At 37.0% G+C, this 72089-nt stretch overlaps 2 protein-coding genes and 2 non-coding genes across 6 annotated transcripts; 2 read left to right on the top strand and 2 right to left on the bottom strand.

Annotated features, from left to right (window-relative positions):
- The first annotated feature begins 42166 nt into the window (after positions 1-42166).
- LOC110605779 lies at positions 42167-46016 on the top strand. Of its 3 annotated transcripts, none has more exons than XM_043953650.1 (3): positions 42167-42393; positions 44786-44929; positions 45302-46016. In XM_043953650.1, exon 3 carries the CDS (start codon positions 45320-45322, stop codon positions 45731-45733), a length of 414 nt encoding a protein of 137 aa, XP_043809585.1. In that variant the 5' UTR covers positions 42167-42393; positions 44786-44929; positions 45302-45319; the 3' UTR covers positions 45734-46016. The 3 variants fall into 3 exon arrangements, with proteins under 3 accessions (XP_043809585.1, XP_043809584.1, XP_021600101.1); XM_043953649.1 differs by lacking the exon at positions 44786-44929 and adding an exon at positions 42901-42947; XM_021744409.2 differs by lacking the exon at positions 44786-44929 and having other exon boundaries at positions 42171-42393.
- Positions 46017-47577: 1561 nt separating this feature from the next.
- Positions 47578-47649, bottom strand: TRNAQ-CUG. Its single transcript has one exon. It is a non-coding gene; the product is annotated as a tRNA-Gln (tRNA).
- Positions 47650-48992: 1343 nt separating this feature from the next.
- On the top strand, positions 48993-49106 carry LOC122722565. The gene has a single exon (XR_006349505.1). It is a non-coding gene; the product is annotated as a small nucleolar RNA snoR100 (small nucleolar RNA).
- A 2252-nt stretch (positions 49107-51358) lies between these two features.
- On the bottom strand, positions 51359-54499 carry LOC110606554 (trans-cinnamate 4-monooxygenase). The gene is made up of 3 exons (XM_021745410.2): positions 53571-54499; positions 53008-53141; positions 51359-52142 (listed from the first exon to the last, which is right to left on the bottom strand). The coding sequence occupies exons 1-3, from the start codon at positions 54353-54355 to the stop codon at positions 51544-51546; spliced, it is 1518 nt and encodes a 505-aa protein (XP_021601102.1). The 5' UTR covers positions 54356-54499; the 3' UTR covers positions 51359-51543.
- Between the last annotated feature and the right edge of the window lie 17590 nt (positions 54500-72089).

Genomic DNA, 72089 nt, shown 5'->3' with positions numbered 1-72089 from the left:
CCTCTGGGCTCCTAGTCTTCGAGTCCACAATCGTGCCAGGCCGTAGAATGGGGTCCTGGTCTTTCATTTCCGTGCCAGGCCGTAGAATGGGGTCCTGGTCTTCCTGTCATGGACTAATTGGGTCATCCAACATTCACCCACATCAACAACACATGATGCAATGCGGCATACTCGTGAAACTAATGCAATCATCCTATTGCATGATTATGATGCATGAAACATGATAAAACATTTAATTTAAAAGATTAAGTTTAGTTCCACTCACCTCTGGCTGACTCTGACAACACCGAAGCAGCTGACCTCACTGCTGGGGTCCTCGGTTCCTCGGGTCCGAACCTACACAGGTGGACTCAAATGAGGGACCAAACATGCTAGAACATAACTCTAAACTACTCCCCAAAAACCCCCTAAAACATCATGAAAACATCACATAAAAACATGCAAGAAATGGCTGAACAGGGCACTTTCGGCGGCAGGTTCGGCGGCCGAAAGCCCCTCCAGAGCCGAAAGTCAGGCACTTTCGGCGGCACCTTCGGCGGCCGAAAGTCCCAGACAGATCCGAAAGTCTTCTTTCGGGGGCAAGCTTCGGCAGCCGAATGCTGCCTCCACAAGGGGGTTCGGCGGCCGAAACTCCCTTCGGCGGCCGAACCTGGTTTCTGCCAGAAGGGCAGAAACTTGGTTCACATGAACCCCTTGCCTCCCAAAACCTCAAATCATGCATAAATCTCAACCAAAACATGCATACAAGTTCCTAGGGGTCTCAAACAGTCATATACCCCAACTACAACACTTCAAACACACACAATCAACACACATTGTTCAAAACATCAATATTAACCCATAACTCAACATATAACCTAACATGCATTTCTACCCATAGATCTTGCATAAAACTTATTTAAAACACATAAGGAGCTTAAGATCGGCTCTTACCTCTTGAAGATCGAGAGGGAGACGACCTAAACTTGGAGATCCACGAAAATGAGCTCCTGAGTTCCCAAAACTCCAAAACTTGGTTTAAATGCTCAAAACTTGCAATGTGAGTTTAAAACTCAAGAAAAATGGAAGAGATTTGGAGGAAGAACACAAGAGTTGCAAAGGGAAGGTCGGAAGCTTGCTGTGGCCGAAAATGGGAGAAAACTCGCCCATTTCGGCTAAGTGCCCCTTTTATAGGTGGCTGGCCAGGCCACGTTCGGGGGCCGAATGCGCTTCCGCATCCATGCAATGTTCGGCGGCCGAACTTGACTTTCGGCGGCCGAACCTGGACTTCCCTAACTCATGCTTTCGGGGGCCTAACGTGCCTCCAAAACGCATGCATGTTCGGCGGCCGAACTTGATTTTCGGCGGCCGAACCTGGGTTTTCCTCCTATGACTTTTCATGCAAAAACTCATTTAATTTCATACTTAAAATCATAAAACACATTAAAACATTTTTATAAAACATGATTCTACCCTTCTAGAGGTCTCCGGCATCCGAGATTCCACCGGACGGTAGGAATTCCGATACCGGAGTCTAGCCGGGTATTACATTCTCCCCCCCTTAAGAACATTCGTCCCCGAATGTTCCTCAACTAGTACATGCATAGCAAAACAACATAACATATATAAAACACATAGAGACTAACCTTAGAAAAGATAGGGGTATTGCTGGAGCATGGACTCCCGTGTCTCCCAAGTGCACTCTTCCAGATTGTGGTGGTTCCAGAGGACTTTCACCATCGGGATTTCCTTGTTCCTCAGCTTCCTGATTTGAGTGTCTATGATCCGCACTGGCTGCTCAACATAGGTGAGATCCTCTTGGATCTCCACATCAGGCTCACTAAGAACCTTGCCCGGATCTGACACGAACTTTCTCAACATAGAAACATGGAAAACCGGATGGATTCTTCCCATTGAAGCAGGCAAATCTAGCTTGTACGACACATTCCCAATCTTTTGCAAGACTTCAAAGGGTCCAATGTATCGTGGGGCTAGTTTACCCTTTTTCCCAAAGCGAACCACTCCTTTCATTGGAGACACCCTGAGCAATACCAGATCCCCCTCCTGAAACTCTACTAACCTTCTGCGGATGTCTGCATAACTCTTCTGTCTGCTTGCAGCAGTCTTGATTCTCTCTCTGATTATGGGTACCACCCTGCTGGTGATCTCTACTAGCTCAGGCCCTGCCAAGGCCCTTTCTCCAACTTCCTCCCAGCAAACAGGTGACCTGCACTTCCTCCCGTATAAAGCTTCATATGGAGCCATCCCGATGCTAGCATGATGGCTGTTATTGTAGGCAAACTCCACCAAAGGTAGATGCTGCCTCCAAGAACCGCCAAAGTCCAGCACACACATTCTGAGCATATCCTCGATAGTCTGGATGGTCCTTTCGGACTGTCCGTCCGTCTGGGGGTGGAAGGCAGTGCTGAAATCCAACCTGGTACCCATGGCATCCTGCAAACTCCGCCAAAATCTGGAGGTGAACTGGGGTCCTCTATCAGACACTATAGAAATAGAAACCCCATGCAATCTGACTATCTCATCAACATACACCTGTGCCAACTTGTCCACAGATTAGTCACTCCTGACGGGGATGAAGTGAGCAGATTTGGTGAGTCTGTCCACAATCACCCATATGGAGTCCAATCTGTTGGACGCTGCCGGTAACCCCACTACGAAGTCCATAGCTATATTCTCCCATTTCCACTCTGGAATAGGTAGCGGGTTAAGCATTCCAGCCGGCTTTTGATGTTCCAGCTTCACCCTCTGACATACTTCGCAGGCTGACACAAACTGTGCCACTTCTTTCTTCATAGCTGGCCACCAGTAAACTTTCTTCATATCTTGATACATCTTGGTGGCTCCGGGGTGAATGTTGTATCTTGCATTATGAGCCTCTCTCATAATGTCTCTTTTTAGCCCAATGTCATCTGGTACACACAATCGACTCCCATAGTGGAGGATCCCCCTATTGTCAAATCTGAACTCACTGTCCTTGCCTGACTGAACAGTCCTGGCAATCTTCACTAACTCTGGGTCCTCATGCTGTTTCTGAGCCACCTGCTCCAGAAACACGGGTGTCACTTTCATCTGAGCGACCAAGGCACCTGTACCAGACAACTCCAACTGTAGACCTTCCTCAATGAGCTTGTAAAACTCCTTCACCACTGGTCTCCTCTCTGCCGTGATGCGGGATAGACTGCCTAGTGACTTCCGGCTTAGAGCGTCTGCCATGACATTCGCCTTACCCGGATGATACTGAATCTTACAATCATAGTCACTCAGCAGCTCCACCCATCTCCTCTGCCTCAAGTTCAAATCCCTCTGATTCAAGATGTACTGCAAGCTTTTATGATCTGTGAAGATCTCACATTTTACCCCATAGAGGTAGTGCCTCCACATCTTGAGTGCAAAAATCACTGCTGCCATCTCTAGGTCATGTGTGGGGTAATTCAACTCATGCTTCTTTAGCTGTCTAGAAGCATAAGCAATCACCTTCTCATTCTGCATCAGTACACAACCCAATCCCACTCGGGACGCGTCACAAAAGACGGTAAAGTCCTCATCACTAGATGGCAGAGCTAAAACTGGTGCTGAAGTCAACCTCTTCTTAAGCTCTTCAAAACTCTCCTCGCACTGGTCGGTCCACAGAAACTTCTGATTCTTCCTGGTTAGTCTGGTCAGAGGAGCTGCAATTTTTGAGAAGTCCTGAACGAACCTCCTGTAGTAACCTGCCAAACCCAAGAAACTCCTGATCTCTGTTACTGAAGTGGGTCTAGGCCAGTTAGCTACAGCTTCTACCTTCTTGGGGTCTACCTCTATCCCATTCTCTGACACTACATGCCCCAAGAATGAAATGCTCCTCAGCCAGAACTCACACTTAGAGAACTTGGCATACAAGCCATGTTCCCTCAAGGTCTGTAGAACCAACCTCAGATGATGGGCATGCTCCTCTGCATTCCTGGAATACACCAAGATATCATCTATAAAGATAATAACGAAGTGATCCAGGTACTGACTAAACACTCTGTTCATGAGGTCCATGAATGCTGCAGGGGCGTTGGTTAACCCGAACGGCATTACAAGGAACTCAAAATGCCCATATCTGGTCCTGAAAGTTGTCTTTAGTACGTCCTCTTCCCTGATCCTCAACTGATGGTACCCCGATCTCAGATCTATTTTGGAGAAACAACCCGCTCCTGCTAGCTGGTCGAATAGATCATCGATCCTTGGCAATGGGTACTTGTTCTTGGTAGTGACTTTGTTCAACTGCCTGTAGTCGATACAAAGTCTAAGGGATCCATCCTTCTTTTTCACAAATAAGACTGGAGCACCCCAGGGTGAGGTACTCGGTCGGATGAAGCCCTTGTCTACCAGTTCCTGCAACTGCTCCTTCAACTCTTTCAACTCTGCTGGCGCCATCCTGTAGGGAGGGATAGAGATCGGCCGGGTTCCAGGCATCAGTTCTATCTCAAACTCTATCTCCCTAGCAGGTGGTAAGCCTGGCAGCTCGTCTGGGAACACATCTAAGAACTCTCTCACCACTGGCACCGAGGCGGGTTCTCTAACCTGACTGCTAAGCTCTCTCACATGAGCCAAATACCCCTGACATCCCCTCCTGAGCAACCTACGAGCCTGAAGAGTTGATATCAGACCTCTAGGTGTACCCCTCCTGTCTCCTCTGAAGACAACCTCAGACCCATCCTGACCTCTGAACCTGACTACCTTGTCCCTGCAGTCCAAGGTAGCACCATGGGTAGATAACCAGTCCATCCCTAGAATGACGTCAAAATCTGTCAAATCTAGAACCACTAGGTCGGCGGACAAGCATCTTCCCTCAACAAACATAGGACTACACTGGCAGACTGACTCTGCCACTGATGGATCACACTTGGGTCCACTGACCCAGAGAGGACACTCTAACCCAGAAGTCATCAGACATAACCTCCCCACGGCTCTCGGAGCAATAAAAGAATGAGATGCACCAGGGTCCATCAAGGCATACACATCTGAACAACCAATGATTAAGTTACCTGCCACCACGGTGTTAGATGCATCTGCCTCCTGCTGAGTCATTGTGAAGATCCGTGCTGGAGCTGATGGACCTTCACCTCTGAAACCCGCTGAGGAAGAGGCTGCCCCTCTCCCTCTGCCTCTGCCACTGGCCTGAGTCATGGCTGGAGCTGCTGGTTGCGCTACACTGCCTGAAGCTGTCTGCTGGGACTGAGCCATCGGGACCGCTCTTGGACAATCTCGAGCCATATGCCCCTCTTGACCACATCTGAAACAGGTGTTCGTCCCAAACCGACATACTCCCCTGTGTGGCTTACCACACCTCGCACAAACTGCATTATCCGCACCAGAGCTTGAGCCACTCCCAAATCCCATACTAGACTTGACTTTATTCCAGAACTTATTCTTCTTACCCTTGGGCTTACCCCATCTCTTACTGCCTGAAGCTGCTGCACTCAGGGTAGAGGGATCTAATCTTCCCCCACCCGGAGTTTTAGAACCGGAAGACTGTGCCACTGACTGCTTAACTGTCCCCTGAACGATGGCACTGGCCTCCATTTTCCTGGCCTCCATTTTCCTGGCCATATCTACTATGGCATGGAAGCTTTCCCTGTCCACTGACTGAATCAAGGAGGAATACCTGGAATGGAGTTTCATGACATACCTCCTTGACCTCTTCGAATCTGTATCCAGACTCTGCCCAGCAAAAGGCAATAGCTCCAAAAATCTGTCGGTGTACTCCTCTACACTCATTTCCTCCGTCTGCCTCAACTGCTCAAACTCTATCATCTTCAGCTCCCTTGAACTATCGGGAAAAGCCCATCCTGCAAACTCGTTTGCAAACTCTTCCCAAGTCATGCTGTCCACTCTCGGGTTCACATAATTCTTGAACCACTCTCGTGCCTTCTTGCACTTAAGCGTGAACCCAGCCATCTGAATGGCTCTACTATCATCAGCCCCAATCTCCTCTGTGATCACTTTAACCCTTTCAAGATACACAAATGGGTCATCCCCTTTTTCATACTGGGGAGCACCCAATTTCATGTAGTCAGTCATCTTGACCTTGCTCCCACTGGCTGAGCTAGGTCTAGAAGGTTGAGTAACTGGGGCTGCTGGTTCTGTAGGTGGTGGAGGTGGTGCAACATTTTCTGAGGTAGGGTTTGCTGGATTTGGATAGTAAGGTGGAGGTGGATACATTGGGTACTGAGAGTATGGTGGGTAGTATGGTGGGTATGGCATCTGTGTGGGATAAGGGGTAAAGCTAGGGTAATCCGATGTACCTCCCATCGAATACCCGGGGTGTTGTGAGAAGTGTGGGTAGTGGGGTGGCTGAACAAATCCCAAGGCCTGAGTGCCTCCTTAGGACTCTCCCATTCCCTCTTCTGACATACTGACTCCCAAACTGCCATCCCTCCTTTACTCTACATCCATATCATCCCCCATGTCCTCTGACATTCCTCCCTGAACTGTTCCTCTGACTGATCTGCTCCTACCCAGATCCAAAGACCTTCTAGGGTCTCTTACTGCTCTGTCCCTGTTGGACCTGCTTGACATTTCCCTAGGCAATGTAGGAGGACGGGCGCTCATGCCCTCATCCTCAGGTGGCACTCTAGTCAATCTTGCTGATCGACGAGTTCCTCTCATCCTGTTTTCTGAAAAACAGTACACAGCACATAATCATTAGCATCATATGGTTCATGTGGGCACACATGAACCCGCATCACATACATCACATATCATAACATATCGTTAATGCACATGCATATTATCATGGCATTTCACATCATCATGCAAGACAGGACTCCACATCCTATCCTAGTGGACATGATCCTTCCTATTGTGCTTGACCTTCTATAACATCTATGAGCCCGACATTCTAGGTCCGACCATATGAACCTAGGGCTCTGATACCATTCTGTAACGACCCGAAAATCGGACCGCTACCGGCGCTAGGATCCAGATCGGCTTAAGGCCGCCGGGACCCGTAGCAAGCCTGACATATAACCTGTAAACCTGTATAATCCCATACATGATCAACAATCATACATAAAAATTTAAAACTTTTCTTTCCATACTCATCAACCAAACTCAACCTGCATAAACATAAACATAATATTGATCCCTCTATGGGATCTCATCAGTGTCCCCGAAAGGGTGACATAACATATGTTGAGTTGGTTTACATAAACATCATAAAAATCTCTAAGATCATGTAATCAACAAGGAATAACAACAATCTCACAACTCTAAAATCCATATACATCATCTCATTACATATCTATACTGATTATGACATTACAATTTGATCATGTCCATTGCTAGCTATTACATAAGCATGACTTCTTTACTCTATCCGGACTCCAGCACTATACTGTACCTGCAAGCCTGGGGGTAAAGGGAGAGGGGTGAGCTAAAAGCCCAGTGAGCTGAACTATAAAACATTTTAACACTATGCTTCAATGAAATGCATCATAACACAGACAATTCACATAAGGGTTGGGTGAACTTGTCACCAATTAGTCCAAGCTAACATGGTGCCAGGCCGTAGCATGGGGTCCTGGTCTTCCTGTCATACATACATTACTTACCATTTTTCCAGGGCCTCCTCTAGGCTCCTGGTCTTCGAGTCCACAATCGTGCCAGGCCGTAGAATGGGGTCCTGGTCTTTCATTTTCGTGCCAGGCCGTAGAATGGGGTCCTGGTCTTCCTGTCATGGACTAATTGGGTCATCCAACATTCACCCACATCAACAACACATGATGCAATGCGGCATACTCGTGAAACTAATGCAATCACCCTATTGCATGATTATGATGCATGAAACATGATAAAACATTTAATTTAAAAGATTAAGTTTAGTTCCACTCACCTCTGGCTGACTCTGACAACACCGAAGCAGCTGACCTCACTGCTGGGGTCCTCGGTTCCTCGGGTCCGAACCTACACAGGTGGACTCAAATGAGGGACCAAACATGCTAGAACATAACTCTAAACTACTCCCCAAAAACCCCCTAAAACATCATGTAAACATCACATAAAAACATGCAAGAAATGGCTAAACAGGGCACTTTCGGCGGCAGGTTCGGCGGCCGAAAGCCCCTCCAGAGCCGAAAGTCAGGCACTTTCGGCGGCACCTTCGGCGGCCGAAAGTCCCAGACAGATCCGAAAGTCTTCTTTCGGGGGCAAGCTTCGGCAGCCGAATGCTGCCTCCACAAGGGGGTTCGGCGGCCGAAACTCCCTTCGGCGGCCGAACCTGGTTTCTGCCAGAAGGGCAGAAACTTGGTTCACATGAACCCCTTGCCTCCCAAAACCTCAAATCATGCATAAATCTCAACCAAAACATGCATACAAGTTCCTAGGGGTCTCAAACAGTCATATACCCCAACTACAACACTTCAAACACACACAATCAACACACATTGTTCAAAACATCAATATTAACCCATAACTCAACATATAACCTAACATGCATTTCTACCCATAGATCTTGCATAAAACTTATTTAAAATACATAAGGAGCTTAAGATCGGCTCTTACCTCTTGAAGATCGAGAGGGAGACGACCTAAACTTGGAGATCCACGAAAATGAGCTCCTGAGTTCCCAAAACTCCAAAACTTGGTTTAAATGCTCAAAACTTGCAATGTGAGTTTAAAACTCAAGAAAAATGGAAGAGATTTGGAGGAAGAACACAAGAGTTGCAAAGGGAAGGTCGGAAGCTTGCTGTGGCCGAAAATGGGAGAAAACTCGCCCATTTCGGCTAAGTGCCCCTTTTATAGGTGGCTGGCCAGGCCACGTTCGGGGGCCGAATGCGCTTCCGCATCCATGCAATGTTCGGCGGCCGAACTTGACTTTCGGCGGCCGAACCTGGACTTCCCTAACTCATGCTTTCGGGGGCCTAATGTGCCTCCAAAACGCATGCATGTTCGGCGGCCGAACTTGATTTTCGGCGGCCGAACCTGGGTTTTCCTCCTATGACTTTTCATGCAAAAACTCATTTAATTTCATACTTAAAATCATAAAACACATTAAAACATTTTTATAAAACATGATTCTACCCTTCTAGAGGTCTCCGGCATCCGAGATTCCACCGAACGGTAGGAATTCCGATACCGGAGTCTAGCCGGGTATTACACTGATGTGGAGATCCAAGAGGATCTCACCTATGTTGAGCAGCCAGTGCGGATCATAGACACCCAGATCAGAAAGCTGAGAAACAAGGAAATCCCGATGGTGAAAGTCCTGTGGAACCACCACAATATGGAAGAGTGCACCTGGGAGACACGGGAGTCCATGCTCCAGCAATACCTTTATCTTTTCTGAGGTTAGTTCCTTGTGAGTTTTACGTGCTTTGCATGTATGTTATGTGTATGCCATGCTATGTGCTAGTTGAGGAACATTCGGGGACGAATGTTCTTAAGGGGGGGAGAATGTAATACCCGGCTAGACTCCGGAATCAGAATTCCTACCGTCCGGTGGAATCTCGGATGTCGGAGACCTCTAGAAGGGTAAAACCATGTTTTCATGAAATGTTTTAATGTTTTGATGATTTTAAGTAAAGAGGAAATGAGTTTTTGAATAAAAACACCCTTGGAGGAAACTCAGGTTCGGCCGCCAAAACTCAAAGTTCGGCCGCCGAACATGCATGCATTTCGGGTGAGCCTTAGGCCCCCGAAGGCATAAGTGAGGGAAGCCCAGGTTCGGCCGCCGAACCTCAAGTTCGGCCGCCGAACATGGCATGCATGCGGAGGCACGTTCGGCTCCCGAATGTGGCCTGGCCAGCCACTATAAAAGAGCCCCTTAGCCGAAATGGGCGAGCTTTCTCCCCAAATTTTTGCCAAGGTGAGCCCTTCCGCCGTTCCTCACCAACTTTGAGTTCTTTCCTTCAAATCTTTCACCATTTTCACTAGTTTTTACTTTATTTTGAAGATTTTTGAGTTTAAAGCGAGTTTTGGAGCTTTGAGGTTCAAGAACTCAAATCTCTCCCATCTCCGAGCTAGGGCCGTCTTTCTCTTGATCTACAAGAGGTAAGGGCCGATCTTGAGCTCACTACATGTTTTTAACAAGTTTTAAGTTGTTTCTTGAAGTAGAAATGCATGTGTAGGGTTTTATGAGTTTTTGGGTTTATGTTGGTTTATGGACAATGTATGTTGGATTTGTGTTGTTTGATGTGTTGTAGTTGGGGTTTAAGGTAGTTTGAGACCCCTAGGAGCTAGTATGCATGTTTTGGTTGAGCTAAATGCATGATGATATGAGTTGGAGGCATTTGTGCATGTTTGAACCAAGTTTCTGCCCTTTGGGAGAAACCAGGTTAGGCAGCCGAAAGGGGCTTTCGGCAGCCGAACCCTCTTGTGGAAGCAGCCTTCGGCTGTCGAAGCTTGCCCCCGAAAGGAGACTTTCGTCTCTATCTGGGAGTTTCGGCCGCCAAAAGTGCCGCCAAACATGCATGAGTTTCGTCTCTGTCTGGGAGTTTCGGCCGCCGAAGGTGCCGCCGAACCTGCCTGACTTTCGGCTCTGGAGGGATTTTCGGCCGCCGAACCTGCCGCCGAAAGTGCCCTGTTCAGCCTTCCTTTGCATGATGTTGCATGATTGTTTGAGGTGTTTTAGGGGGGTTTTTGGGGGATGTTTTTAGAGTTATGTTCTAGTTGTTTGGTCCCTCATTTGAGTCCACCTGTGTAGGTTCGGACCCGAGGAATCGAGGACCCCAGCAGTGAGTTCAGCTGCTTCTGAGTCAGTAGAGCTTCAGCCAGAGGTGAGTAGAATAAACCTTTACGATTTAAAGCAAATAAATGATAAAGCTTCTAGCATGTTCATGCATCATGAATGCCATGCGATGAATTAGGTTGTTTGCATTAGAAATCATGAATATGTTGCATTGCATTTATGATGTTGATGTGGATTGGTTATTGGATGATCCTTTAGTCCTCATATGGTATGATGATGTTACGGCATGATATGGTATGGAAGTCCAGGTTGTACCCATTCTACGTCCCTGGCACATTGATATGTTATGTTAAGAGAAAGACCGGTTGTACCCATTCTACGTCCCGGCACTTTGGAATGTAGAGGACTATTGGTGACAATACCATCCGAGATGTGATTTGTTGTGATGTGTTGCATTACATGATGGCATGAGATTTTTAAATGTTGTTTTCTATTATTCTGCTCACTGGGCTCTAGTAGCTCACCCCTTCTCCCTAATCCCCCAGGATTGCAGGTACGGGCTAGACAGAGAAGTCAAGAAGAGTAAAGTCATATGTTTGTAATAGATAGGAAGTGGACATGATAAATTGTATAATGATGTAAAGTTAAATAGTCATGTTATGTATATTGATTTGAGGATTAGAGGTTGTGCTTGACCCTATGGATGTTGTTATCCCTTTTAAATACATGATCTTAGATGTTTTATGATATAGGTGTTAGCCAACTCAACACATGTATATCGCCCATTGGGGCATTGATGAGATCCCACAGAGGGGTCAAGTTTATGATTTTGATTATGTTTAGTGCATGCACATGTTGAGTTTGGTGTATTAGGAATGAATGCCAGAAAAGTTTTAATTTTTATGTATGATTGTTGATCATGTATGGGATTAAACAGGTTTTCAGGTTACATGTCAGGCTTGCTACGGGTCCCGGCGGCCTTAAGCCGATCTGGATCCTAGCACCGGTAGCGGTCCGATTTTCGGGTCGTTACACCAATGGTTCTTTGATTTTCAGTATTCATCAGGAACTAGTATACCTATTATTGTCAGAAAACATAAAATAAAATGGTGGGGATCATTCAAAAATACCACCACAAAGATGGTTGTAAAGCAATGGATACTTCAAAGAGCACAGCTTCCTACTGTGTCTTATGCTGGAAAATTAACTCTGCAAGGAGAGCCATCATTTGGAGCCCAAAAAGCCCAATGCCAGGCTTTACTAGCAGCATCTAAAAACCCTGAAGAGTTTAAGCTGATTTGCCAGCAAATGTATAATCAGCTTACTTCATCGGAGAAAAAAAAATTAAATCAAGAGTCATCCAGCAGTAAAGAATCATCAAAACGGTCTTCTAGTAAGAAGATGGTCAAGAAAAAATCCAGCAGAAGAAAGTCTAAAAAACAGTCCAGTTCGGATACGGAGTCGACAGCGTCTGAGACGTCATCCTCCGAAAACCCGGTATCTTCATACGACAGTAATGAAGATGACTGTTACGGCATACTTCCAGCTATCAAGATAAAAAACAAGACTGACAAAGTAAAAAAGAAGGAAAAGAAAAAGAAAGAAAAAGTAAAAAAGAAAGGAAAAGAAAAGAAGCGGGACACCTCATCTTCAGAATCAGATTAAAATCCAGCACAGTAAAGATTCGGTGGCAGACAGGTCACTGTTTACAAACAGTAACTATTCACCAACAGTAAAAAGAAGCAGAATAATGGCAGACAAGTCACTATTCATGAACAGTAAAATCCCGCGTGATTCAACAGTAAAGACTCCCGTGACTCAACAGTAAAGCTTAAAAATTTTCTATAAAAGGGAGCATCTCCCCTTGTGAAGGCACACTTGTAATCTCTCTTTCTCTCTCCCTCTAGTTTCTCTTTACTTTTCCTTTGTGTATTCTCTCTCCATTTCCAGATTTCTGTATCAGTTCTTAATTTTTAAAACATAGTAAGTTTCTTATTTCTCATATTATAATATTACTTTATAAGCCCGTGTTGACGGCACTCTTCTCTTCTCCCCCTTTATTCTGACTTAACTCTGGGGATCCTAGGTTAAGGTTGCAGGAACCCTAACCTCTAAAATAAAACTAAAACACCATAAGTATGCTCTGTGGTTGCGGCCTAGGCTGATCTTCCACATCAGAAATCTGTTTGCATTTTTAATCATTTTACAGTAAAACACAATCTCTGGTATATAGTAAAATTAATCAATTTTTAATTTTATTAACTCTAAATCAAATTTGTGTCCGATCCTGAGTGTTTGTTGGTATCAGAGCCAAGGAATTTTGTGCATGGAAAGGAATCTATTATTAAAAATTTTGAAAGAATATGTTTTGGGTATGCCAACTGAACCCGTTTTAGCCAAAGTTTAGGCGGCATAGGGTATAACAGCCAGTGGCCGCGACATAATTCAAGATTTTTAATATGGATCCTTTTTTATGTATATCGGCAAGTACAGTAAAATCAGATGATTCAGAGTCCTCAGAAATTAAAAAAGTAATAAATAAAAATGAATTAATATTCGAAGATTTTGTAAAAGCCATAGATGAATGGGAAATTCCTAAAGTAGATAAAGAACAGATTTGTAAAATTCCAAAATTTAATGTTTTTAAAACAGATTATGTGATTAAAACAGAAGAAAGGAATTTTCAATTAAGTAAACCTTTTGAGAAAATAACTCTTTTATCAGGAAGAACATTAAATCATCATAGGAGTAAAAAATATAAGTATATTCATATAGGATTAATACAAGTAGGAATAAAACCTTTAACTGGGGAAGGATTAAACACTAGTATACTAGCAGTGGTAAGAGATGCAAGACTTTTAAATTTTCAGGATTCCTTGTTCAATTAAGTAAACCTTTTGAGTAGGGGTGTAATCGAGTCGAGCCGAGCCGAGCTTTGTAAAGCTCAAGCTCGTTTATTAAAAAAGTTTGGAAGCTCGAGCTCGAGCTCGAGCTCGACTCGAGCTCTAATATTTGATTCGAGCTCGGCTCGAGAATTAAATATTATAATCGAGCTCGATTCGAGCTCGACTCGTGAAAGGCTCGTTCGATTTAGTAACGAGCCTAATTCGAGCTCGAGCTCGAAAAGCTCGATTAAGAAGCTCGTTAATAAAACTCGAGCTTGAACTCGGAAAGCTCGATTAAGAAACTCGTTAAAAAAGCTCGAGACCGAGCTCAAAATTAAAAAGTTTGGTTTGAGCTCAAGTTCAGGCTCGAGCTCGAATTAATAATTACACTTTAATCAGTTTTTAATCATCATTAATTTAAATAATATAAAAAAAAGAGTGTACATAAAAAAAATTACGTAACACAATTTATAACTAAAATAACACAAATAAATATAAATTCAACAACATAATAAAATTAGATTACACACAAAGTTTAATATCAAACGAATAAAGTTGATTCCAACTTCCAACAGTTGAAACAAACTAATATAATTTAATTATCTTCATAATCATCTTCATGCTTGTTCAATTAGTTAACTTGAATTTCAACTTCAACATCCATATAACCTTAATTAATTATTATTATTATACTTTGATAATTATTATCATCTTTTATATTGTATGCTTAATTATATACAAAAAAAATTTTATAATTATACAACTCAATTTATCATGTAGTACTATAATTTTAAAGAATACTTATTATAATAATTAATATTAATTATTTGTGATTATACATTAATTTTATGGAATCTTATTATAATAATTATATATAAAAGATTTTTATAATTTAATTTTAAAGAATATTAATTATAATAATTAATCTTAATTATTTGTAATTTTCAATACTATAATTTTCAAGTATTTATAATAGTTTAAATTTTATAACTTTATAGTTATTTTTATTTTTTTAATAATATATGAACTTGTTCATAAATTTATTTAACGAATTGGTTCACCAATTTATTTAAACAATATTACTCACGAGCCTATTTAACGAGCCTGCTCGTGAGCCTTCTCAACGAGCCTGCTCGCGAGCCTTCTCAACGAGCCAGCTCGCGAGCCTAAAAACGAGCCAGCTCGTGAGCCTTAACGAGCCGAATACTATGGAGTTCAAGCTCAACTCGTTTAAGTGACGAGCCTCAAAATTGAGCTCGAGCTTGGCTCGTTTAAAAAACGAGCCGAACTCGGTCGAGCTTTTATCGAGTCGAGTCTCGAGTAGCTCACGAATAGCTTGGCTCATTTACAGCCCTACTTTTGAGAAAATAACTCTTTTATCAGGAAGAACATTAAATCATCATAGGAGTAAAAAATATAAGTATATTCATATAGGATTAATACAAGTAGGAATAAAACCTTTAACTGGGGAAGGATTAAACACTATTATACTAGCAGTGGTAAGAGATGCAAGACTTTTAAATTTTCAGGATTCCTTGTTAGGATCGATAGAAATTAGTTTAAGTGAAGGACCAATATCATTTGAAGTATATCCAGATATGACCATTTCTTTAAATGATTTAAATATTTTAGACAGTATAGTTTTAGAAATAAAAACTCATAATTATAAAATGAAACAAGGATCTATTCCGATAGCATTAATATATAAAATTCATTATAAAGCGATGAATTCGGCCTTTGGAACAAAGTATAAATTACAACCAAGAAGGGGAGAAACAAGATTCTTACAAACAGATTTAACTAAAACAATTCAATGGAAATATATAACTTTGCCAGAAGAATGGATATTAGAGGGTATAGTACCTCTACCAGAACAAGAAAGGGTAAAACCAAATACAAGTTTAAGTAGGATAGAACTGTAATACCTGGCTAGACTCCGGTATCGAAATTTCTACCGTCCGGTGGAATCTTGAATGTCGGAAACCTCTAGAAGGATAAAACCATGTTTTCATAAGATGTTTTAATGTATTTTATGGTTTTAAGCAAGAAAGAAAATGAGTTTTGTATGAAAATAACCTTGGAGGAAGACCCAGGTTCGGCCGCCGAACCTCAAGTTCGGCTGTCGAACATGCATGCATTTCGGGAGTGCTTTAGGCCCCCAAAGGCATGAGTGAGGAAAGTCCAGGTTCGGCCGCCGAACATGGCATGCATGCGGAGGCACGTTAGGCCCACGAAAGTGGCCTGGCCAGCCACCTATAAAGGGGTCCCCATGTCCGAACGGGTGAGCTTTTCTCCCCGTTTTCGGCCAAGGTGAGTTCTCCACCATCCCTCATTGATTTTGAGCTTCTTCCTTTGAATCTTCATGATTTTCTTATGAGTTTTCACTTGGTTTGAAGATATTTGAGCAAAAGAGCAAGTTTTGGGAGCTTGGAGACCAAAGAGTTTATTTCTCCCCATCTCCAAGCTAGGATCGTCTTTCCTCTCGATCTTCAAGAGGTAAGCTTAGATCCAACCTGCCTTGTATGTTTTAAACAAATTTTATGAAGATCTATGGGGTAGAAATGCATGTTTAGGTTATTGTTGAGTTTATGGGTCTATGTTATGTTTAAGAGCAATGTGGGTTGTTTGATGTGTTTTGGTTGGGGTTTAAGTTAGTTTGAGACCCCTATGTGCTTGTTGGCTTGAGTTTGCATGTTGTAGACTAGGTAAATGCATGATGGAATGGATTGGGAGTTATTTGTGCATGTTGGAGCTGAGTTTCTGTCCCTTTGGGAGAACTCAGGTTCGGCAGCCGAAGGGACTTTCGGCCGCCAAACCTGCCTGTGGAGGCAAGCCTTTGGCTGCCGAACCCTGCCCCCAAAAGTGGATTTTGGGCTCTGGTAGCAATTGCCTTTGTAACCATAAAACATAGACCATAGCTGCGTTAACCCAGAGCAAAGCAACTTGACAATAAATCGTAACGACCGGTGACAAGATAAAGTGCGAGGGAGAGTGGAAACAGAGGTGAGAGCAAGAGAGAGAAAATAAAATTAGAATCAAAAGTGAGAGGGAGATCCATAGATAAAAGCAAATGTAAGCTAGATAAGAGGAGAAGAAAGGAAAGCGAGTCTAAAATATCGATAGAAAGTCAATAAAAGAAAAGAAAAGGAGGATAGGTGAGAGAGGAAGAGGCCAAAGGAGAGTTATGATTATGGACTTAAATTATAAATTTATAGTATAATTTTGAGTTACTCAGAATTTTTCATTTAAAATAAATAATAAAAATATTTATAAATTTAATTTTATAATAAATATATCTAAATAAATTTAAAAAATTTCATATTTTACCCTAATCTCATTCCCGTTTGAAAACAAATACATGGACTGCAGAATTTGATTTGCTTTTTAAATTTAACTAAAAAAGGCAGAGTAATTGCTTGTCTCAGAAATCGAACCCAAAAAGTTAAAAAATTCATTAGGATGTCACTTCCACCACGTCACAAGCTAAATAATTATAAGGGAAAATTTTAAATTATATTAATAAGATTGATTCGGTTATATTGATTTTAAATTTTTTAAAATTAAACCCGATGAAATTGATTTTTTAAAAATTAAATTAAATTAAATTAAATTTTTTAATAAAGTAAATTAAAATTTTAATTTAATTTAATTCAATTAATTATTTTAATTTAAATTAAATTCTGCTTCATATATTAATTTTAAATATTTTAATTTATAAAATTAATTATTTTTTTTAAAAATATAATATATGTAACAGCCCGGAAACCGAACTGCTACCGGCACTAGGATCCAGATCGACGTAAGGTCGCCGGGACCCGTAGTAAGCCTGCTATACTGTCTGTGTACCTGTGAAATTCCATACATGATCATATATTTTCTGCCAAAACATAAAACTTTTCTGTACTCCAAGGCTTAATCTGTGCATGCACTATATCTCTGCTATTTTATCCCCACTCTAGGCGGATAGAACGCATAATGTTAAGCCTGGTTTTTCTCACATTCACTAACAATAAAAGAAACATACATAAACTGATCATGTGTTTACAACAAGGGAGTACAACTCTTATAAGTTAAGGACACGTCTATACACTGTACATCTCTTTACAAGTACATGTCCACACTAGCTATTACATAACTCTTCTTCTTCCACACTCTGCTGGACTCCTCTCTGAACTCTGAACCTGCACAACTGGGGTTAGGGGAGAGGGATGAGCTATACAAGCCCAATGAGCAGAACTATAAAACATAATCTGAAAAGCATGATCTCATGGCATGCACAACAGCACATCATCTCAGGGATAGACATGACCACCAAAAATCCCAATACTAAAAGGATGCCTGGCCTAGCCAGGTCTTACAACCTCAATTTGCCTGGCCCAGCCAGGTCTTATCAACTCTGCCTGCCTGGCCCAGCCAGGTCTTACTATCTCTGCTGCCTGCTCTAGTCAGGTCTTACCTACAGATGGCTGCCTGGCCTGGCCAGGTCTTATAACAGAGCTTGGGCTATTGGAGTCGCCTTGGTCTATCCACAGCCTCATACGCATCGTATATGCAATGCAGCATATTCGTGAAACTAATGCAAGCATCCTACTAGACTCATTATGATGCATGATATATGCTCAAAAGTAGTTTAGTTCTGAAAAGAGAAGTTCCACTCACCTCTGGCTGACTCTAAACTACTTCTGCAGGTTCTGAACTTGTGCTCACTACTGACTTCCCTGATTCCTCTGGTCCGTTCCTACACAGGTGGACTCAAATGAGGGACCAAACAAACGCAAGACTCGCTCTAAGAAACTCCCCAAAAGCCCTCTAAAAGATCCTAAAACAAGCATATAAAACATGCAAAAGAAAGCTGGACAGGGCACTTTCGGCGGCATGTTCGGCGGCCGAAACCCTTCTCCAGAGACGAAACTCATGCATGTTCGGCGGCACCTTCGACAGCCGAAAGTCTCATCCAGAGACGAAACTCAACCTTCGGCGGCACTTTCGGCGGCCGAACCTTGCCTCCAGAGACGAAAGTCCCAAGTTTCGGGGGCAAGCTTTGGCAGCCGAAACTGCCTCCACAAGGGGTTCGGCGGCCGAACCTTCCTTCGGCGGCCGAACCTGGTTTTGCCCGCTGGGCAGAATCCTGCTCTGTTTCATGCATAACTCACCCAAACCTTACCTAAACATGCATACAACTACTCCCAACTAGCAGATACCATATAAGTTGCATAAAGAGGTCCAAAACTAGCCTAAAACCTCAAAACAACACATCAAACAACACTTACACATGCCTAACCACTCAATCATGCAAAACCTCAACCAAAACCCTATTCATGCATACTATCCATACAACTCCCATAAAACCTTCAAAAATCAGCAAAGAAGTTCAGGATCCACCCTTACCTCCTTAAGAACTTGAGGATGAGTGATCCTAACGTGGAGATATGAAGAAAAGCTCTTCCAAAGCTCCAAACTTCCACACTTGCTATTTGTGCTCAAAACCTTCAAAACACACCAAAACCCTTAAAACCCTTAGAAGATTTGGTGAAAAACATGAAAAACATGAAAGTCAACTTGGGAGAGGCTGAAACTCACCTCTGGCTGCAAGTGGAGGAGAAATATCCTCCTTCCACTGACCCTTGGCCCTTTTATAGGTGGTGGGCCAGACCACCTTCGGCAGCCGAACGTGAATCCGAAACCATGCAATGTTCGACGGCCGAAAGTGACCTTCGGCGGCGGAACCTTTGCATTTCTCCCTTGTTGCTTTTCTATCAAAACTCATTTCCTTTACCACGTGAAAACATGCAAAACTCTGAAAAACACATGAAAACATATGTCTTACCCTTCTCGAGGGTTCCGACACTCAAGATTTCCCCCGGTTTACAGAGAGTCCAATGCCGGACTCAAGCCGGGTATTACATTCTCCCCCCCTTAAGAACATTCGTCCCCGAATGTTTCTCAAACAAATAAACACATATACACAAAGAAAAGGGGAAAACTAGCTAACTAACCTCAAAACAGATATGGGTATTGCTGGAGCATGGACTCCCGTGTCTCCCAGGTACACTCTTCGAGGTTGTGGTGGTTCCACAGGACTTTCACCATTGGTATCTCCTTGTTCCGCAACTTTCTGATCTGGGTGTCCAAGATCCGTACTGGCTGCTCTACATATGTGAGATCTCTAAGGATCTCTACATCAGGTTCACTGAGAACCTTCTCTGGATCTGACACAAATTTCCTCAACATAGACACATGGAATACCGGGTGAATTCTTTCCATCGAGGCAGGTAAATCCAGCTTATACGATACATGCCCGATCTTCTGCAAGATCTCAAAGGGACCAATGTACCGTGGAGCTAATTTACCCTTCTTTCCAAAGCGAACCACTCCCTTCATTGGAGACACCTTTAGCAATATCATATCCCCCTCCTGGAACTCTATCTGCTTCCTACGGATGTCTGCATAGCTTTTCTGCCTGCTTACAGCTGTTCTGATCCTCTCTCTGATCACAGGCACCAACTTGCTGGTAATCTCAACTAACTCTGGCCCTGCAAGCGCCTTCTCTCCTACCTCTTCCCAGCAAACAGGTGTTCTGCACTTCCCTCCATACAGAGCTTCATAAGGAGTCATCCCTATGCTAGCATGATGGCTGTTGTTGTAGGCAAACTCCACCAGAGGTAGATGCTGCCTCCAAGAACCGCCAAAGTCTAACACACACATTCTCAACATATCTTCTATGGTCTGGATGGTCCTTTCTGACTGACCGTCTATCTGTGGATGGAAAGCAGTGCTGAAATCCAACCTCGTACCCATAGCAGTTTGCAGACTCCGCCAAAACTTGGAGGTGAACTGCGGTCCTCTATCTGAGACTATCGACACTGGAACTCCATGCAACCTGACTATCTCTTCTACATAGACCTGCACCAATTTGTCCACAGAATAGTTGCTTCTGACTGGAATGAAGTGAGCAGATTTCGTCAGTCTGTCCACAATCACCCATATGGAGTCTAGCCTGCTGGACGTCGCCGGTAACCCCACTACAAAATCCATAGCGATGTTCTCCCATTTCCATTCTGGAATCGGCAGTGGGTTCAGCATTCCAGCCGGCTTCTGGTGTTCTAGCTTCACCCTTTGACAGGTCTCGCAAGCTGACACAAACTGTGCCACTTCCCTCTTCATCGCTGGCCACCAATACACTCTTCTCAGATCTTGATACATCTTGGTGGCTCCAGGGTGAACGCTATACCTCGCATTATGAGCTTCTCTCATAATGTCTTCCTTTAAACTGCTATCATCTGGTACACATAATCTCTTACCATGCCGAAGAACCCCCTCACTGTCAAATCTGAACTCTGCACTATTGCCCGACTGAACAGTCCTGGCAATCTTCACTAACTCAGGGTCTTCGTGTTGTTTCAGAGCCACTTGCTCTAGAAACACTGGTGTAACTCTCATCTGTGCAATCAAAGCACCTGTACCAGATAACTGCAACTGCAGCCCTTCATCCATGAGTCTGTAAAAATCCTTCATCACCGGTCTTCTCTCTACTGCAATGTGGGATAAACTGCCAAGTGACTTCCGGCTTAAGGCATCAGCTACAACATTAGCCTTACCCGGATGATATTGGATCTTGCAATCGTAATCACTGAACAATTCTACCCACCGTCTCTGCCTCAAGTTTAACTCTCTCTGACTCAAGATGTGTTGTAGGCTCTTATGATCCGTATAGATCTCACACTTTACCCCATAGAGGTAATGCCGCCACATCTTCAGTGCAAAGATAACATCTGCCATCCCAAGATCGTGTGTCGGGTAGTTCAGCTCGTGCTTCTTCAGCTGTCTAGAAGCATAAGCTATCACTTTATCATTCTGCATTAACACACAACCTAATCCCACTCGGGATGCATCACAGAACACTGTGAAAGCTTCCTCACTGCTCGGCAGAGCTAATACCGGTGCTGAAGTCAACCGTCTCTTCAACTCTTCAAAACTCTCATCACAATCCTCTGCCCATACGAACTTCTGATTCTTCCTGGTCAGTCTGGTCATAGGAGCAGCTATCTTCGAAAAGTCCTGCACGAACCTCCGATAGTAGCCTGCCAAACCCAGAAAACTCTTGATCTCGGTCACGGTCATGGGTGTAGGCCAATTGGCTACTGCCTCTACCTTCTTGGGATCTACTGCTATTCCTTCCTCTGATACTACATGTCCCAAAAAGGCAATGCTCCTTAGCCAGAACTCGCACTTGGAGAACTTGGCATACAAGCCATGCTCTCTCAAGGTTTGCAACACGATCCTCAGATGTTGGGCATGCTCCTCTGCATTCCTGGAGTACACCAAGATATCATCTATAAAGACGATCACAAAACGATCCAAGTACTCCCTGAAAACCCTGTTCATGAGATCCATGAATGCTGCAGGGGCGTTAGTCAACCCGAACGGCATCACTAGGAACTCATAATGCCCATATCTGTTCCTGAAAGCAGTCTTGGATACATCTCCTTCCCTGATCTTCAACTGGTGGTATCCAGATCTGAGATCTATTTTAGAAAAATAACCTGCTCCTGCCAGCTGGTCGAATAGATCATCGATCCTGGGTAAAGGATACTTGTTTTTTATAGTGACTTTGTTCAACTGTCTGTAGTCGACACAAAGTCTAAGAGGTCCATCCTTCTTTCTGACAAATAAGACTGGAGCACCCCAAGGTGAGGTACTCGGGCGGATGAAACCCTTAGCTACCAAATCCTGTAACTGCTCTTTCAACTCTTTCAGCTCTGCTAGTGCCATCCTGTAGGGAGGAATAGAGATCGGTCTGGAACCAGGCATCAATTCTATCTCGAACTCTATTTCCCTATCAGGTGGTAGTCCTGGAAGCTCTTCAGGAAACACATATGGGAAGTCTCGAACAACTGGTACTGAGGACGGTTCCCTCACCTGTTTATCTAGCTCTCTCACATAAGCTAGGAACCCCTGACAACCCTTCCTCAACATCCTACGAGCCTGAAGGGCTGAGATCAAACCCCTAGGTGTCCCTCTCCTGTCTCCTCTGAAGACACACTCTGACCCATCCTGGTCTCTAAGACTCACTACCTTATCCCTGCAGTGCAAGGTAGCACTATAGGTAGATAACCAATCCATCCCTAGAATGACATCAAAATCTGTCAACTCTAGAACCACAAGGTCAGCTGGAAGGCATCTATCCTCGATAAACACTGGACTGAACTGACAGACTGACTCTGCCAATGATGGGTCACATCTAGGTCCACTGACCCAGAGAGGACACGCTAACTCGGATACGATCAACCCCAATCTCTCTGCGGCTCTAGAAGAAATGAAAGAGTGAGAAGCACCGGGGTCCATCAAAGCATACACCTCTGAACACCCAATGATGAGATTACCTGAAACCACTGTGTTCGAAGTGTCTGCCTCCTACTGAGTCATGGTGAAAATCCGTGCTGGAGCTGACGGACCTGCACCTCGGGAACCCATCCCTGAAGAAGAGGCTGTCCCTCTCCCTCTACCTCTGCCACTGCTTGGTGGTCGGGCTGAAGCTGCTGACTGTACAACACTACCTGAAGTCATCTGCTGGGATGGTGCAACCAAAGTCGCCTGAGGACATTCTCGTGCATAATGTCCCTCCTGCCCACATCTATAGCAGGCTGTAGATCCCAACAAACAAGCTCCTTTGTGCGGTCTTCCACACCTATTGTAAACTGGAATCTCTGTGCCAGAGCTGGAGCCGCTACTCATTCCCAGACCCGACTTAAGCCTGCTCCAGAACTTGCCTCTCTTTCCTCTGAGTTTCCCATCTCTTCTTGCTCGCACTGACCATACTCTGTGAGGAGGAACCTGGTTTAGCACCAGAAGACTGTGCCTTTGATTGCTTGACTACTCCTTGACTAATGGCACTCGCCTCCATCTTTCTAGCAGCATCCACAATCGAGTGGAAACTTTCCTTCTCCGCGTGGAGAATCAAGGAGAAATACCTGGGATGAAGCCTCGTGGCATATCTCTTTGCCTTCTTCTGGTCCGTATCATACGCCTGACCCACGTATGGTAACAATTCCAGGAACTTGTCTGTATAATCATCAACACTCATCTCCTCCGTCTGTCTCAACTGTTCAAACTCCACAACCTTTAGCTCCCTGGAACTGTCAGGAAAAGCCCACCCAGCAAACTCATTGGCGAACTCTTCCCATGTCATGCTGTCTCTTCTGGGGTCCACATAGTTCTTGAACCACTCTCTGGCTTTCTTGCATTTCAACGTGAACCCTGCCATCTCAATGGCTCTACTATCATCTGCTCCCAACTCACTTGATATCATTCTGACTGCACTGAGATACTCAAAGGGATCATCTCCCGTGTTGAATTTAGGAGCATCCAACTTTAAGTGGGTTGTGCTTCACCTTACTTCCCCCTGACGAACTGGGTTGTGCTTCAACAACAGGGGCTGCTAGTTCAGGTGGTGGTGGAGGTACTGTTTCTCTGGATTCAGGCGATGCTGAACTTGGATGAAAAGGTGGGGGTGGATACATGTGATATGGTGGATAGAAGGAAGGATAGGGCATATATGGCATGTAGGGTGGATATGGGGCAAAGCTGGAGTAATCCGACGTGCCTCCCATCGGATACCCTGGGCCCTGTGGAAAGGGTGGATAGCCAAACCCCGAGGCCTGTGCGCCTCCCTGGGACTCCCCCATACCTTCTTCTGACCTTCCTATACCCATACTTTCATCTCTACTCTGAGCCTCCTCCATAGCAACTCTCTCTTCTTCTGCTCTTTCCCCTCTGCCTACTCCTCTTCTGCTCTCGTCAGAAGACCTTCTAGGATCTCTTGACGTTCCCTCCCAGCTTGACCTGTGAGTCCTTGCCCTTGGCAATGCAGGAGGACGAGCAGCTGTACCCTCACTTTCAGGTGGGACTCCTGTCAATCTCGCGGAGCGACGAGTTCCTCGCATCTTAACTCTCTTTCTGGAAAACAACACATAACAGAGCACATAAGCAACACATCACACATCATATAAGGCACATGCATACATACTGGCAGTTCACAGCATCAGATAGACAGGACGAACATCCTATCCTAGTGGACATGTTTTCCTATTGTGCTTGACCCACTAAACCTCTCTGAGCCCAACTCTATCTCTCTAGGTCCGATCATGTGAACCTAGGGCTCTGATACCAATCTGTAACAGCCCGGAAACCGAACTGCTACCGGCACTAGGATCCAGATCGACGTAAGGTCGCCGGGACCCGTAGTAAGCCTGCTATACTGTCTGTGTACCTGTGAAATCCCATACATGATCATACATTTTATGTCAAAACATAAAACTTTTCTGTACTCCAAGGCTTAACCTGTGCATGCACTATATCTCTGCTATTTTATCCCCACTCTAGGCGGATAGAACGCATAATGTTAAGCCTGGTTTTTCTCACATTCACTAACAATAAAAGAAACATACATAAACTGATCATGTGTTTACAACAAGGGAGTACAACTCTTATAAGTCAAGCACACGTCTATACATTGTACATCTCTTTACAAGTACATGTCCACACTAGCTATTACATAACTCTTCTTCTTCCACACTCTGCTGGACTCCTCTCTGAACTCTGAACCTGCACAACTGGGGTTAGGGGAGAGGGATGAGCTATACAAGCCCAATGAGCAGAACTATAAAACATAATCTGAAAAGCATGATCTCATGGCATGCACAATAGCACATCATCTCAGGGATAGACATGACCACCAAAAATCCCAATACTAAAAGGATGCCTGGCCTAGCCAGGTCTTACAACCTCAATTTGCCTGGCCCAGCCAGGTCTTATCAACTCTGCCTGCCTGGCCCAGCCAGGTCTTACTATCTCTGCTGCCTGCTCTAGTCAGGTCTTACCTACAGATGGCTGCCTGGCCCGGCCAGGTCTTATAACAGAGCTTGGGCTATTGGAGTCGCCTTGGTCTATCCACAGCCTCATACGCATCGTATATGCAATGCAGCATATTTGTGAAACTAATGCAAGCATCCTACTAGACTCATTATGATGCATGATATATGCTCAAAAGTAGTTTAGTTCTGAAAAGAGAAGTTCCACTCACCTCTGGCTGACTCTAAACTACTTCTGCAGGTTCTGAACTTGTGCTCACTACTGACTTCCCTGATTCCTCTGGTCCGTTCCTACACAGGTGGACTCAAATGAGGGACCAAACGAACGCAAGACTCGCTCTAAGAAACTCCCCAAAAGCCCTCTAAAAGATCCTAAAACAAGCACATAAAACATGCAAAAGAAAGCTGGACAGGGCACTTTCGGCGGCATGTTCGGCGGCCGAAACCCTTCTCCAGAGACGAAACTCATGCATGTTCGGCGGCACCTTCGGCAGCCGAAAGTCTCATCCAGAGACGAAACTCAACCTTCGGTGGCACTTTCGGCGGCCGAACCTTGCCTCCAAAGACGAAAGTCCCAAGTTTCGGGGGCAAGCTTTGGCAGCCGAAACTGCCTCCACAAGGGGTTCGGCGGCCGAACCTGGTTTTGCCCGCTGGGCAGAACCCTGCTCTGTTTCATGCATAACTCACCCAAACCTTACCTAAACATGCATACAACTACTCCCAACTAGCAGATACCATATAAGCTGCATAAAGAGGTCCAAAACTAGCCTAAAACCTCAAAACAACACATCAAACAACACTTACACATGCCTAACCACTCAATCATGCAAAACCTCAACCAAAACCCTATTCATGCATACTATCCATACAACTCCCATAAAACCTTCAAAAATCAGCAAAGAAGTTCAGGATCCACCCTTACCTCCTTAAGAACTTGAGGATGAGTGATCCTAACGTGGAGATATGAAGAAAAACTCTTCCAAAGCTCCAAACTTCCACACTTACTATTTGTGCTCAAAACCTTCAAAACACACCAAAACCCTTAAAACCCTTGGAAGATTTGGTGAAAAACATGAAAAACATGAAAGTCAACTTGGGAGAGGCTGGAACTCACCTCTGGTTGCAAGTGGAGGAGAAATATCCTCCTTCCACCGACCCTTGGCCCTTTTATAGGTGGCTGGCCAGACCACCTTCGGCAGCCGAACGTGAATCCGAAACCATGCAATGTTCGGCGGTCGAAAGTGACCTTTGGCGGCCGAACCTTTGCATTTCTCCCTTGTTGCTTTTCTATCAAAACTCATTTCCTTTACCACGTGAAAACATGCAAAACTCTGAAAAACACATGAAAACATATGTCTTACACTTCTCGAGGGTTCCGACACTCACGATTTCCCCCGGTTTACAGAGAGTCCAATGCCGGACTCAAGCCGGGTATTACAATATATATCAATATCAATTATGTTAACTGTTATTTAAATATTAATTAAAAATATTTATAGACATTTAAAAATTTTATAATTATAATTATATTATAATAATATAATTTCATAAATTTTATTTTTATATTAAAAATAAATAAATATTTTTATTAAAATGTATTAAACATTTAAAAATATATAATAAATAATATAAAATTTTATATAAAAATGCATTAATTTTAGATAATTATAAAAATTAAATTGATATTAAAATATCTAAATTTATTGAGTAGAAGATGCACTCGTATTTTATTATTTCCATGTTGCAAATGAAAGTGCTTTTTTTTAGACTACATTTTCCTTTTTATGATATTATATTATTTAGTTATTAATTTATGGAAAAGAGCCACTTTTATCTCCTATGAAAAGCCAAAAATTACGATAAATTTTTGATGATCTGAGATTCAGAAAATAGGGTTTTACAATGGGTTCTGTAAAACTGGAAAAGTCTATGCCTAGAGGAGAGTATTTCTCCTTTTATATATTTCCTTTTATCTGCTAGTGACGTGTTAATAGAACGTATATCATTGGACCACCTGTCCCTGCTACGTTGATACGGACGTACGAGGGAATCAGATCTCTATCCCATGCGTAACGGCCCCTGATTCTCCCCGGGCGCGCATGCGTATGGACCCACATGACGGACGAGTGGGTCTCCCTCCTAATTCCGGACTGGACCGGAAGATAAGTCATGGGCTGAGCCCAAGAAGGATCTGTTCATCGGGCCTAAGAGGTTAGGTCGGCCTGATTGAGGAAATTGATTGGAGTCCGATCTGGAGGGGGACGGGCTGGACCAGTCTCACGGGGGAGGCCTTGGACCCCCCAAATGATGGGCTCACGATATGGGCCTGGCCCCAGTCCGGGGTTGAGAAATCCAGCGGTCATCAATTGCCCCTTTACCTTCTCATTAGTTATTGCCCGACTGATGAGGGGGTAAATACCGAGGATCATTATGACCGCGCCGCCTAAGTACAGTCTGCCTTAAAACATCTTTTCATCTCGCTACTGTTTCAAATTTCAAACTCCTCAACTTTCCCAAAATTTTTGCTCTTCTTTATTCTCTGTTTTCCTTCGCTCTCCTCTGCTCATCCACTATACCGCTCTTCAGGTACGCCTCTTCTGCCTCCATGGAAATTTCTAAGCTTCCTGAAGTTTTTAACCTCAAGTCTAGTATCACTCCCTCTACTATAACTAACTTCTTTTCTCGGAGGTATTTGGATACTCCTCTTTACTGTATCCGAGCTCCTCTCCGAAACGAGAGGATTGTTCTTCCAGATCCTCCTCCTCCCGGTTTGATAGATCCTCAGAAGGATCGTAGCATAGTCTTTTTTGTTAAACAACGGGATTTTGGTCTAACTTTTCCGTTTACCTCCTTCTTCATCGAGGTTTTTCAATATTTCAGGATAACTCCCCGAATGCTATCCCCAAATTCTATCTTGTTCATGTGTTGCTTTGAATCCATTTACTTGAGCTGGGGATTTACGCCCACGGCTCATCTATTTGTGACCTTTTTTCATCTTGTCAGAGCAAGTAACTGTTTTTATTACTTTTCCCCCCGTGGGGGTTTATCCATCCTCACGGGCTATAAGGATTCCATAAAGGGCTGGGTAAAGGGTTTTGTAGTCGCGGAGCTGAAGATAGACTCCGGTGCGTCGTGGGGGGTGGAGCTCGACTGGGAGGATGTCTCTCTGGGTTGCAACGACCTGCCCCAGCTGAGCCTTACCAAACAGGTCGGGTACCTTCGGTTGACTTCTATTGACAAGAAGTACGACGTCGAGAAGTATATGTTTGCCTGTAATCTTAGGGATATCCAGGATGTGGGTGTTGTACCTTGCCCAACCGTTTTGCCTTTTCTTTATGATTTCTATTGGGATTATGCTAACCTGTTTTGATTTTATTTCTTTATTTATTTTTTGCAGCTTCTGACTCCAAGATGGACCAAATTAAGCCTCCGAAGAACTTAGTTCTGTCTAGAGAGAGCATGAACGCCGCGCTGGATGCCCTCCGAGCTGGGCAACGCATCTCAGAGGCTACTGCTGAGGTGGCCCAGGTTATTTCTTCCAGGACGGTTAGCCGACCTCCTGCCCGAGCTTCTTCCCGAGCTCCTAAGCCGAGCTCCCAAGGTACCAAATCTTCAAGGCCATCCAGCCGTAGCAGGCCGAGCTCGGCCATTCCATCTTCCCAGGCTCCAGAATCTATGCAAATTGTAGTTCCGAGGACGGAAGGGACTCCCCAGGTCGCCGCCGGCTCTGTTGAGGACGTCAAGCTGGCGAGGAAGGATTTAGCTGTGCCTTCCAAGGGTATTTCTGAGGAGGTGCCTGGGACACATCCTACCAACGTCAACATCCCTGTAGGCGAGAAAGAGACCAGCCTGGCAGAGGGAGATATTCAAGGGGCCGTTACTGAAGACTCCCCTATCATCGAGGGAGTAGGGCCCAATTCAGTTGATGACGAGGCCACAGTGGAGGAGGTCGGGAGTAAACACCCTCCTACTTCTAGAGCACCTACCCCTGTTTCTAAGAGATCTCGTGCTTCCCAGAGGCCAGCTCCGGCCCTGCCTGCTATTGGAAAAGAGAAGGCTTCTGTGGTGCCCCTGCTGTCTGCATCGGATAACGACATCCTGAATGTAGAGGACATCACTCATCAGTCCCCGGCAAGCGTGGTAGCTGAGTTAATCCAGGAGTGGATGTTCGGTGGGGTCACGGAAGCCTCAGACCCTCGCTTGATGGCTCTCATTGGCCTTCTGGCCAGCTCCACTCGAGAGCAGGCAGCGTTCTGATCTCGCTACCAGGGGGAGCTAGGAGATACTATCAGGGAGATGCTTCTTATGGTAAGTCGTCCTTTCCGACTTCTGTTGTAATACCCGGCTCAATCAGACATCGGAATTCCTACCGTTCGGTGGAATCTCGGATGTCGGATTCGTTTTGCGGGGCATTGCACGGGACACTGAAGGTTTTACAAGGTTTTAGCAAGGTTTTCTACCATGTTTTAAGTGATTTACGGTTTTGGAACGGAAAGGGAATGCGTTTTGAAGAGAAAAGACCAAGGAGGCAGAATGCAGGATCGGCCGCCGAAGGTAATGTTCGGCCGCCGAAAGTGCTATAGGTTCGGCTTCCGAAACTTCACGTTAGGCCGCCGAATGTTGCATGGTTTTGCATGCAGTTTCGGCAGCCGAAGGAAAGGCGGTTGGCCACCTATTTAAGCCCCTTTGACCGGCCATGGAGGGTGTTGGACGCTCTCTTGGTAGTCAAAGGTGAGGTTATGCTCTCCTTGGGAGGTTTTCATGGTGTTTTCCTCAAATCTTGTAAGGTTTTCATGAGTTTTCACTTGGGTTTGAAGGTTTTGAGTAAAAAGAGGAAGTTGTGGAGCTTGAAGCTTGAGGAGCTTGGTTTCTCCATGTTTTGAAGCTAGGATCACACCAGCCAAGAGGTAAGTGTTGATCCTTTATTTTATAGTGTTTTCAGCACGTTTTCTAGAGGGAAGGGAAGAGTTGCATGGTTAGGTGTAAAAGGATGTTTTTGAGGGTTTTTATGCATGAGTATGTTTATGTGTTATGGGTGTTGTTTGTTGGGATTTTTAGGTAGTTTTGGACCCCTTTGTGCATATATTTGAGTATATGCTTGTTATGTGTGTTGAGATGCATGTTGAGTGAGGTTTGGGGGAAGTTGAGCATGAGGTGAGCGAGGTTCTGCCTAACTGGAGAACCCAGCTTCGGCCGCCGAAGGAGGGTTCGGCCGCCGAACGTTGTGAGGAGGTGGTTTCGGCTGCCTAAACTTGCCCCCGAAGGATTGGACTTTCGTCTCTGGAGGGGAGGTTCGGCCGCCGAAGGTGCCGCCGAAGGGAGGAGACTTTCATCTCTGGAGTGTGGTTTGGCCCCCGAACCATGCCCCCGAAAGGGTTCGGCCGCCGAAAGTGGAGATTCGGCCGCCGAAGGTGCATGAGTTTCGTCTCTGGAGAGGACATTCGGCCGCCGAACCTGCCGCCGAAAGTGTCCTGTCCAGCCTTCTTTTGCATGCTTTATGTGTTTGGTTTATGAGCTTGTAGAGGGGTTTTGGGGAGTTGGTGTAGAGTTGTTATGAGTTGGTTAGAGTGTGTTTGGTACCTCATTCGAGTCCATTTGTGTAGGATTGGACCCGAGAGATCGAGGAGGTCATCAGAGTTAGAGGTTGCAGAGTCAGTTCAGTTTCTGCTAGAAGAGCAGAGGTGAGTAGAACGAAACTTAAGCTTTTTCTTAACTACAGACACAAACTGTATGAGCATAGTTCATGCATCATGGATGCTATGATTTATATTAGGGTGATTTGCATTAGAATCACGAAGTTGTTGCATTGCATGAGTCAGTGATAGTGGGAATTGGACCAAGGCGACATCAATAGCCCTTAGAGGGAGTTTTGAGGTCATGTCTAATTCCAGATGATTGGACCAAGGCGACATCAATAGCCCGTCGAGGGAGTTTTGAGGTCATGTCTAATCAAAGATGTGGAATGTTTGAGTTGTGAGGCATTTTCATATTAAATGCGTATGAATGAACTGTTTTCAGTATTTCTACTCACTGGGCTTTAGTAGCTCATCCCTCTCCCTTAACCCCAGTTTTGCAGGTTAGCTGTGGAATGTCAGAATCCGAAGAGTAAGGCATGAAGTCATAGTACAGGTTGTGATTATGTAATAGAATAGTGGACATGATGTAAATTAAAGAGCTATGTGTTACAGATGTTTAGATAGTCAGTTAATGTGCTGATGGATTAGTATGTGCTTTGCCTCCAGTATGTTTTATCCCTTGTGTATGCATGTATCCTGTTTTTAGTATCTTGATGAGAAATGAGTCAAACCAGACTTAATAAATGATGTGTTTCGAAAACCCAGTGAAGCATAATTGTGAGGGAAGACAGGGTTTAATTCCCTTGACCCAAGACCAGTGCCAAGGGAAGACCAGGTTTGATTCCTGTGACTCTATGGTAGCCAAGGTTAACTTATGATATGCTGACCCTACAGGGTGGGTTCTATGTTTTCTAAGCATAGTGCATGGAGGTTACTTGGTAGAATATCACTGGTTTAGCTCTATTACAGATTGAGATGTCTGATGTTTTAAAGGTTAAGTCTGGTAATTTTAAAAGAAAAGTTAGGAGTCGAGTTGGATCATGTATGGGATTTTATCAGATTCACAGAGTTCATAGCAGGCTTACTACGGGTCTAGGCGGCCTTAAGCCGATCTGGATCCTAGTGCCGAGCACTTTGGGCCGTTACAGAGAGGTACCGGTTTCCGGGGTGTTACGTCCATACTTTAGTTGTCTTCGTTTCTTTGTTCTGACAGCTTTCTCTCTTTGCTAGGTGATGGGCCTCTTTATGGAGGTAGATGCTCGCGACCATGCTCTCCGGGAGTCAATGGATCGCCGGGTCGAGGAGGCACGTTTGGAAGAAAACCTGTCTGCCACCAGTGACGCCCGAAGCAATCTAGCCGTAGCTCAGGAGCATTCCAAATCCTTACAGGCAGAGCTGACATATGCCCTGGATGCTGTCAAAAGGGAGGATGAGAGGGCAGCTAAAGCAAATATTCGTTGTAAAGAAGCCCTGAAACAACTGTCTTCTCTGGAAGAGGTCCAGAGGGAGAGAGATGAAGTCCGCCACCAGTATGAGACCTTGAAGGCAGATTCTAAGGCAGCCCAGTCCCAACACGAGGTCGTGGTGGCTCAGAGAGAGGAAGCCCTGGCTCGGGTAGTGGTCCTCGAGCAGGAGTTGGCCAAGCAGGCTGAAAATTTTAAAGGTATGACCTTGGAGGCTGAGGCAACAAAACTCCAAAATCAATATCTCTGCCAAGAGGTCGAGGCTCTGAAGAAGAGGTGCTCAGCCCTGCTTGAGGATGCTAAGCTGGCTGAAGATAGGATTCAGCTGGAGTGTGAGGAGCGCATGCGGGAATTCAAGGAGTCATCGAAGTTGAAGAAGGAGATTGAGCAGGCCTGTGAAACTCGTCTTCAAGCTTACAAAGATTCTTCTGAGTATAAGACAGAGATAGCTGAGGCTTGCCAGGCACGACTTGCGGAGTACAAAGCCTCTGATGAGATGAAGACCGCTATTTGGTACAAAGGCTTCCGCATGTTTGTGTCCGGTTTCAACAGGGGTTTAAGAGATTTCAGACTTGCTCTTTCTACCCCTCTAGCAAAACTCCGGGCTGCTGAGGTGGACTCCGATGGCGAAGATGTGCTATATGGGGAGGATGATCTACCTTTGCCCAAAGGAACTTCTCACACTTCAGCTGGGCCCCCTAACGAGGATACCGAGCTAGGAGAGGAGGACGATAGGGCCCCCGAAGATGCTGGGCCTCAGGAGCTGGAGATCATACCTTTTATGGGTGCTGGAGGTTCTGAGCAGGAGGGTGTCAGACCTCCCGTAAGTAGTAATGCAAATGGTAGTGTAGAGGATAGCAATGTAAATGATGGTAATGTAAATAGCGAATCTCCTAGGAATGTGGACCCCCTAAAGACAGTTTTTCCTTCAATAGTTATAGATGATTAGGCTGTAAATCTTCATTTTCCTTTAATGAAATTTCATTTTCATTTACTTTGCTTGCTATTTCAGCTTCATTTAAAGATTTGATAATAAATACTTAAGCTGTGCTTAATAAACTTTGTAAGGAATTGACTACATCGTCTTTCATTCCTTGTCTCTCAGCTAATCAAGGCTGAAAATTTAGCCAGGGACTTAGTCCCTGACTTATAAACTTTTCTAATTTCACAAGGCGTTCTTATCCGTAAGCTTTTTCCGAGCTGGGTTAGTCGCACTCACGAGTTCTATTTTTAACAGTGGGATGAACTCTCGACTCACGAATTTTATGATTTCGATAAGGACATTCTCTTTTTTTTTCTTATTACTTCGTTACTATGAGCTCGGGCATGTAGCCTTTGCTTAATAACAGTAAGTTAGATAGTGTACCTTTTAAGGTGACGAGTACGGCTGGCCTTTTTGCTTTTAGTTCTGGTTTGACAGGAACTGAAGCTAAGGTCTCATGTCTCATCTGCTCACGCCGTTGGATTTCTCCCCGGGTTGACCTCGGGTTGCCCCTTTACCTCCTCAGAGTTCATTACATGAGTGGTGAGGGGGTAAATCTCTAGACTTCATTCGTAACTGCGAGGCTTTATTTCAGACGGTGTTACCTTTCTTTCTGCTGTCGACGTCCTGAAGTGACCATTTATCATTTTGGGCTGTGTGCTCCACTAGGATGGAGAGCTCGGCTTTTTATCGTTCCCTTCTTCTTGGGTTATTCTTGCTAAATGTTTGTTCATTGCAAACTAACTCGAGCTGTGAGCACGGTCCTTTGCCTTCGTTTATCCTCTTATGTGTTTCTGTATTTATGGGCCTTTTCATAGAGGGAGCTCGGTTCTCTGTTATTTCCTCCATACTTAGCTTCATTCTAGCTGAGTGTTTCATGTTGCAAGTCTATCCGAGCTGGGAGCTCGGTTCTTTGCCTTTTGCTTAGGCTTTTATGCCTATAGCCTGTGATGCTTCTTGTATCGCGAGCTCGGGAGTTCGAAATTTCGCTTTTTTCACTTTGGTGCCCCGAGCTCTTTTGTGAAGTCGGACTTAATTTTTTGTTTTCTTGTTGAGCCTTATATGGGCTATGTTTCCGTCTGACTGCTTGTTTGTTCAGTTTTAACCTTTCTTTTTTACCCTTGAGTGTGTTCCGGGCTGCCCACCCTCGAGCGTTTTGCGAGTTCCTTGCTGTTTGGACCTCTCTCTGGGCTAGTTGAGCTGGTTTAGTGCTAGCGGTCAATTATCGAGGTCGGCGCCTCTTATGATTGCCCTGATCTTAGTGTGAGGTCGGAACTATGTTTTTTTTTTTGTCATTGCATATCACTGTTTGCTGTGAGCATGTGACATCGGAGGATCTTTGGGGAATACGGTCTTTGTTGCTCCGGAAGATCTTTGAGATCTTCGCCGGACGTTTTTGCTCCGGGAGATCTTTGAGATCTTCGCCGGCCGTTTCGCTCCGGGAGATCTTTGCGATCTGCCGGCCTTGTACCTCTGAGGTCTCTATGTCTCAGGGTCTTCATGGCCAGGAGATCTTGGGGATCCTGGACTTGTAATTCAGGGAGATCTTGGGGATCCCGGTCTTGTTGAGCCAGGAGATCTTGGGGATCCTGGACTTGAATCCGGGAGATCTTGGGGATCCCGATCTTGTTGAGCCAGGAGATCTTTAGGGATCCTGGACTTGAATCCGGGAGATCTTGGGGATCCCGGTCTTGAATCCGGGAGATCTTGAGGATCCCGATCTTGTTGAGCCAGGAGACCTTGGGGGTCCTGGACTTGAATCCGGGAGATCTTGGGGATCCCGGTCTTGAATCTGAGAGATCTTGGGGATCCCGGTCTTGAATCCGAGAGATCTTGGGGATCCCGGTCTTGTTGAGCCAGGAGATCTTGGGGATCCTGGACTTGAATCCGGGAGATCTTGGGGATCCCGCTCTTGAATTCGGGAGATCTTGGGGATCCCGGTCTTGTTGAGCCAGGAGATCTTGGGGATCTTGGACTTGAATCCGGGAGATATTGGGGATCCCGGTCTTAAATCTAGGAGATCTTGGGGATCCCGGTCTTCTGTCTCCAGGAGGTCTCTATGCCTCAAGGAGGTCTTCTGAGCTCTGTTCTTTCTTTTCCACGGAGAATTACCATTCACAATAATAGAGATAATCTCGTTGTGTAAGGAATGGTGTTATTTTATTCATTCATGTTTTTCAGAGTACAATGCTTTTCTTTACAAATATTTCAGGGGAAGTACCTCTTCAGATGCTGGATATTCCAGGCGTGGGGCTCAGGATTCCCCTGCATATCTTCAATTCGGTATACTCCTGGCCTGACTACTTTTGCTATCCTGAATGGGCCCTCCCAGGTCGGTGCCAGCTTTCCTACTGCCGCTCTTTTTCCCGTAGCCTCTAGGCTTCTCAGAGCTAGGTCTCCCACCTTCAGGCTTCTTTCTCTGACCCTTTGGTTGTAATAATGGGCCGCCCTTTGTTGATAAGCGGCAGTTCAGACTTGAGCTTCTTCCCTGACTTCTTCCAGAGCATTCAGATTGCTTCTTAGTTTATCTGCATTGGTGTCTTCACCATTGAATTGGACTCGGTGTGTGGGGACTTATAGCTCGACTGGGACTATAGCCTCAGTGCCAAATGCAAGTGCAAAAGGCGTTTCTTTAGTGGACGTTCTGGGGGTGGTTCGGAGTGCCCATAGGATGCTATTGAGTTCTTCCGCCCAGTTCATTTTTGCCCCATCCAGCCGTTTTTTCAATCCTTGGAGGATAGCTCTGTTGGTGACCTTTGTTTGACCGTTAGTTTGAGGATGGGCTGCGGAGGAGAATTTGTGCCATATGCCCATGTTTGCCGTAAATGCTCTGAAGGTGCTGCAATCAAATTGTCTGCCATTGTCAGATATGAGCACTCTCGGTATGTCAAACCTGCAGATGATGTTTCCCCACACGAAATCTATCATCTTGCGAGCTGTGATCGTGGTTATTGCTTCCGCCTCTAGCCATTTTGAGAAGTATTCTACAGCCACCACTACAAATTTCCTCTGCCCCGTGGTTTTGGGGAAGGGTCCCAGGATGTCTATTCCCCATTGCGAGAATGGCCACGGGCTGGATATGCTGGATTGAGGAGTGGCTGGGACTTTGATGGTGTTAGCAAATCTTTGGCATACGTCGCACCTTCGGACAAACTCTTCTGCCTCTTTTTTAACAGTGGGCCAGTAGTACCCTTGCCTGAATATTTTATTGGCTAGTGTCCCTGCTCCTTCGTGAGCTCCGCACATTCCCCTGTGTATCTCCTCCATCACCTTTGTAGCCTCTTCTGGGCTCACACACCGGAGCCACGGGCTGGATTTCCCTCTTTTGTATAAGGTCCCCCTTACGGCTTGGTAATTGGCAGCACGAGCTGCTATCTTTCTGGCTTCATCTTTATCCTTAGGGAGCTTTCCCTTCTCCAGGTATTCTAGGTATGGGGTCATCCAAGTTGGGCTTTGTTCCACCTGCAATACCGTGTTTGTATTATTAAAAGCAGGTGTGTGGACGTGCTGTATGTATACTTCATTGGGGAGCTGTTCTAATTCTTCTTTGGACAATCGACTAAGCAGGTCTACTTCCTCATTTTCTTCCCGAGGTATTCATTGAAATTTGATGGTAACTCCCCGATCCATGAGCCCAGCCTCTATAGCTTTTACTTTTGCCAGGTAACTCTGCATGGTTGGGTCTCTGGCTTGATATGCCCCAGTTATCTGATTGACCACCAGTTGTGAGTCGCTATTCACTTCGAGGTCGGTTGCCCCTACCTCCCTTGCCACCAGCATCCCGTTTATTAGGGCTTCATACTCCACCATATTATTGGAGGCTTTGAATTCTAAGCGCAGGGCATAGCAAACCTTAAATTCTCCAGGGCCCTAAAGCACTATTCCAGCGCCGCTGCCTCCAGCGCCTGAAGCCCCGTCTACATATAATTTCCAGTTGAACTTTTGGGAGGGTTCTTCCTTTCTTTCCTTCCCCGACACTTCTGAAGATGATTCTCCTTGTTCCTCATTGAATGTGCACTCTGCTATGAAGTCAGCAAGGGCCTGAGATTTTATAGCTGTTCGAGGTTGGTATTCTAGGCAATAAGGACTAATCTCAATAGACCAAGCTAGCATCCGGCCTGAGGTCTCTGGTCTATGTAGAATCTTCTTCAAGGGTTGATTTGTCATCACTATACCTTGATGGCTTTCCAGGTAGACCCTAAACTTTCGAACTGCTAGCAACAGAGCATACGCCACCTTTTTAATGTTCAGGTATCTAGTCTCGGCACCTTTAAGTACCTTACTGACGTAAAATACCGGCTTTTGTTCTCCTTCGTCTACCCTTACCAATACTGCACTAATCGCTTGTTCAGAGGCTGCCAAGTATATCAGGAGTTCCTCTCCTTCCAAGGGGCTGCTGAGCACATGAGGGGAGCTGAGGTAGCTTTTGAGCTCTTTGAAAGCTTCTCGGCAGTCTTCTGTCCATTCGAAGTTTGGCACTTTCCTCAACTTCTTGAAGAATGGTAAGCACTTTTCTGCCGACCTTGACATGAATCGATTAAGCGCCACTACTCTCCCGGTTAGTCTCTGGACGTCCCTCACACAGGTCAGTTCTGACATATTCAGTATGGCCTCTACCTTCTCCGGATTGGGCTCAATGCCTCTTCCACTCACCATGTACCCCAAGAATTTTCCTCTCCTGATGAAAAAGGCACATTTCACTGGGTTCAGCTTCATTTTGTACTGATCTAATACTCCGAATACCTCCCTCAAATCGGCCATGTGCTGTTGGAAAGTTAGGCTCTTGACCACCATATCGTCCACATAAACTTCTACGTTTCTGTCGATCTGATTTTTGAAGATCTTGTTCATCAGTCTTTGGTAAGTTGCCCCAGCGTTTTTCAATCCGAAAGGCATGGCTCTATAGCAGTAAGTCCCATCTTCTGTTATGAACGAGGTCTTTTCTTCGTCCGACCTGTCCATTGGGATTTGATGATAACCAGACATTGCATCCAAAGACGACATATAATGAAAACCGGCCGTAGAATCGACCATTTTATTAATATCAGGGAGGGGATAACAATCTTTAGGGCAAGCCTGATTCAGGTCAGTAAAATCTATGCACATCCTATATTTGCCATTGGCTTTTTTGACTAATATAGGATTTGCTAACCACTGCGGGTACATGACCTCCCTGATAAAGCCTGCCTCTTCTAGCTTCAGTACCTCCTCCCTGGTGGCCTGTTGCTTCTCCCTTCCGACTACTCTCTTCTTCTGCTTTACCGGTCTGGCTTCGGGGAGGACATTCAACTTGTGCGTCATCACTTTTGGGTCAATCCCGGGCATGTCAGAAGACTTCCAGGCGAAGCTTGACACGTGATTTCGGATCAAGGCCATGACCTTGATTTTCTGCTCTTCGGTGAGGCCGGCGTTGAGACTGAAAACTTTATATGTTTCTGCTTCTGATAAGGGAAAAATCTCCTGTTCCCCCACCGGCTCTGTCCTGGCCTCTGTTTTCTCGTCTCGGACCTCCAGGACTTCTAAATCCAGCCTTTCCTCTGTTGAGCTCGGCTCTGCTACCGTTACTAGGTACACTACCCTTGCTTCCTCCTGGCTTCCCCGAACTATTCCCACCCCTGCTTCTGTTGGGAACTTCATTGCCAGATATTTGATACTGGTGACGGCCTCAAAGTCAAACAGCGCAGGTCTTCCCAGGATCACGTTGTAGCTCAAGGGGAGTTTAGCCACCAAGAACACCGCATAATGGGTGCGAGTCCTTGGTGCTTCTCCCAAAGTAAGGGCTAGCTTTACCTTTCCTTCCACCGTCACTGGCGTTCCTCCAATTCCTTTAATTGGGGCCTGATCCCGAACCAGTTGCTCTTCGGGGATTTCCATCTGCTGGAAGACTCGGTAAGGCAGCAGATTCACCTTGCTCCCGTCATCCACCAAGATCTTCTTTACCCGGTAGTTGTGAATGACAGCTTCAATGACAAGGGCATCGTCATGGGGCATCTGAACACCCTGGGCATCCTCTGAGGAGAAAGTGATGATCGTTGGAGAGTGTTCGACGACCTGCATAACCTCAGCACTGCTGCTTTCTCCCTCTCTACTCCTCTTTTTCCCCCTTCGGCTCATCCGACCTCCTGTGCCTCCGACGATCATATTGATGGTCCCACTGGACCCATCATTTAGGGGGTTAGCTCTCGTTCTTCTCAGCGTTTGGACTGCTGGATTAGGTTGAGGCCTCTGTCCCTCCGGTTTCTTCACAAAGTTTTTGAGGTGGCCCCTCTTTATCAACCTCTCGATTTCAGTGATCAACTGAAAACAGTTGTTGGTGTCATGGCCATGAGTTCGATGGTACTGGCAATATTTGTCAGGATTTCGCTGATCTGCTTCAGTTCTGATGGGTTTGGGCCATTGTAGGAATTCATTACCCTGGATGGCCATGAGCACTTCGGCTCTTGAGGCATTGAGCGGGGTCGGCTTCTCAGAGACCCTTGAGGGCCGCGTTTTCTGTTCTGGGACCCCAGGGGGCAGAGGTCTTGAATCCCTTTGCTCCCAGGGCTGTCTGTAGGGTTCTGGCCTCCTGCCTTGCTTCTTCTCTTGCCGTTTCGGCCTCCTTTCTTCGGGGAGCTTTCCCTTATCCATCGCTCCTCGGGCGAACCTGCTGGTTACCAAGGCATCATCTTGCCTTATATATTTTTCCGCCCTTTTCATCAGCTCTGCTAGTGAGGTGGGAGGCTTCCTACTTAATGAGCCAAAGAACTCTGGTGAGGTCGTCCCCTTCTGCATGGCCTCCACCGCTCTACCCTCATCTAATTCGGGGATTTGTAGGGCCTCCGTATTGAAACGGGCGACATACTCCCGGAGCAATTCATCCCTTCTCTGCCTTACTGTTTCTAGATAGCTCGTCTTCCTATCTGCCGGCACCCCGACGATGAACCGACTGATGAAGCGAGTGGCCAGATCTCCAAAGCTTCCAATGCTTCCGGTCTCAAGGCTGTTGAACCACGCCCGCGCTGGCCCTGAGAGCGTCGTTGGGAATACCTTGCACATCAAGGCATCCGACAAAGTTTGCAGCTCCATGAAGGTCTTGTAGTTCATGACATGCTCCCAAGGGTTACCAGCCCCGTCATACGCTGCCATAGAAGGCATCATGAACTTTTTGAGAATGGTCTCCTGTTGCACCCATTTCGAGAAGGGTGAAGAAGTAGGCAGGAAAATCTGATTCTAATCCTTCATCTCCAGCTCGGCCAGGAGCTGTCTCTCAGCTTCTGCAGCTTTTGATCTATATTTTCCTCTTCTTGTCTAGGCCTTTTCTCCAAGCAATGTTCTTCCTCCCACATTTCACTTCCTGTTCTCCCGGTCGTCCTGGCAAAGTAACTATCAGCCTCGTCATTCTCGATCAACTCTCTCACCCTCCTTCCGTGAACTCTAGCTTCTGGCTCTACCTCTCCACCATGTCTCCTGCTTTTCTCTCCTGTTTCTCTGCTGATTGTTTGAGGAGGGTTGAGGGTAGGTTGGTGAGGTTCGTTAGTTTGAGGTTCTTCTATCACTGGTGCTACATTTGTTGGGGTGCTAAGGCCTCACTGTTGCATTAACTGCCCCAGCCACTGAGCAGTGTTTTGCAGTTGGAGGGCGATGGCTTGGAGGTCTTGGTTGGACAAGGCAGCGGTGGATATATTTCCTGCTAGGCTTGGTGAGGGATTGAAAGGAATAGGTGGTTGATTGTTTGGAGTCGTAGGACTCGAAAAAGAGAACTGCTGCCCCTCCTGGGCAGAGCTCAGGTCATTGGGAATGTTAAGATTGTTGTTTTCGTTATGATTAGTCATCGTGGATCTCAGTGGGTATGTTTTAGAGTGGAACTCCGGTGATGAAAAGATCTCTTTTGTTTCCCACAGACGTCGCCAATTGATGATCTGAGATCCAGAAAATAGGGTTTTACAATGGATTCTGTAAAACTGGAAAAGTCTATGCCCAGAGGAGAGTATTTCTCATTTTATATATTTTCTTTTGTCTGCTAGTGACTTGTTAACAGAACGTATATCATTGGACCACCTGTCCCTGCTACGTTGATACGGACGTACGATGGAATCAGATCTCTATCCCATGCGTAACGGCCCCTGATTTTCTCCGGGCGCGTATGCGTATGGACCCACATGACGGACGAGTGGGTCTCCCTCCTGATTCCGGACTGGACCGGAATATAAGTTATGGGCTGAGCCCAAGAAGGATCTGTTCATCGGGTCTAAGAGGTTAGGTCGGCCTGATTGAGGAAATTGATTGGAGTCCGATCTGGAGGGGGACGGGCTGGACCAGTCTCACGGGGAGGCCTTGGACCCCAAATGATGGGCTCACGATATGGGCCTGGCCCCAGTCCGGGATGGAGAAATCCAGCGGTCATCAATTTTATTAATTAATTAAAAAGGATTTTAAAAAGAATAAAAGCTTTTCATCCATTAATTTGTTTGGAAACTTGAAAGTCACCAAACAAAGTGTTTCTTTTTTCAACTATTATTTGATCTTTAAATAAAAATCGATCATCATTATTTATTATTTTTTTCCTTATTCAAACTGTATCGACTACATTTATTAATTAATATTTATTTATAAATATTGATTATTCTGTTAAAAAAATTTATACCTTAAAATTCACTTTATTTTGTTTAAATAAAAATTAAAAGATTTCAAATAAAATACCTTCATACAATCATACTACGTCGTTTAGCAAGCAGATTGGCTGCTTTACTAAACCTAAAACTAAACCTTCATTCCCTTGGAAACACACGACTTCATCTTGCAGCCGCACCCTACACCCTCACATCCATTCCAAGCCTTCCCGCCTCCGGCCTCCTGCCGTCGACGCCACTGCTCCGTCACCCTCTCAAGGAGTCGCCATTGTTCCTCACGCTGCTGGTCCTTCCATCGACGCTGCTCCAAACGGGGCCGCCTCTCCTTCACGCTGGTTTAAATTTGCTTTGAAGGTTTGATTTATTGATTTTTTGCATACCAGTAGACTATTGATCTGATTTGGTTTATTCTGTTTTCGCATAACATGTTTGGTTACATTGTTTGTTGAAGAAGTAGATTCATTCTCTGTTATTTTACTTGTTTTAGATGCTGAAATTTATAGATTTATAGTAAAACTGAACATTTATTGCATTTTGCTTGCCCTGCTTTCTAGACATTTTCGGATATTCGAAGCCGTAAATCGAAGCCTTGTCGGGTTCGGGCAGGTTTAGGTAGTATGCAATAATAGCAAACGGGTTGAAAGCGGGTTGGGGTGCTGAAAGAAAAGTTTAAATTGGAAGGGGTTCAGTATTATACTTGTGGGAAATTCTTACACACACCCTGTGCACATTTACCCGGCCAAGCCGATAATAAATGGAAAATTAGCTAAAATCATCCCACATTTTAATCACAACCTATTTGCTGGTTATATATACACCGGTTGTTTGTAAAAAGTTTCTTATTCTTGCATATGGATTCAGGTACGGAGGATGAAAGTAAAATTCTAAATGGGTTTAGACGGATTCAGGTATTATATTTATAAACAGAACAGGTTCAGGTATTATACGGGTAATAGTATGGGACAGGTAAAAGAAAAATCCTAAAAACAGGTTTAGATTTGGTTTTGGGTACCTTTAATTTTGTTGGTATTCTACCTGTTATTTCTATTCAGAATAACTAAACTCGGTTTTCAATTGAGTTGAGAAAATTGCTAATAATTTGTGGAAAAATTATCAGTTTGTTTACTAGGGGTTTGTTTTTTCAATTTTTCTTTGTCAGTGGAATCCTTTCAAATACTTTAGTTTCCATTTTCAACTTGACTGTAGTCTTTTGTATGTTGTGGTATTGGCTCTGTTTTATTTTGTTTATCTCAGGTTTCATGAATTGGGATGTTTGCTATTTGGAATGTTGGGTTTTATGCAAATTTGGACACACATAGTACTGAGAAAACAGTTCCTGCACATAAAATTTAGAGTTAATGGCAAAAAAAACCTTGTACTTTTTATTTTGTTGCAATTACACTCTATCCTGTCGTTACTTGTGCCGTTAAAAATTAACGGAATTGTCATGTCACTCGCCATGTTAGCATACCACATCAGCAAATTTCAGAATAAATTAATAATAATTTAAAAGTTTAGAGTAGAATTGCAACAAAACTAAAAGTATAGGGATTTTTTGGCAATTATTTATTTTATTAATAATTTTTTTAAGAGATGGAGGAATGGAGATTGAATTTATAATTTTAGATGAATTATATATTTTTTAACCATTTAACCAAGTCAGACTAGATAATTAAATATTTAATCTATATATTATTAATTTTTTTGAAATTCATTCTAAATATTAGTATAATTTAGAAAAAAAAGTGGTGGATTAGCATTATACTTGAGAGTTAAAAGAATAATTTAAAAAAAAGCATTGTAAAAAATTATTTTATTTTTTTAATATTTTTAAATGGAAACATGTTAAATATTATTTTACATTATTTTTTAATACTTCATAACTAATGTATTTAATAAGGTTATTTTCTTAATGATAGTTTTAATGTAATGCTAAATAGCAAGCATATTAGACAGATTCAAGAGAAATCGGTTGATAATAATTTTAGTCAAAATAAGATTAAGAAAAATTATTATTATAAAATTATTGATAAAAATTAAAAAAAAAATTGAATAATAATATAAATAGTAATTGTTAAACATATTTAATGGTGAAAAAGAATAACTTGATAATTCTGTTAGTTTCTAATTATACCAGAAACAGGGTGCATTTGGTTAGACATTAAAATGATAATGACAGTTTAATTTGATAATTTTGTAAGTCTCCAACTATATAAGTAATGGTAGAGTGCATTTGGTCAGACATTAAAATGATAATGACAGAGTTTAATTGGCAAAAAATGAAAGTATAGAGTGGAATTGCAACAAAAATAAAGTATAGAGTTTTTTTGGTGATTAATTATAAACTTTATTGATGTGGCGTAGTGACATGACATTGACGTAGTGACTCTGTTGGTTTTGTAACGACAAAAATAACGAAACAACAGGGTACAATTAGAGTAACTTTAAAAAATCAAGTTTTAATTGGCAAAAAAAGTGTAGGGTGCAATTGCAACAAAATCAAAAGTATAAGGTTTTTTGGCGATTAACTCTAAAATCTATCACAAACTTATCTCTAATGCCTTCACCTTTTCTGTTTTTTTCAATTTAACTCTATTTGTTCTCTTTATTATTTCCTTGTTTCTCAGCTACAACTTTTGCTTTATTTTTTTTTTCCCTTGTCCCCCCTGATATATGCTTTAAGATAGCTTTTTAGGCACCTTTGCAGTGGCCAATTTGCGAGGATTTTATGAACTGCCTTCTTAAGTTTGCAGGCTCTGATTTGTTGGAATCAAAACATTCTGCAGCAATTCAATTTATTCAGCAAAATCCCCAGCTGTTCAACTGCTTTGTCGTTGCTAAGAATAGTGAAGCAGCAGGAGAACTGGAAAAACGTTCAGCGTTAGCATATGTAAATAGTATAAATGCAATTCAAGCAGACAACCTTTATAGCTGTCCCATTTATGCTGAAACTGTCCTGATAGTCTAGCAGCATTGTAAATCCTGGATTCTTCATTATGAATATACATGCTTCACAAACTCATGGGTTACCTAATACGTTTGATCGCTAGATTCCTTTTAGCATACTGCGATTCCAAAAAACACTGGTAGTAAAACAAGAGTGCCAAGTTTAGAACTATTTGTGGGTGAAAGTCTGCTTGGAGAATCTTTGTTGACACTTATTATTTTCTTTTTGCCTTTTGTATTTTTCCTTGTACTTCTTTGTGATTACTTTTACAATTATATGCATTCAAATAATATTTTTTGCTTTTGTAATTTTCAGTAGAACCTGAAGAAGTTGATGGCAAGCAAGGCTGTGAAAACTGTGGCAAAGGCAGTTTCTGAGTATCAGTATCCATGGAGGGAGAAGTTGGCAAAACATAAAGATGAACTATCCAAGGGTGTATGGGGTTATTGGAATCTAGGGGCTTGGACACCACTCCACATTAGTGCTCGTAGACGAGCCAGACTTCGCAAGGAAGTCCTCCTTGCCGGGGAAGATTGGCCATATGATCCAGAGAGGAAAGAAATGAGGATCAAGATGAAAGGGCATAAATGCGACAGGATATCTGCTGAGAAACGAGAAAACACTGCCAAATTGATGGAGCGAATGCCAGCCATGCTACTGGCTTACAAGAAAAGGAGATGGGAGAAGAAAATGAAGGAAGAAGATAAAAAATTTAAATTGAAGGAAGATGATAAGAAATCCAAGTGAATGTTTCGCCTTTTTTGCTTCTTTTCCCCCTCGTTACTGGAGGAACATAGTTTAATTTGTTTATATGCTGTGATTGCAACTTACCTAGTTCTTTGGTTCGAGGAAAACTATCAGATGTGGTTTAGCCATGATAAATTGATGAGAAGTTCATCTAGTTCTTTGGAAGTAACACTTGGGGTTTATTCCATTGTTTCACTCTGCTGGCTTGAGACCTTTTTTTAAGGATGTAAAATATTTTTCATCGGAATGTTAAAAAGCAATGGGTACTATTAAGTTTTATGCATACTCTAGTATTATTAATAAGTTTTTAAAGTTAAAAAAGTAAAATTTTTTTTTAAAAAAAAATGATAGCGACGACGGTGACAGTGGTGATGTTATCAGACGACGGTGACAGTGGTGATGTTATCAGAGATCACTTGTATGGGTGAAACCATTGAAGGAAGATGTTATGGTGAGTTGGATATAATTGAATCCATTGAAGGAAGATGTTACAGTGAGTTGGATATAATTAAATTGAGCTAAATTTTAAAATGTTGAAATTTGATTTGTGAAATTTTATGCTGCTTTAAATTTAAATTTAATTTGATTAAATTTTATTGAGAATGAATTGAATTTGAGTTTATCTCATTAAAAATTTATTTAAATTTAAAAATAAATTTATTAATAACGTCTATTTCGATATAAATTCAAATTCAATAATATAAGGCTTTAGAGCTTGATTTGAAAATTAAATCAACCAATTTTTCTAATATTTTTTTTTTAATTTCATAAATTATTAATTATTAATAATATAAATAAAATAAAATGTAAAAAAGTCCAAATTATTTATAAAAAATTTTAAAAAATACTAATTATAATATAAAACAAATAAAAATAAATAATTCCATCAAATAACACAAAACAATAAAATTTAAACAATCTCAATTATTAATTATTAATATATCATCATTTACTTACAATTCATATGTATTATATTATATTTTATTATTGTATATAATACAAAACGTTACTGAATATAATATTAATACAAAACATTATTTATGGAATAAATATACTATTATAAGTATAGTCAATTTAATTACATAATTATATATATATGTACATCATACATAAACTTCATCAATTTTATTGGGAAAAACCACTACATAGTTTTTATGTTGGGTAAAAATTTATTAATTAATTTTTTTATTTTAAAAAATACATTAAGACATTTTTAATTTTTTAAAAAATTTATTAATTTTTTTAACAATTAAAGTATTATAAGAAAGTCTAAAATACTCTTTACTTAAAGAAATTAATTATTAAATTTTTTAAAAATTTAAAAATCAACTAATAAATTATTTAAAATAATAAAAATTAAATAATAAAATATTTAATAGCTAAAAATTAATAAAAAAAAATTTGATAGGAATTAAACTATAAGTTAAATACCTTTTACTATTTACTCAGGGCTTAAATAAATAAAAATATTTATCAAGGATTTACGTTCATTAATTTTAGCTATTAAGTATTGTAAAAAAATTAAAACACTCTCGATACGGAAGAATTAATTTGTATACTTGAGAAATCAATTAATAAATTTTTTAAAACTATAAAAACTAATCGATAAAATATGTAATGTCTAAAAAATTAACAAAAAAATTTGTGAAAAGACTAAGCTATAAGTTAAATACACTTTAATATTTACTTACGGACTTAAATAAGTAAAAAAAAATTATTAGGAACTTAAATAGATATTTGTCAGTGGTTTAAAGTCAATGAAACAGAAAAATTGATCAGGGACTTAAGTGGATATTTGTCAGTAATTTAAAAGTGACTTTAATAAGTATTAAAAAGAAAAGAAAAGGTTCCACCGAGATTTGAACTCGGGTTACTGGATTCAGAGTCCAATGTCCTGACCACTAGACCATGGAACCTTGTTGGTTTCCAATTGCTCACTTTACCAACTTACAAATATTTTTTTTTTTAAAACAAACACAAAATTTTGACAAAAATATCATTAAAATTACTCATAATTTATCAATATTTTAAAATATGAACGGGAACTATTTCAATTTTATTTGAATTTATTTATTTTAATGATAATTTAAGAGTGAATTCAGATTGAATAATAAAAATAAATATTTTTATCCCACTATATAATTTAGAGATAAATTTAATATTATTGAAAAATTTTATTCACTTTGTTGAGAAATAATTTCATTATATTTTTTTTGTTGTAATAAAATTATCTGCATTTATTTCTTTAATTATTTAATATAAATAAGCTTAAATTATATGAAAATAAATTAAATAAACATTTATGTTTTATTGAAATTAATATAAAATTAAAGAAACTATTAACAAATTGTAGTTTAATAAATTAAAATAGAAAATTAAACGTAAACGGCTAAACATTTATGATAATCTATATATTTATATTAAAATTGAAATAAAGAGAAAAATTCAAAGATTTTCTCTATATTTAGCATTTTATTTTTTTTAGAAAATTTTAAGTTTTTTTTTTAATTTTTCTATATTTTTTGACTAGTCAATTTCAATTTAATATGTAGTTCATAATACGATAATTGACAATTTTTAAAATTAATTATCTAATTTAATTATTATAATCTAATCTAATCATGTTAAAATTTAAATTTTTTAAAAAATTATTATAATTATTTTTTTAAAAATTTAAAGAAAAATAAATTAAATAGAAATTTAGAAAATTTTGTCTTGCAAACTACAAGTAAAAGAAGACAACGATATTTTTTTTTTTAAATTTACACGAGAATTCAAATAAATTTTAAATAATTTTTCGTAATTCCCTATTCAAGTATTAGAGATTTGTTATACTCTCACTTAACCCTAAATTCAATTTTTTTTAAAAAAAAATATGGTGAATATTCTTTAATTAGTTAATTTTGAAGAAAAAGGATTCGGTCTTCATCTTTCTCCAAATAAAGAAAAATCTCGATAAAATCCTTATGGGCTTAAGCCCAGTAAGGGCTAGTTTGGGAACTTACAAAACCCTAAATCAGACGTCTCACTTCTATATAAAGGAGAAGTTGTGTCCTCTCTGCAATGCTCCATTCCAAAATCCTCTCAAAGGAAGGAAAGGTTGTTGCGGATGCTCTACGCTGCTTGGATCATTTGTTTGAAAGTCATCTTAAATCTCTCTTCTGTTAATTTTCTTTTTCATCTAGATTGATTGTATTGAATAACAATGAACTACTAGATAGATCTGTGCACAATAAGCCGATGCTCTGGATTCAAAAGAAAAAGAAGGAAGCATGGTAATGTGCACAGAAATGGAATCTTTGGGTGAACATGTCTGCTCCCTCTGATCCGATTCTTTTTTCATGATGAGGGGGCCTGGTTTGCACCCACATTTTTCTTTTTTATTTTCTATTTTCTTTCCTGCTTCTCCGAATTGTTTCTGAAAATTATTTACTCTTTTTTTATGTTTAAACGTTTTCTTAGATTAAGATCTCAGGTTTTAATTTAACTTTGAATGAAATTAATTGGTTTGTTTTTTGTACAAGTTATATTGATGGCCGTCCAATATGGTTTCCTGCACTTGATGATGCCCCTTGCTCTGTTTTCTGAAGACTTTGGATCATTGGATTATAGCTCATTCTTCCAAAAATTCAAGACCAATACAAATAGGCCCAAAGAAGCCAAGGATTCTAAGATCTAACACAAAAATAACCTAAGGAGAACCGGAGCTTTGGAACTCGCCTGATTGACAATGAACAAGACTCGCCCAAGCTTGTATCCGATAGAGGAGCGAGGTGCACGTTGCCTCCACACAAGATGAAACTCCCGAAGTTGAAAAACACTACCAAAACCAACTAAGATAAAAAAAAAAAAAAAAAAAAAAAAAAAAAAGTAAAATTACCGAGAAAAAAGGTAAATTACCCAAGTTTAGGGACGGATGGATGTGGGGAAAATGCACTCTTGACAGCCCTATCGCGTCCTTCGACCAAAGCCCCTGAAGTCGGCCTTCTTTCCACTCATCACCGGCCGAAAGACAATAAAATATTATTAACTATAAAAATATATTATATTATTAATTATATAATTTAAAATTATAAAGTAATTCAATACATTTTTTTCTGAAGTAATAACTACATATATACATAGACACGATATATATATATATATATATACACTTAAAATAAATTATAATTAATTAATTTAAATTATATTATAAAAATTTATAATTAGAACATATAATTATTTTATAATATTACTAATAACTCTTTAATAACTAAAACAAAAGTTACATTTAAATTATATAAATAATTTAATTTTATAAAAATAGTTAAATAATATTAAATATAAAAAATAATAAAAGAGATGAAGTAGCCTTTTATAATTCACAAATAATTATATTATTTATACTCTTATTTATAAAATTAAGATTTAAATTCTTTAAGTAAAATTATTTAATTTTGATAATAAAAAATTATATAATTATGTTGAAACTATATAATATATAGAATATATTATTCAAACTAGAAAATAAAATCATAATATCATTAAAAATACTCAAATAATATATATATATATATATATATATATATATATATAATTAATTTTTTATACGGTTTTGCTAAATTATATTTAAAAATATTATTTTTTTTAAATTAGGTGATTATTTTATCACAATTAAAATAAAAATATTTGATATAATATATAGAATATATTATTCAAACTATAAAATAAAATCATAATATCATTAAAACTACTCAAATATATATATATAGACACGGTTTTACTAAATTATATTTAAAAATATTGTTTTTTTTAATTTAAGTGATTATTTTATCACAATTAAAATTGAAATGTTTGATAAATAAAAATACTAAAATATAATTGTGTAGAGATGCGTTTTAGCCATACAAAAATTATACCATGAAACCAATATGCATAATACATATAATATTTTGGATAAATTTTTTTTTAGAAATATCATTACATTTCAAGGTAAAAACAAAAATTATAAGTTACAGAAGCCCATAGCCATACAAACAAAACCACTCAGTTAGAAGAACCGGCCCTAAGCTAGTTAGGTCAACCCAAATGGAAAACGGATTCTCGGATAGCACCATCGATGAAGCGCCGCTCGAACACGACCATCAACGTTGTTCTTCTTCTTTCACAATTTAGTATATCTACAGAAGCACAATCAATTAATAAATCCATATTTCACCTTATATGGAGACATGCAAAGTTTCCAATTTAATCTCTTCAAAAACTCAGAACACTAGCTTTTCCCCAAGCAGATCAACATAAACCTTGGACACAACACCGAGGAGTTTCTAAAAGGCATCCTCTCTTACCTTCGAGTCACCACCGGCGAACATAGAACACTTCTGAACTGTCACTGGATCTAAATTAAGGATGGCACCAGATCGAGGCTCCCAAACCCTGGGAGACATAGAGCAAGCCCCAAAACAAACACAGAACAAAAAACAACCACAGCCAAAGATCCCCCTCAGTGGAAGTATGCGAAGAAAGACGGAAACAAAATCTATATCCACAATCCCACCGCCGAGTGATACTCACGGTTGGGTAGGAGAAAGGGAGACCCAGGATTATTTAAAGAAACGTATATGATATCACATCACAAGATTTAACTAATGAAAAAGAAAATATACTTAATTATTGCAGGGTCTTAGAACATTTGAAGTTCATAGATTTACACAAGATCACAGCCCAGGTCTCAATCACCATATATATATATATATATATATAAAAACAATTTACCCACATTCTTCAAGAACCCTGTAGTACCCATTACACAAAAAAGAAACGAAGTCGAATCAAAATGATCTCGGCTTGCAAACAATGGTGGAATGCTTCAATATATGCAAACTGAACTGTCCACCCTTCTCTGTGGTATCAAGTTTTGACTGTCCTGGAGGTGGCAACAGCTCAAAATTCTGCACCAAACGTCCCAAAGTAATCCCCAGAATTGGCAATGCAAGAATAATTCCAGGGCAGCTCCTCCTTCCAACTCCAAACGGCAGGTACCTGAAGTCATTTCCACTGGCCTCAACCTTGGATTCCTCTTCCAGGAACCTCTCTGGCCTGTACTCTTCAGGATTCTTCCACTGAGCAGGATTGTTGGCGAGCCACCATGCATTGACCAGAATCTTGCTCTCAGCAGGAATGTCATAGCCACCAAGCTTTGCGTCATGGAGATTCATGTGAGGGACAAGAAGTGGAATTGCCATTCTTAAACGGAGAGTCTCTTTGATAACAGCTTGGAGATATGGGAGCTTGTGGGTATCAGGTTCAGTGATTTGGTGACCAGGTCCAAGCACTGTATCAAGCTCATGGCGCAGCTTCTTCTGGATTTCAGGATGGTTCACTAGCTCAGCAATCCCCCACTCAATCGACCACAGTGTTGTTTCAATTGCTGTTCACAAATAACAAAAAATTTTAGTTTACAGATTAAAACCCATTTTCCTTCTAAAACAAAAGATTAAAAAATTAAGAAAAAAATATATAATTAAGCTAAATCCGATCGAGTCACGCTATTGATTTGTTGAGTCGGCAATTTAAACCAAGTAAAGCAAGCTATGTAAGAAGAGGGTAGGTAAGAAAAGGACATGCCACTGCTTCAACCTAAATTAAAAGAAAGAATTGAGTGTAGATTAAGTAATTAATATAAAGATCAACAAGCTTCTAACCTAACTTAGAATAAAAATATAAAGTGTAGTTTGGGTTTAAAATTGACATATTCATTACCCATCACCCCTGTTGGTGGGTTCGCACTTTCAACCAACTTAGCTGCTCATAAACTCAATTCAAGTAGAAAATTCGATTTAGTGGATCCCACTATCTATGATTTAAGGAAAAAAAAAAGAACCTACAACTTATAATTTAATTTATGAAAAAAAAAAAAGTATTTGATTTGGCTGCTATCTCCCACTTGCGGAAAGGGACTGCAATCTGTCTCTTCAGCCATATAATAAATATAATTAAATACTATTTATTGTTTACAGCATTCTGGAGATCTCCACGTAGCTCTCCATGTGACCAATCCATCCCAAAAAAAACATTTTAAAAAGACGAAAATATCCTCTGTTTGGGCAAAATCTTATGTGGAGAGAAATCCAAGACGAGTAAAGATGGAATATCGAATGGGTAAGGTAAGGAAGCTATTTTCCAATGTATAGAAAAATATATGTAAGAAGGTAACAAAACGACAAAGAAACAATGGTAAACGACAGAGGCAATGAAAACTGGAAATAAATAGAGAAATTAAAACTTAAACTTACCAGCGACATTGATATTCTCAACGATGTAAAGGACGTTGTCTTCATTGATCTCTCCCTTCTGCTGTGCGTCTAAAATATGATCAATTGCGCATTTCAACCCTTCATTGTCCATGCTCTTCGTGCTTGCTAGCTTCCTGCTTCAATTTTATACATTAATTCTCTATTTATATATATATTATAGATATTCTTAAAAAATAAATTAACATCTTTCTAAAATTCTAAAAAATTATAAAAGTCTTAAATATTTTAAATTTAATAAATATTTTTATGAAAAATATAATTAATGAATTTTTTATAATATAAAAATTAAATACTATAACGTTTAATAATTAAAATTAATTAATAAAATTTTAACTAAAATTTGTTCAGATTGCCCAGTTCTAGAAAGTACAATTAAAAAACTTTCTTATTTTGGAAAAAGCTATTAAAAATATATAAAATAAAATTTAAATATCTATGGAGCATTTAATTATTTTTCGCGCTCAATCACTCAAAATTAATTTCCTTTTTTTCCTTAAAAAAATAATGAAAAAAAGAGGAAAAAAAAAAAAAAAAAAACTTACTTCCTTTCTTCAACGAAGTAGTCCTTGAAGAGCTGCAATCTCCTCTCCTTCACTTCCTTACAGATCTTCAAATAACCTCTCAAGAAAGGTCTCAAGATTGGAATAAAATCGCCATAATTGTACTCAAAGCTCTGAGCCAATCTACTCCTCTCTCCATTCAAAGCCTTCAGCTTCACAAACAACGGATCATCTTCGCTCTCAAATCTCCTATCGAACATAATCCTGTACATATTATTATACATCATCAGCTGCAATCTCCGCCGCAGCACAGTCCCACTGGTGGCTGCTTCTGGGTTCTTCTTCACATCTTCCACCACCATCGCCGCCTCATATTCCCACCCGTGTCGATACTGTTGAACAACCTTGTTTGTAAAGAATGGAACTGTCATAATCCGCCTCATCTTCCTCCAGTGTTCACCGTACACGGTGAACACCATATCTTGTCCCTTGCCGGTGAAAATATCAAACACAACATTTCGGGTTCTGGAACCGAACTCAACACCCTGAGTGTGCAAAACCTCTTTAGACAACTCCGGTGAAGAGACAACCACGAGATTACGTTGCCCCATACGAAGAAGGAATATGTCTCCAAATTTCTTAGCGAGGTCAAAGAGGTTACGGTGGTTCAAGTCATCGCCGACTTGAAGCCAATTACCAAAAACTGGCACAGGCAAAGGACCAGGAGGGAGCTTAAAACGCTTGCCACGGAATTTGGAAATGGCAATGGCGACAATAACAGCAACGAAGAGACCCAGAAGGGTCTTCTCCAGGAGGACGAGATCCATGGGAGGATTGAATTGAAGGATCAGAGAGGGTGAGGTAGCTAAGTGGGAGTTGTGAGCGACGAAGTGAGGCGGTGTTGGGTGTTTTATAGTGAAGGTGAGGAGGTTAGCGGGGGACGTGACGGTAGGTGAAGCATGTGGCTATGGTGGAGGAGAGTGGGTGAAGAGTTTAACAATTTATGAGGGTAAGTTGAGAGAGGAGAGAATGGGAGTTAACGGCGTAATATTTGACGGGAAGATTTGACGTGGTAGGAGAGAGACGGCGATAAGGGGGGTAGGTAAGTAGGTTGGTGGCCGAAAATGTCAGAGACTCGGCTCCAGCATCACTTGTCTTCAATGCTGGACCCACCAGCCACGATCTAAAATTGATAATTATTTGAACAATTAATTTTGTTTAAAAATGATATGAGTAAAATTATAAATTACTTTTACGATTATATTGTTGTATCTTTAAGGAAGATTTATTGTTTAGTTTTTCATAGGTAAAAGTTAATTTTTTAATTTTTGAAAAGTTTATTAAAATATTTTTTATTTTTTTAATAAAATATTTTATTTAATTTTATTATTAAAAATATAATAACAAATTTAAATTATCATTATTTTTTTAAGTAAAAAATAAATTATTTTATTGATATAAAAAAATAAAAATATTTTAATATATTTTTAAAAATATAAAAATTAACTTATTAATAATAATAATATTTATAAACTAATGCTTTTAAAAAAATATTCATAAACTAAATAAAATATTTATTGAGAAAAAAATTAAATTTAAAAATATATTTTTTATTTTTCATTTATTTTTAATAAAATAATTATTTTATTAATAAAAAAATAAATATATTTTAACAAATTTCAAAAATTTAAAGAGATCGGACGTGTTAATAATTAACGTATTTATAAATTAAATAGTACATTTTTTCTATTTTTAAAGAAAAAAATTCATATAAATTTTATATTTTATATTTTTTAATCTACTTTTAATTTTTTTATAAAAATACTTTATATTAATAATATTTTTATAATTATATTCTTTATTTATATTTTTATTGAAAATTAATGTAAAAATTAATTTAGTATAAAAAATTTTCAAGTTAATAAGTAAAAATTCTAAATGGAGTTATTTCATATATCTGTATTTTTATTATTTATTTTGAATAGGAAGTTAAAGATTTAATTACGAAAAAAAATAAATTTCATATCTATTTTTAAATTTAAATATTATTCTAATTTTAAAAAAAATACTCTAATTAAAATTTTATTATTAAATAGCTTCTTTGTTTAAAAATTAATAGGAGTATGAACGAAGAGTATGATTATAAAAATATCATGTATTTTTATAAAAAAATAAAAATATATTTATAAAAATGTATAAAATTTGATAATTTTTATGTGTATTATCCTTTTTAAAGCTCCATAACTTAGAGTTCTGTATTTTAATTCAATTAAATTAGAAGTTTTCTCTTTTGATTTTTTATTAATTATGTCTAAAATTATCAAAATATCTTATAATATTTTTATCCTTAAATTGTATTGAAATTAATATTTATACTTAAAAATTTAATATTTATATTTCTTAATTTTTTAAACAAATAATTTTTATATTTTAATTTTATTAAGCTGAAAAATTATATTTTTTAAACGAAATAATTTCAAGGTGTTAAAATATTGAGTTTAAAAATCAAAATGTATATATATAATAATTTATATAATTAATTTTTTTTAATTTTTAAAATGGAGATTTGAAGAATAAAATCTGAAATCTCTCAAATTTATTGAGATGCAGATCACCACCAAATTAAATCTACGAGTATATAATCAAATATTATAATCAACTTATGTAATTAAAAAAATTATATTAAATTAAATTTCTAGAATAGTGAATAAAAAAGATTGCATGACAACAAAACAATATTATTTTTCTTTTATTATTATTCTTTCTAAAAAGGGAAAAAAATGTTAGTACATAAATAAATGCAATATATTATAGTAAGTAACACTCAGACATACTCTGTGAAGTCTATTTTTGTATTTGATTATAACTTCAACTATATAATTTTATTTATTTATTTACACTATAAATTTTTTTCTCAATTAAAAACAAAATTTACAAATAAATATAGATTTATTTCTAATATAAGCAAACAGGCAAATAGATGTAATATAAATAAAAATATATGAATTTTTCAAATGAATAAAAATATTTATTTATAAATTTATTCATATTTTTATAAAAATAAATTTATTTATAAAAATAAAAATATAAATTATAAAGTTTAAAAGTAAAATTTAAGTTTAGTCCTTATTTTTGCCACCTCTTCAACTTAGCCCTCTATGTGTCATCTAAATAAACGGTTATTTTCTCCATTTTAGAAGTCTTGGCCAAAATCCCTCCATTAAAGAATAAAAGTGAGCTTAGTTTTTTTTCATTTTCACCAAATCAACTCCTTTCTAGTTTATCCTCGTAACAAAGGTAAGAAAATAAACCATAAATTGAAATATTTAAAGAAGAAAAAGTTAGAGTTTCAAGTATCCAAAGCTAAAAAGCCAAAGAAATTTCAAGAAAAAGGAATTGTGCAAAAGGTTTGGTATTTGTATAAATTTTTATTTTCCTTTGATTTTTGTATGAATATATAAAATTAGGAATTGATTTTGATTTCTGAAAATATTTATTGATTGTATAAATGTATAATATAAATGTTGGAAAAGTGGTTGGAAGGCTTAAAGCAAATAAATTCAACATGAAAGCTAAAAATGCAAATTTGGCAAAATAGATTTTAATAAGGCAACATGTATTAAAAATTTTATAATTCATTGTGCAATTGTTGAAATTAAGCTTAACATATACCAAAAGAAAGCTAAGATAAAAAGTTAAAACTTTCATAAAGTTACTAAATTTTGAATCTATAGTTAATTGTATGTAAATTGCTAGTGAAACTAAATGGGTCACGGGAATAGTGTACCTAGAACAGTCTGTGTTACTTATACCATAACTAATTCTTTACTCATTGAAATGAGTTAAGACCAGTGCCAAATTAACCTAAAAACTTTTAGAAGACACACAACCTTGAATCTGTATGAAAATGTTTCAAGGCTAAAAATAAGTACCGCTATTGTACTGGTTAGTACATAATTAGGCAATTTTCAAAGAAAAATTCATAATTTAAGTTGGAAAGGTCATATTTAGATATAACATATTTTATTGGAAAGTTAAAGACAAATATACAATATTTATGAAGAATGATTAATCTAATTTTATACATAAGACATTTGAAAATGTGATATAATTTCAAGTAGAAATAAACTGAAATCTAAATATTGACCTAAAAAGGAATGACATGCTAGTTTTGCGACTAAATGACGCATGTAATAACTTGACATGCTTGCTTCACATACGTGCTAGCTTAATAAACTAAAACTTTGGACATATGTTCTTAATGAATTAACAATATAGTCATAACAGAGTCTATTACACACATGAATACCTTTAAAAACTCGTTTGATTGACATGCTTGCTTATGAATGTATAATTTGGCATACTTGTTTGTTTCAATATGTTAAGCATATAAATGGATAATTTTAGTGCAAATAAATATTTAACATGTACATATAAATTCTTGACCCTAATAAATTTCGGTATGAGTCATAAACAAAATAAGTGTATGATATACCATATACAGTTTAGCAATATTGTGCCCTAATGGACTATATGATATGATTTTTTCGGCACATTATATGTTATACAATTTCTCGGCTTTTGAGCTATACAAACACAATATTTGGCCCTCAGACCTTACAGTTTGACACTTTGTATTATAGAGATATAATTTTTCCTTATCTAGTTAGTTGATCCTACTAAGAGTTTATAAGTACTAAAATTTAATTATATAACTTGTTAATACCTTATAAGTACATATGCAACATGATTACTATAATATGAATTACCTTACATGTATACAACTGCAAGATTTAATTTGCTTATTTTTTCTCAGTATTTTGAACCTCTTTTAGTCTTATAAATGTAATTCTTATATTATTAAAAAAAAATACATGTAGAAGGAAAATGTAGAAGGAAATAGTATGTATTTCTTTTTATAAAAAGAAATTAAAATTGTTTTTCAACTGTTAATTAATTTTTAAAAATTAAAGGCTGAAATTTTTTTAAAAGAAAATTGAAAACAGAATGTTGTATTTATATTTGTCGATTTTCCAAATTTATAACTGGAAACCAGTTTTTGATTTTTCAACATTTAGTAAACATTTATAAAACAGGTTTAAAATGTTCTCCACCGTCTTCTTTTATAATAAAGATTTTATTTTATTTTATTTTTATCAATTTTTCAAATAAAAAACAATAACTCTTATATAACAAAAAATATATTATAATATTTTTATAACTAAAATTATATAATTATTTAAATTAATTATGAATTTTTTTGTTGTTTTGAATTTGAAAACAAATTTATTTATTTTTATTGAGTAGTGAACACACGTTTTTAAAATGGAAAATATAAAACAATCTTAATCTTTTAATTCATAATATTTGTAAGTAATATATTTTTTACTTACGGTGAAAAAAACATTTATTATTATATATAGACGTTGACTGTTATTTAACGGAATCATGTTTTTTTAATTAAAAATTAGAAATTAAGAAAGTAGAATATGAGATTTTTCAGATTTATTCAGATGCACTTGCCATCAAATTAAATATGTAAGTACTTAGCCGAATCACTTAAAAATTTATGCTTTTTATTTTTTTATTATAATATTTATTTCTAAATCAATCAGTAATTTTTTATAATAGGTTTTTCTCTACCTTTTAAGAGAGTTTGTATATAATTTTATTTGAATTTTTTTATTTTTAGTGTTGGTTGTTGGATGTAGCAATTAAGAGTGCAAACGAATCAAACTGTTCGTCAATTATTCAAGACTCGATTCGATAAAAACTCGATCGGCTTCAAACTCAATTTTTAGATTCGTTTAATAAACGAACCGAATTTGAGCATAGCAGTATTCGACTCATTTAGACTCACGAGTTCAGCTGGTTTTCTAGTTTATGAATAAACTCACAAGCTACTTGTGAACAGGCTCGCGAACAAATTCGTGAGCTTACTCGCAAACAAACTCGTGAATATATTCATTAATCAATTTTGACTCATGAACAAACTCGTAAATATCAACTTTGACTCGTGAACAAACTCGTAAATATACTCATGAGTCAAGTTCATGAATAATATCATTTACAATAATATATTTATTTATAAATCATTAAATAAAATCATAAATTATATCATTTATCTTTTAAATATTTATATTAATGTTATATTTTATAAATATGTAATTATATTAATTTTTTGATAAATAATTTATTATTTAAAATTATATTACAATAATCACAAAAAATATATTTTATAAATTACAATAATTTATAATTTAATTTTAAATTTAAAATAAAGAAGTTAATATATATATATATATATATATGAGAATAAATGTAGTATATTAAATATAAATATAATTTTAATATAAATAATGAATACTTTATAATATTTTAATAATTTTAAAAATAATTAAATAATAATATAAATATTCTTTTGGCAAAAATAAATAATAAATATTATATCAATGATGATATAAGTGATATTATCATAAATTTTCTCTGTTTTTTAATATTTATTTTTTTATTTTTAAATTATTAAAATATTAAATAATACAATAGTTTATATTTGTATTATAATAATAATTTTTATATTATATATAATAATTTAATATAAATAAAAAATTTAATTTAAAAACCTTTTAACAATTTTATAATTTAAATTTTATTTTTAATTTAAATAAATTTAAATTATATTAAATTTATTTATAATATAATTAAATTAAAATTTAAAATGACTTTTTAAGGTGATAAATAAATTTATTACTAACCGAATTAAAATTAAATTTAAATTTAATATTTATTTTATAAATTAAATTTAAATTTATAAATGACACTCGAATCGAATTCAAATTTATCTCAAACTCGAACTCAGCGTGTAATAGCAATAGGATATCATGTTGCTGTCGTGGTCATAAAATATTCCTCTTAATGTTCAGTGACAAAATCAACATTAGTTGAGACGAAGACAAGGAGATTGAAGCCCCTCTCACGGAACAGCAGCCACAACCAATCCATATCCAACTAGATGCAGAAGAAACCATAGCACTGAAAACCAAATCCATAAAACCCTACACCCCAAAGGAAGAAGAGATTCTGTGGCAAATGCTTCCTCCCTGCTACCAAAAAAAATAAACGTACATATACTCCTTTCTAAAAAAATATTGGAAGAAATCCCATTTTTCCCCTCGAACTGTGAGGTGATATTCAATTTTATCCAAAATTAAGTTTTAGATTCAATTTGCCTAATTCTTTTAAATTAGGATCAAATTTGTTTATTTTTTATAAAAAAAAATTAAAATAATAACTTTCAATTTAATAATAAAATATTAATTTTATATTTATTATTATAATTAAAAACAATAACTAATAATTTAAGGATATACAATTGGTTGGTTTACAAATCCAACATAACCAAAGTTAAAAATAAATCAATCCAAACAAAAATCAATTCATTTCACGATAAATCTCACAATAAATTCAATTACAAAATCTAAATTTCAATAAATATTAATAAATTTCATATCATTTAATAATATTTTAAATTTTATAACAAATTTCATAAGAAATCTAGCATATAATTCAACATGTAATCATAAAATACAAATGGAAGAAAACTATAAACAATTGAAAAATCAAAATATAAGAATAGATCAACACACAACGGAAGTAAAAATATAGTGACGAGAAAAGGGAATACAACAATGGTAGGAGTACAAACACAATAGGACAAAGAGCAACCCATAGACTCAACAATAATAGCACAAAAACTTGAATCTCTGTAGGAGCACATATGCCTCAATGGTGCTTAATTGATCTTTCAGTCAAAAAAGAAACTGATTGATTATGATATGGATTGTGCTTTAAAATCTCAATAGAGAAAGAAGCAATCAAATTGATCACAGAGAAAAAAAAATTCAAGCGCACCATGGAAAAAGCAAATCGACTTAAAAAGAAAAAAGAAATACAAAAAGAACAATAAAAAAAAATAGAAAAGACGATGTAAAATATAAATATGAAATAAAATTAAGATTTTTTATTTATATGTTAAAAAATTAAATCGATTTAATTTAATTTATTTTATTTAATTTAGTTCATAATACTATATAAATGTGTTTGGTTCGATTTAAATATTAAATTAATATTTTATTATAAAAAATTAAAAAACTATTATTTTAATATAATTTAACCAAAAATGAATAAATTTAATTTTAATTTAAAAGGTTTGATCAAATTGAGTCTAAAATTTAATTTTAGACAAATTTAAACATTATCCATAATTTAGGGGAAAAAATGAGATTCTTTGCTAAAAATATTATCAAAACCAAATGACCCTTGAAGAATAAATGTCTTCCTAATTATGTATTCTACCATGCTTCTTATTAAAAAAAATCGCAGTAAAGCCAAAACACTTTTTTTGGACTGTACTGCACATGTTAAATTTATTTATTAATTTATTAAAATAAATAAATAAATAATTAATTAAGTTGCCAACATAGAGATAATAATAAGAAAAGTAGCGTTGGGCCTGTTAGCTTGCCGCTAGATAGATGCCGTCAATTTTGACGGCGCCATCACGCAATCGAAGCCTATTTAGCTCAGCCCCTCGCTCTTCTCCACCCTCTCTAACTTCCGCGTGCCATCTACTCACCAATTGTCACCAAATCCCAAATGCTTTTATGTTTTTTCACTTGTAATTTTATTTTTTTTCAAACTTTTTTTTACTTGTACTTTTTTTTTAATATAGTTTTTTATAAATTAAAATATTTGTTTAAAGTAAATTTCATTTTATCTGACTTTCACAATAATTAATTAATATTTTCTTTTATTTTTAAATCAAACACCTTGACTCTTGCGTCTTATAACTAGACAAATTATTACTGCCAAAAGTTTGTAGGTTGGGAGCGGCGCTTTTTTTTTTAAATTGAAAAATTAAATTAAATTAAATTATTTGATTCAATTATTTAATTTATTTATTGGAATTTTAATTTTTAAAATTTTCATTTAATTCAATTAATTAATAAAATTAATAAAAAAATTAAACTAATCAGAAAATATTTATATATACTTTAAGAAAAATCTAGCCCATCATTTCTTCTTATCTGCGCTGCACCCTCGTCCATTCCCAAATCCTTTGTCTGACCAAATGATTCTCTAACCTCTTCTCCCTCTCCACGATACTTCTTGCTCTTCTCTTCTCAAATTCTTTTTCTATTCTTAAAGTGCTGCTCATGTTATTCTCGATTTCATGTCAGTTGTATTATCTTCTATTTCATGCAATTCGTGTCGTTCTCCCATTTGCCATTCTTCGTTCATTGTTGATCTTGTTGGCTCTTAAGCAGTGCAAGCCGTTTGTTGTGAATTGTGGGTGCTCTCAATTATTTAGATTTTAGGATATGCAATTTTGTTCTAGTCATATTTGGGTGTGTAATTTTTTCATCTGTATATTTTAATTTTTTTTTATTATTCAGCTTTAAATTTTTATTGTTGATTTGTTTGATTTCAATGGAAAATTTGAACTGATTGACTTATGATTATTGTTATAGTTAAATATTCAATATGAAACTTGAGTGATTTGTGATATTTAATTAATTTTATTTAATGTGAACTGAAATATGTAGAAAGTTTAATTTTTTTTAATCAAATCGATATTTATTAATTTAATTTAATTTAATTAATTTTTAATATTCAATTTAGTTTAATTTTTATATTTTCATTTTAAGTAATTTGAATTTTTTATTTTTTTTAATTCAGTCTAAAATTAAATTGATAGAATGCTCATCTACTATATGATAATATATAAAATTACATTCTTATCCTTAATTAAATTTATGATAATTAATGTCAAATCTCTAATTAAATTATCGCCATTCTATCTCTTTGCAAATGGGCTTGGAGAAGGGAGATTCGTTCCTATACACAACTGAAAACTTGAAACGGTAATGCAGCATCCAGTTATTTTCATAAAATGATTTTTGTTTTTGGTTTCAATTCATGTAATTTACTCATTTTTAACTGCATATAGTTTTGGTTTAATTCCGATATTTTAACAGTAAATTAAATAAATTTAAGTGTAGCTAATTTTAATTGTTTTATTAAGGGATTTCATTGGCGTGCACTCAATAGAAATTGAATTTACTAAATCGCCAATTACATGGTGAGTATTTTAACCATTCAGCCATCACATGTGGTGATGGTTTATTGTCTGATGTGGAATTTAAAATTTTTAAATTTGTATTTGAGAGAATTTAAAATTTTTAAAATGAAGTTCTTGGATATTTTTAATTAAAAATCTTTAATTTCAATATTACATAATTATATAATTTATTATAAACTGTAACAAGAATTTGGTTAACATTCAAGGGGCTTAGAATTTGAATTTTGTACATTAAGTAAAATATTATATATAAATAAATAAATAAATAAATAAATATATATATATATATATATATATATATATATATATATTACTAAGTATTTTATTGTTCAAATTTGAAAATATACATTTTTAATAAGTCAATAATCCTTATATTGGAAAGCTCTGATTATGTGAACTTTTCAAAAATCATACATGACTCGGATTTGCATTATTTAGTTAAAACTGAAAAGTTAATCAAGATCGAATTAATTTAAAATTTTAATTTAATTTTTTTATTTATTTTAATTTAATTTAATTTAATTTTTAATTTTAAAAATTTTAATTATTTTAACTCAATTTTGCTTTAATAAAAAAATTAAAAAAATAAAATTAAATCTATGATAATAATATATTATTTTTAATAAAATAGAGATATTAAATTTTAAAATATTAAAAATAAAATATAAAAGATAAAAAATTTATTAAAAATCTTAATCAATTAAACTAAATCGAATCGAATCAATTCAATTTAATTTAAATTTTATTTAAAATTAATTCGATTTAATTTTATAAATATTAAAATTTTAAATTTTAATTTATTTAGTTCAATTTAATTTAATTTTAAATAATTTAGTAAATACTCAATCCTATTATTTATGATAGAGACTTTGTAAAATTTGAATGAGCGCAAATGCAGAAGTGTCACGATGCGACTATTGCATTTGATGTGTGTGTGGAGTGTAAATCAACTAAGCCGCTATTGAATTCGACTGAATAAATATTTAATTTAACTCAATTTAATTAATAAATAAATTTAATTTAATTATTAATGAATTAAATTTAAACTTTTAAATATTTATGTTAAAATTTATTTATTTATAAATTTATGAATTAGTTTATATATATTTATTTATTTAATTTTTTATGTTTTTAATTTATTATAATTATAAATAAATTAAACTGCTAAAAAATTATTTAGAATTTAATTTAATAAAAATTCCACTAATTTTGCTAAATAAATTAAATTTTGATATAAATTATTAAATTAATTATATATATAGAAACTTGGAGTATTTGATTTTATGCTAAAAATATATATATATAATGTAACTTTTGCCATCTTTGACTTTGTCATACGTTTGACCATTAGAAAAACAAGAGCAAGGCAAAGAGCAAGCACTCTTTGACCGTTAAGCAGCTCTCCTCAATCACTCAAAGGCCAAATTTGTAATTTTATAATACTAGTGACAACAACAACAATAATTTTTATAATTATTATAATAAAAAAATAAATAAATATACGTTGAAAAATAAAAAAGCTTTAGTGCTTTACGCCTTCACCTACTACAACGAATGGCGACGAAAACAATATCGCACCCACCAACCCCAACAAAGTCCAAATCACGGCTACCTTCGCTCAATCCCGTCCAGATTTTAGCAGTTCTAGATAACAATAGAGATTTGAGTTTAATTTAATAAAATTTCTCATTTATTTAATTAATTATTTTTTAAATTTTTAAATTTTTATTTTTTAATATAAACAAAAATCGAACAAATAGTAATACATATTTTTTAATGAGAAAATAAAAATAAAAATAAAAATTAAATTTATCGTATTAATAATATATTTTTATTCATTTTGAGTAAATAATTTGACAATTATTATTAGACTAAAATAAGAATTAGGTACAAAAAATTGAAGATAAAATCTCATTATTTTGTGGAAATTTATTGTCAATCAAGCAAATTAAAGTCAATCCAACATCTGATGGAAGAGATGATTCATGCATATGACGCATGTTCATATTTAATATTTTCTAAATTTTCTTTATTTAATGAAATTAAAATAATAATTATGATGAAATAAATCATCATATGTACTAATATTTATTTATTTACAATAATTTTCTTCATATCAGTGGCAGAGTTAGCCAAAGGATGTGTTTGACTTGGAACCAAAAACACTTTTCTAAATGTATTATTTAAAAAATATTAAATATGATTATAAAAATATTAAAATAACAAACAACTTTTTTCTGAATTATTTTTTAATAATATTTTTTTTAAAGAGCATTTTTAAAAAAAATTCAATGTCAAACATGCTTTGAGCTTTTAGAAAAACAAAAATATGATGAATTCATTAATTTTAATTTATTCATTATTTAATTTAATTGAATAATTTCACTGAAATGAAAAATAAGTTTAATTTTTTAACTTTCTTTTTCATGTATAAATTAAATTTTATTTTTATTTACAAGAAAATATTGACAATGGTACATTATGAATATATTTCATTTTTATTAATTTAGCATACTAAAATAAAAAAAAATACCAACAAATGTATCAATATAAAACATCGAATGCAAGGAAATCTTACTATTTCTCAGTTCTCATAAGACTCACCACTCAAATTCCACTAAAACTCAAACATAAATCTTATTTATAAAATTTAAATATATCTTAAATTCGGTCATAAAATATTTAAATTTATATTATTATTATTATTAAAATAATAACCACAAAACTTAATCCACCGACAATTTTAATTAACATCCGTCACAGAATGTGGTTTTTTTTTTTCAAAGAACTGAATATGGTTGGGATGATTAAAGGTGGGGTCACCTATTATTTTCTGCAATAAAATTTTGTCTTTTCTAATTGAGAATTAAAAATTAAAGAGTAAAATAATATTTTTTAAATTTATTTAGGTGTATAATATATTTATTATGAGATTAAATTTATGAATATTTTATTTTTTATTTTTACACGATGAAATTTATTCTCTTTCCTTTTCAAGTAATATTTTTTTTTTCACCATACAGATGGATTGAATTTTATTTTATTTTTAACATATAAAAGCATTGCATTTCCATGGCCATCAGATTAAGGATAATAGGATTACAAACAAATATTCAAGAAAGTAACAAATGCCTAATATGGAAAGAAAACATAGCTCGCTCATTCTGCCTTCATTGCACCCCAACCAACCAAAACCACATGAATGGACTGCCATAAAATTAAGGCAACCGACTGCAAGTGTTCAAGAAGAATCACTACTACCAAATAAGATGAAACAAGTCTCTCAAACCATAACTTTTAGCATTTTATTAAACTCTTAGACAGATTTTTTTAATACATAAGTTAGGTGGGGAGACCATAGAGTTAAATCTTAAAAGAATTTAGGTTTGGATCATCTATATAGATCAATATGGATCCATTTGATTATTTAAAAAAAAAGAACGTTAATACCAGTTAATGTAAAAAGGAATATCTGTCATTCTTCTTTAAAAAAAAATAAATATATTTGTAGAAGATAGAAAAAAGAGACTACAGTTTTTATACTTATTTTTCTGCATATTTCTCCTAAAGAATAAGACTGAATAACAAAAATAAGAAGTTTTAGTGCATCATTAGTTCATAGAGCCTTCTTTATGCAATTATATTTCTCTTTTTGGTTATGTGCTGATTGTTGTATTTATAAAGATATACCAGGTTTTAAAATAGTATAATTATATTCGATTTGAATATATGTATTATAAAAAAGGAACGGTTATGAGTATCAAATGTAGATATATATGTTATTATTTTTCAAAACAAATCATACCAACAAAAAATTCATACTAGAAAACTCTCTACTGGCCAAAAGCCTAAAAGACAATATATAACATACTCTCTATGTCGTGCTTCACTCCTAGTCTTTAACCGTTCATTGTTCAGAATAAATGATGCGATGATGTGTTATTTTTTATCCTAATTTTTTTATTTTTTATTTAATTTTTTTAGAATGAATTTTTCATTTGAAAAAATTCTTTAAAAATTCAAAAAAATAAAATATTTTTGACTTAAAATTATTTTTGAGCATTTTATTAGAAAAATATTTTAAAATTTATGAAAAAAATTATTTCACTGTCCAAAAATTGTGAAAATTTTCTAAATATTTTTACTCATTTATTTAATTTTTAGTTACAATATTTATGGGAAAATAATTTATTTTTTATATAAATTATTTTATTTAATTTTTTTATAATGTATTCCAGAAAATCATAGTGTTTTTTTATTTATGAGAATACCAATAAAAATCTACAATCAAGAACAAAAATTTTGAGTGGTCGGCATGATTAGTGATTTATTTAATATGCTAATGGATCCAAATATAAAATAAAATAATTTGTATTACCTAATGAGACATATTATTAGAGTTAATAGACTGATTTAAAAAATAATTTGACATGGGATCTACTAACTAATGATGAAAAATATAGAGCTCTTAGATCAACTATGTATACCGTCAATCAAAAGAGTATCCTATGCAGTGTCATAAATTGAATCACAATAGATGGTACTCATAAGCGTCCGATTTAAACCCTCATCCATGAATATATTAATTAGATAATGAGAAAGGCGACGAAATTTCTTGTCGAATTTTTTATATGAAATAATAACATTCATCATTCAATGAAGTCTATAGTTTTCAAGATCATTTGTAGGATGCTTGAAAATTTGGAATGTGAATGAACTAATTGTTAGTTTTTGTTTGTTATTTATTTTATTTTAGTTATGGTCTGCAATCATAATTTTTTTATTCAATAAGATGTTATTGAGGGTTTATGATTTGAATATTGAGCTATTAGTAATTTAAGATCATTTTAATTTAATAATTAATTTTTGTTCAACTTATTATTAGGAGTGTTAAATTGATCGGTTCAATTTTGAATTGAATCAAATTTAAAAAATTAAAAAATCGAAAATTGTAATATTACAAACAGAAACCGAATCAATTATATAGTAAAATCAAATTAAATCGAATTGAAAAATATCGTTTCAGTTTAATTTGATCATCGGTTTGGCGCCTTCTTCACAATCAATATAAAGATACTGAGATTTCTCCATGACAAATAAGCAATCAACATGACTTACAACAACTACTAAAGAAATTAAAATTCAGTAAAAATATAACTCACACAACTCACTTGTACTAAGAACTAAGATCTTCAATCAAAAGGAAATTTTTTTCATCAGATCACATATGCCTAAAAGAATATATTTCATTGTTGAAACAAAGAATTTCGATATCTAGAATCAAGAAGAATTTTTACACAACTCATCACTGTTTACCCATGAAGAAAAGGCAACAAAACTATCAAAAATAATTTCAGTACATAGATCCAAGAGCACACAAATTAGTAGTGTGATATGCCTATAAACACCCAAAATCCTTATTGAGATGGGGACCACCGTTGTAGTGATGAGGATCATTGGTAATCAGTATCACAAATTGACAACCCAATCTCTTCGCACGAGCAGCTGTTCACCTTCATTGCATGGAGTAACAACTATCTTCTTTATGAGGAGATGCTGTCAATTTTTGTCTGTGGAGCAATCGTCTTCTTCGTCAGAAAGGCTGAGTGAAACAAAGAAGAAGAAGAAGAAAAAGAAGAAAAAGAAAGGAAAGGTGGAAGCTTAGAGGGGGTGATTTCATAAGGTGAGAGAGCGTTGAGGCGTGAGGGAGAAAGAGAGGGGATAGAGAGAATAGAGCCTGCATAAAATGAGTCGGGTAGGATTTTGTTATGTTCTATATATACGAGCAGATTAATTAACTAAACCAAACTAAAATCGAAATATTTTAAAATCACTAATCAAATCAAACTGAATAAACTAAATAATTAAACCAAATAATAATTTTGATTTAGTTTTTTAATTTAAACTGTCCTTACCCCTACTTATTATACATTATAATCTTAGATGATGATTGGATACGCAGTGTACTTACAAATCTAAATCTAATATAAAATAAGATTACCATTATTAATTATTGCTTAGGATTTTCTATGCATATAAATTAGGCTTTAATACATATTATCATTTTATATTTATATCAGTATTATTGTTTGCTATTAAAAATATTGTTACTGAGATTAATAAATGTGGAAAGCTTAATGGTACAATTATGAAATTTGGAGCATAAAAATTCAATGTCCTAGAAAAGCAAGAGGCTATTAAAGCTCTGAATGTTATCATGCTGGTACCTGAAGAAGGCACTTCTGAACAATATATGAAAAATCTCTCTCTGAACAATATATGAAAAATCGAGAGACTTATGACCCTTAAAAGAAGAAAAATTCTCTTGGTCACATTACATTGCTGAGCAGCATGGATGATGATGTCATGCGTGAATTCCACAAGCATGCAAATGCGAAGGACATGCAATCTACATTGAAGAAGAAATTTAAGAAGGCTTCTCTTGCTTGACTCGTGGTTCTCACTATCAAGTTCGACACCTACAAGAAGTACCCTAAACATAGCATGTATAAGCGTTTGAGGCATATGTCGAACATGATAATAAGTTGAAAGATGCAGCTCATGAGTTGATTAATGAGCAACAAGTCCAAGTTGTTATTCATTCCTTACCCCAAAATTGAAAACATATGAAAATGCACCTGATCCATAATGTATATATTCAGACTAATGAAAGATATTATGTGATATCTTGAACATGAGAAAGAGCGCTTTGAGTTGTATAAGCATTGTATGAGTGTGTACATAATTGGCTCTAGTTCATAAGATGGACACGAGCACAAACGCAAGTAAAGCCAAAGTTTAATTAACATTGGAAGGGGAAGGCTCCTTTCAAGAAGAAAAATTAGAATATAGCTAAAGTGAAATGCTTCAACTGTGGCCCATTTTGCTCGTGATGGTATTGCACCTCAAAGAAAGGTAAATGATCTTTTTCCGGTTAAGATTATTATTTATGTTTTTAACTCTGTTTTTCTAACTAAATCTAATCTTTTTTGGACGGTAGACTTAAGAGCCCATGTAGCTAAGGATAAAAATACTTTCGTGGAGTTTCAGCAAACCCCACATGAAGCAAAATGGATTTATGTGGGCAAAAAGAAAAGAAAAGAAAAAGCATTAATGCATCATTTTTTTCAATTCACCGACTCTTTTTATTTGGAGCCATTAGTTTCTACAATTCTAAGGTATACTTTGATTGTGAATATATGATTTTAATTCGTGCATTATAATATGTGATTAACATCTAGAATAGGAAAATAAATTATGATGAATATTTTGATAAATGTCTTTTTCAATGTTTAGAATTTATAAATTTTTAATTTTTTTCAAAATTGAAGGTACTCAAATGACATCACCATGCCTTATCAATTAATATTTAATTTTGTTGGTAACATTTTAAAATTATTTATTGGAAAAGTATGTGAAATATTATCTTAAAAATAGTTTGAAAAATAAATATAATATCAATGTGCGGAGACTTATCCAAAAATACCCATGAATAATAATTAAAAAAAAAAAAATTCTTTCAATGATTTTATTTTAGCCTATTTTGCCCTCTATTTATGAAAAAGGCTAACTTCTTTTTACTACGCTGAAGTAAAAATACTTTCTATTTTTATTTTTTTAAAAAATAAAATTACTCATATTTGTTTATAAACAAATAACTCACATATATAAAATATTTTTATGAAAATGAAAATATTTTTTAATAAAATAAATTATTTTTTATTATTAAATTATAAAATAAAAAAATAAAAAATAAATACATTTATGTATAGTAGTGTTAATAAAATTATAAAAATTTTAAATTCTTCCTCTTTGTTTGATATGAATCATTTTGTAAAAAAAAGTTCAAATAATTTTTTATAAAATTATACAAGATTTTAACTTTTTAAAATAAACAATTTTTAAATTAAAAAATTTTCAATCATTTCAAATAAAAATTTTTTTATAAAAAAAGTTGATTAAATTAAATTTTTGTAAAATTTTTAATTTTAAATAAAGAGTTAAAAGTTATTTTTTTTAAAATGACTTAATTTTTTTATTTTGTAGGAAACTGTTTTACATTGGACTATTTTTTTAATATTTTAAATATTAAAAAATAAAAAATTATATTTCAAGAAAAATTAAAAATATTTTATGTTTTTTTGCCGGAAAGGCTTCTAAAATACTCAAAGATCTCATTTGCCCCGTTAACATTTGGCAAAAGTAATATAAAATGTTAATTTTTTAAAAATTACAACTATATCCTTTTAAAATAAAGTTACAACTGTGTATACGTAAAAACTAAAGGTGTGTACAATAATACTATATGGTTTTTATTTCTTATTTTTCAAAACTAAAAGCAGGTTTTTGTGAAACATGATTATTTAGATTCTGTGAAGTTTTAATCAATATCACTTGATTAAAGACAAAATTCAAAAAAT

This window comes from Manihot esculenta, chromosome 18, assembly GCF_001659605.2.
Source record: "Manihot esculenta cultivar AM560-2 chromosome 18, M.esculenta_v8, whole genome shotgun sequence".
In the NCBI taxonomy this organism is placed as follows: Eukaryota; Viridiplantae; Streptophyta; class Magnoliopsida; order Malpighiales; family Euphorbiaceae; genus Manihot; species Manihot esculenta.
The sequence above is the reverse complement of the archived record's forward strand: the minus strand, read 5'-3'. Positions and strand labels throughout refer to the sequence as shown.

Coding starts and splice junctions, on each gene's coding strand:
- LOC110605779 (XM_043953650.1), top strand. CDS start 45,320: ATGGCAAGCAAGGCTGTGAAAACTGTGGCAAAGGCAGTTTCTGAGTAT.
- LOC110606554 (XM_021745410.2), bottom strand. CDS start 54,355: ATGGATCTCGTCCTCCTGGAGAAGACCCTTCTGGGTCTCTTCGTTGCT. Junction 53,142..53,570: donor TACTTCGTTGAAGAAAGGAA/GTAAGTTTTTTT, acceptor AAATTGAAGCAG/GAAGCTAGCAAGCACGAAGA. Junction 52,143..53,007: donor TGAGAATATCAATGTCGCTG/GTAAGTTTAAGT, acceptor ATTTGTGAACAG/CAATTGAAACAACACTGTGG.